Source organism: Microcaecilia unicolor, chromosome 4 (assembly GCF_901765095.1).
Source record: "Microcaecilia unicolor chromosome 4, aMicUni1.1, whole genome shotgun sequence".
Classification (NCBI taxonomy): Eukaryota; Metazoa; Chordata; class Amphibia; order Gymnophiona; family Siphonopidae; genus Microcaecilia; species Microcaecilia unicolor.
The window spans coordinates 284,426,169-284,498,257 of record NC_044034.1 but is presented as its reverse complement, the minus strand read 5'-3'; the positions used below and the strand labels follow the sequence as shown (position 1 = coordinate 284,498,257).

Here is a 72,089-nt window from a genome sequence, read left to right as displayed (position 1 = left end):
ACCAAATGCCTTGGATTTCGCCGGGTTTGAGATCGCCGGCATTTTTTTCCATTATCGCTGAAAAACAAAACCGGCCATCTCAAACCCGGTGAACTCTGGCATTTGGCCGGGCTAAACTGTATTATTGAAAAAAAAGATGGCCGGCCATCTTTTTCAATAATATGGCTCTGGCCAGCTGTTGCGCCGCCGCCAAAATAGATCGCCAAAATACAGCTTTCAGGTGTTTTCGGGGCAGATGTATGTGAAGTTGGTTGAGTATGAAGATTTGTGTATCAGGCATTGACATTTGGGAAAGTGGAGGTTGAGATATGTTCTTGCTCCTCTGATTGCATTGTGTGTAGGTAGTTCTATTAGGTTTGTCATGTACTCTGGTGCAAGTCCAAATATTTGAAGAAATGAAACAAATCAGTAATAGGTGCTACATGGATATGTTAACATGGATGAATGGGGAAATACGTTTACATTTGTTGCATTGCAGAAAGTATATTGATTGCTTTCATAAAACAATTAACCAGCCCAATGAATTTATCTGCAGAAAGACCAAGGTAGCATGATTAATTACCTAGGTATAAAATGAAGGATTTCTGAGCAGTGACCTATGAGAAATCATGTCTCTGAAATGAAAAGGAATTAGCAAATAATGTTTATTACCATCAAAGATCTGACATTAGCTAGAGAAAACAAGGTAACTGAATGTATTCAAATCACTGCTAGTAGTCACTGAAAAGAGAAATAATTTTTACTTTAGAAACAAACAAAAAGAATAATGTTGCCTTGAGTGCAAGGCGATTACACTGTTCTACAGTCAAAATGCTTCTGAAATAAATGTAGTGAAACTTTGCTAACAATAGCACTCATTTTCAAAGCAGATGGACATTTCAAAATAGCCAAAAAAGTCCATCGTCCAAAAATGTCAAAGAAGGGCATAATCAAAAGGGGCGTCCAAGTTTTCCTGAGGACATTCTCATAGGATTTCCCGGCGAAGGGGCGGGGAAACCTGTATTATCGAAACAAGATGGGCGGCCATCTTTCGTTTCGATAATACAGTCGGGGACGCCCAAATCTTGACATTTAGGTCGTCCCTAGACTTGGTCGTTTCCGATTTTCGGCGATAATGGAAACCAAGGACGCCCATCTCAAATACGACCAAATGCAAGCCATTTGGTCGTGGGAGGAGCCAGCATTCATAGTGCACTGGTCCCCCTGACATGCCAGGACACTAACCGGGCACCCTAGGGGGCACTGCAGTGGACTTCATAAATTGCTCCCAGGTACATAGCTACCTTACCTTGTGTGCTGAGCCCCCCAAAACCCACTACCCACAACTGTACACCACTACCGTAGCCCTTAGGGATGAAGGGGGCACCTAGATGTGGGTACAGTGGGTTTCTGGTGGGTTTTGGAGGGCTCACATTTACCACCACAAGTGTAACAGGTAGGGGGGAATGGGCCTGGGTCCACCTGCCTGAAGTGCACTGCAGTACCCACTAAAACTGCTCCAGGGACCTGCATACTGCTGTCATGGAGCTGGGTATGACATTTGAGGCTGGCATAGAGGCTGGCAAAAAATGTTTTTTATATTTTTTTGGGTGGGAGGGGATTGGTGACCACTGGGGGAGTAAGGGGAGGTCATCCCCAATTCCCTCCGGTGGTCATCTGGTCAGTTGGGGCACCTTTTAAAGGCCAAAATCAGCTTTCGATTATACCGATTTGGCCGGGTTTAGGAGAAGGCCAGCCATCTCCCGATTTGTGTCGTAAGATAGCCAGCCTTCTCGTTCGAAAATAAGCAGGATATACAGCTAACATCTGCCAAAGCTAGATTTTTTTAATGTTTATTTCAAGGTGGCACCAGGTGGCCATTTTAGATTACATATACATGTCTACAACCTAGCTTACAAGATCTTGGTCTAGGTACACATATTTGGCCATAAATGTTTATGTGTCCACATGCATGCATTTTCTAAAATTTGTCTCTATGCCAGTTATGCACACCCATACAGATTAGTGCTTAAGCACCCTGTTGTTTCTTTTGTGGGTAAGTGTACATTTATGTGTATAACTGCTAGTATTTTCTACATTTACGTTTGCTAAGGATGCAAAAATGCAGGCACCCAGTTATAGAATTGCCCTTCACTTGGATAGTATCAAACCATATAGCCAATTAGCGAAGGCAGGGTGTACAAAGTATCCAGATGGTGGTGATATTCAGTCTCTCTCTAGAAAATATATACATTTAGTTTAAGCTTGATGACTAGGAGGCTAAACTAAATGGACAGCAGCAGTGATAGTAACCACAGAACAGTGGCATATCTATTCAAGATGCGTGTGTTGCATACACCCCTCAGACAGTTTATCTGCATTCTCTCTGCCATCCTCCACCACGAAGGGCAGGAGGGAGAATGCAGATGAACTGTCTGACATTGTTCACTTCCCTTCCCGGCAAAGCTCTGCAATACCCCCCCCCCCCCCCCCTTCAGGTCACCTCACTCTGAACCGTCCTACACCTTCTAGAATGACTTCTTGTTTTGTGATGGATGGAATGGTTCAAAGTGAGAGAAAGTCCTGGTGCAGGCGCAGGCAGCTTATGAATGCTGCTGCCTGGGTAAGACTAGAGTGGAGGCAATTTGAAAGTATGGATGGGAGAGGGAGTGCAGGGATACTGAGGGACAGCATGGGGGCACACGAGTGGCATGGGGAGTGGGAGATGCACCCCCTGTGAAAAATTCCTGGCTACATTGCCGCCACAGAATATATACAGTGGGGGAAATAAGTATTTGATCCCTTGCTGATTTTGTAAGTTTGCCCACTGACAAAGACATGAGCAGCCCATAATTGAAGGGTAGGTTATTGGTAACAGTGAGAGATAGCACATCACAAATTAAATCCGGAAAATCACATTGTGGAAAGTATATGAATTTATTTGCATTCTGCAGAGGGAAATAAGTATTTAATCCCTCTGGCAACAAGACCTAATACTTGGTGGCAAAACCCTTGTTGGCAAGCACAGCGGTCAGACGTCTTCTGTAGTTGATGATGAGGTTTGCACACATGTCAGGAGGAATTTTGGTCCACTCCTCTTTGCAGATCATCTCTAAATCATTAAGAGTTCTGGGCTGTCGCTTGGCAACTCGCAGCTTCAGCTCCCTCCATAAGTTTTCAATGGGATTAAGGTCTGGTGACTGGCTAGGCCACTCCATGACCCTAATGTGCTTCTTCCTGAGCCACTTCTTTGTTGCCTTGGCTGTATGTTTTGGGTCATTGTCGTGCTGGAAGACCCAGCCACGACCCATTTTTAAGGCCCTGGCGGAGGGAAGGAGGTTGTCACTCAGAATTGTACGGTACATGGCCCCATCCATTCTCCCATTGATGCGGTGAAGTAGTCCTGTGCCCTTAGCAGAGAAACACCCCCAAAACATAACATTTCCACCTCCATGCTTGACAGTGGGGACGGTGTTCTTTGGGTCATAGGCAGCATTTCTCTTCCTCCAAACATGGCGAGTTGAGTTCATGCCAAAGAGCTCAATTTTTGTCTCATCTGACCACAGCACCTTCTCCCAATCACTCTCGGCATCATCCAGGTGTTCACTGGCAAACTTCAGACGGGCCGTCACATGTGCCTTCCGGAGCAGGGGGACCTTGCGGGCACTGCAGGATTGCAATCCGTTATGTCGTAATGTGTTACCAATGGTTTTCGTGGTGACAGTGGTCCCAGCTGCCTTGAGATCATTGACAAGTTCCCCCCTTGTAGTTGTAGGCTGATTTCTAACCTTCCTCATGATCAAGGATACCCCACGAGGTGAGATTTTGCGTGGAGCCCCAGATCTTTGTCGATTGACAGTCATTTGTACTTCTTCCATTTTCTTACTATGGCACCAACAGTTGTCTCCTTCTCGCCCAGCGTCTTACTGATGGTTTTGTAGCCCATTCCAGCCTTGTGCAGGTGTATGATCTTGTCCCTGACATCCTTAGACAGCTCCTTGCTCTTGGCCATTTTGTAGAGGTTAGAGTCTGACTGATTCACTGAGTCTGTGGACAGGTGTCTTTCATACAGGTGACCATTGCCGACAGCTGTCTGTCATGCAGGTAACGAGTTGATTTGGAGCATCTACCTGGTCTGTAGGGGCCAGATCTCTTACTGGTTGGTGGGGGATCAAATACTTATTTCCCTCTGCAGAATGCAAATAAATTCATATACTTTCCACAATGTGATTTTCCGGATTTAATTTGTGATGTGCTATCTCTCACTGTTACCAATAACCTACCCTTCAATTATGGGCTGCTCATGTCTTTGTCAGTGGGCAAACTTACAAAATCAGCAAGGGATCAAATACTTATTTCCCCCACTGTATATTCAACAATGTTGATTAGGGGGCAATTTTATAAAGAGCATCAAAAGTTAAGCACCCAAAATCTAGGTGTTAAGTTAATATTCTATAATGGCAAATTGTCTGTTTAATCTATTATAGAATACTAGTGTATATCAGCAATTGGGCACCTAGATTTATGCAACATCACGTATGCTTGCTTCATGGCAGTTGAAAATGGGTGTGGGCACCTGATAGAATTCAATAAGGCGCTCACCAAAATAATCAGAACGCCCATGACCCACCCATGTGAACTCCCCCATTTGTAGTTACGCACTTGGACCCTTCTGTGTCAAGTTACAGAACAGTGCCTAAGTGCATTTAGAAGACTAACTGCCATTTCACCCCCATTTTGGTGCTTAACTTTCATTGGAGTGCAAAAAGATAGACATCTAATTGGCACCTAACTTTTGGCACACTAGGTAGAAAAACTGCACTGTTTAAAAAATTGTTGAAACAACACCTGTTAGCACTGGCAGGTTTGTGAAATGCACAGTAATTTTGAAGAAGGGGCGTAGCCAGACACCCAATTTTGGATGGGCCTGGGCCCAAGATGGGTGGGCAGAAGAACCCCACCCCATCCCACAGGTGATTTGGTCTCTACTTCTGTCGCCTGCGTGCCATATGGTCTCTCAAATATCCCCCCTCTCCTGTGCACCTTTTAAATAGCAGATTTCCATCAGCAGTAAGCAGCAACTAATAGACAGTACTCATGTTGACCCCACATCCTTCCCACTGATGCAGCTTCCTCTTTCTGCATAGGCGGGACTACGTCAGAGGGGAAGGCTTTGGGGTCGGTGTTAGCAGTATGTATCAGTCACTGCTTTTTGCAGGCGAAGATCTGCTATTTGTAAGGTTTGCAGGAGGGATAGTTGTTGGGAGTTTTCAGCTTGGGAATCTCTGCCAGCCACATCATAGGTGTGCTGCTACTGGTGGGCCTGAGCTCAAAGTAGGTGGGCCTGGGCCCACCCAAGCCCACCCTTGGCTACGCCACTGTTTTGAAGGACTTTTAGTTGATTATACTGCTTGGTTTGATTTTGTCTGTGTATTACTTTGTTTTTATATGTTTATTATATATGTTTGTTTGTACTCTGCTCTGAATAAGAGCAAAATATAAATTGTAATAAATGAATAAAGTGAAATGAATTAGAGGGTATATGTATAGCAGTGCTAAATATAAGCATTAATTTAAATGCCAGTGTCGGCATTTACATTAATCTGTTTGCCACCTCTATTGAATTGATTGGGTTTTTTTAAATTTCTTCCATTATATTCAATAATTTGTGTCAATGATTGCCAATGATAATTGAAACATTAGTAAATCATGGGTTATGAATAAAAATGTCCTTTTTGATAGTAGTTATTAATTAACAACATGACCAACTACTAATTGCCATACATGGATATCTCTTCCTAAGAGCTAGTAAGCATAATACAGTTAATATCGCCTAGGATACGTCAATGAATATTTCAGCTATCCACTCAAACTTTACTGCTGTCATAAGGAAATTGTCAAGCATACTTTTGTTTGACTATTGGGTTTCAAATGTGAATTTAGAGAAACTCAATTTACTTGTGAGGATGAATAATTTCAAAGAACTTTGCAAAATGAATCATGAATGGAAGGCAAATGCTTGAAAATAAGTTGCTCAGTGCTTTTTAGCAACCTATTTTTAGCTACCAGATTATTATTTTTGTTCTCTGCTTTATCTAATATGATAAAATAGAACTGAAACAAGAGAGGGGACTTTTACTTGCTTTCTCAGGGATTCAACATAAGCTAATCTCTTGGGCATCCATCTTATCAGAACATGCCTTTCAGCTTGTCTATTGCTCAGACTGAGTAATAAATACTGCATGAGTTATTATTACTTGATATTCATCATGCTAAAGAATTTCAATCCATTTATGCACCTCCTACAGTGTTCACAATTTCTTTCTATCATGAGCAATCAGTGAACAACATATTCAGATTAAGATCTTTAAAATAGCAAATACTACTAGTGATTTTTTTTCTTGAGAGAAACCAATTACTGATCATCAGTCATATACAATTGAATACATAAGCTAACCTAAAGTGATTGTTCAGTTTGAATTCATATCTTTCAAAAACGTTACAAAATAATGCCTTTGTATCGCTCCATGGTGTGACCACACCTCGAATATTGTGTTCAATTCTGGTCGCCGCATCTCAAAAAAGATATAGTGGAATTAGAAAAGGTGCAGAGAAGGACGATGAAAATGATAAGGGGGATGGGACGATTTCCCTATAAGGAAAGGCTAAAGTGGCTAGGGCTCTTCAGCTTGGAGAAAAGGCGGCTGAGGGGAGGCATGATAGACGTCTATAAAATAATGAGTGGAGTTGAACGGGTAGATGTGAAGCGTCTGTTTACGCTTTCCAAAAATACTAGGACTAGGGGGCATGCGATGAACCTACAATGTAGTAAATTTAAAACAAATCGGAGAAAATTTTTCTTCACTCAACATATAATTAAACTTTGGAATTCGTTGCCAGAGAATGTGGTAAAGGCAGTTAGCTTAGTGGAGTTTTAAAAAGGTTTGGACGGCTTCCTAAAAGAAAAGTCCATAGACCGTTATTAAATGGATTTGAGGAAAATCCACTATTTCTGGGATAAGCAGTATGAAATGTTTTGTACTTTTTTGGGATCTTGCCAGGTATTTGTGATCTGGATTGGCCACTGTGGAAACAGGATGCTGGGCTTGATGGAACTTTGGTCTTTCCCAGTATGGCAATACTTACGTACTTATGTAATTATGTACTTATTGTCCATTCTCTTATCTCTAAAGTTGAAAACTTTTTCCACATGCTTTTATAATTCATAAAATGATCAGTTAATAGAAGTAGAATATTATGGAGTTAATTGTATAGCTGTTCATATGCCTATATACAGTGGGGGAAATAAGTATTTGATCCCTTGCTGATTTTGTAAGTTTGCCCACTGACAAAGACATGAGCAGCCCATAATTGAAGGGTAGGTTATTGGTAACAGTGAGAGATAGCACATCACAAATTAAATCCGGAAAATCACATTGTGGAAAGTATATGAATTTATTTGCATTCTGCAGAGGGAAATAAGTATTTGATCCCCCACCAACCAGTAAGAGATCTGGCCCCTACAGACCAGGTAGATGCTCCAAATCAACTCGTTACCTGCATGACAGACAGCTGTCGGCAATGGTCACCTGTATGAAAGACACCTGTCCACAGACTCAGTGAATCAGTCAGACTCTAACCTCTACAAAATGGCCAAGAGCAAGGAGCTGTCTAAGGATGTCAGGGACAAGATCATACACCTGCACAAGGCTGGAATGGGCTACAAAACCATCAGTAAGACGCTGGGCGAGAAGGAGACAACTGTTGGTGCCATAGTAAGAAAATGGAAGAAGTACAAAATGACTGTCAATCGACAAAGATCTGGGGCTCCACGCAAAATCTCACCTCGTGGGGTATCCTTGATCATGAGGAAGGTTAGAAATCAGCCTACAACTACAAGGGGGGAACTTGTCAATGATCTCAAGGCAGCTGGGACCACTGTCACCACGAAAACCATTGGTAACACATTACGACATAACGGATTGCAATCCTGCAGTGCCCGCAAGGTCCCCCTGCTCCGGAAGGCACATGTGACGGCCCGTCTGAAGTTTGCCAGTGAACACCTGGATGATGCCGAGAGTGATTGGGAGAAGGTGCTGTGGTCAGATGAGACAAAAATTGAGCTCTTTGGCATGAACTCAACTCGCCGTGTTTGGAGGAAGAGAAATGCTGCCTATGACCCAAAGAACACCGTCCCCACTGTCAAGCATGGAGGTGGAAATGTTATGTTTTGGGGGTGTTTCTCTGCTAAGGGCACAGGACTACTTCACCGCATCAATGGGAGAATGGATGGGGCCATGTACCGTACAATTCTGAGTGACAACCTCCTTCCCTCCGCCAGGGCCTTAAAAATGGGTCGTGGCTGGGTCTTCCAGCACGACAATGACCCAAAACATACAGCCAAGGCAACAAAGGAGTGGCTCAGGAAGAAGCACATTAGGGTCATGGAGTGGCCTAGCCAGTCACCAGACCTTAATCCCATTGAAAACTTATGGAGGGAGCTGAAGCTGCGAGTTGCCAAGCGCCAGCCCAGAACTCTTAATGATTTAGAGATGATCTGCAAAGAGGAGTGGACCAAAATTCCTCCTGACATGTGTGCAAACCTCATCATCAACTACAGAAGACGTCTGACCGCTGTGCTTGCCAACAAGGGTTTTGCCACCAAGTATTAGGTCTTGTTTGCCAGAGGGATTAAATACTTATTTCCCTCTGCAGAATGCAAATAAATTCATATACTTTCCACAATGTGATTTTCCGGATTTAATTTGTGATGTGCTATCTCTCACTGTTACCAATAACCTACCCTTCAATTATGGGCTGCTCATGTCTTTGTCAGTGGGCAAACTTACAAAATCAGCAAGGGATCAAATACTTATTTCCCCCACTGTACCTGCAAGTTTTCAAAAACAATATGAAAGCATACTTCCATTTTGAAAATCACCCCCAAGGAAATGTATTCATTTACATTTATACCTGCTCTTTTTCACACATGTATGTTTATGACTCAAATTTTCATAAGTATGTAAATGGTTAGGGTGGTGGACTTTGGTCCTGGGGAACTGAGGAACTGAATTTGATTCCCACTTCAGGCACAGGCAGCTCCTTGTGACTCTGGGCAAGTCACTTAACCCTCCATTGCCCCATATAAGCCGCATTGAGCCTGCCATGAGTGAGAAAGCGCGGGGTACAAATGTAACAAAAAAAAAAATAAATGAACTGCTTCCAAATTCTGAATCCAAAAATGCCTTACTTCAGTGAGTAAAACTTACATACATACAAACAAGCAGCCTATGCATAACTTTATGCACATACTGTGCTAGATTCAGTAAATGATGACCAAATTTGAGCACAAAAAATGAGTGCTGAACATTATTCTATAAATGGTGCTCTGACTTCCGCAGACAAAAAGACACAGTGAAGATGACAGGCTCATTTTCAAAAGAGACAGACGTCCAAAAAGTGAAGTAAGTCAGCATTTGGATGTTTATCTCACAGAAACGTCCAAATCAGTATTATCAAAACCTCTTTTTGGATGTCTTTCTCTGAAGACCGTCAGAAGGACATCCAAATCTCAAGGGGGTGTGTGCTAGGGGTTTGTTTAAGGCGAGACTTGGGCGTTTCTAAGACATGGACGTCTTTCAGCAATAATGGAACAAAACAAAGATGTCCATGACTAAAACCTGGATGTTTTGAGCTAGACCTGTTTAAAAAAAAAAAAACTAGCTGCACTGGGAATTGAACCCACTTCCCCAGAGTCAAACAAGCTCATTTTCAAAGCACTTAGCCTCCCAAAGTTCCATAGAAATCTATGGAACTTAGCCTCCCAAAGTGCTTTGAAAATATGCCTCAAAGTCTGCTGCACTGACCATTAGGTTACTCCTCTACTCTACATAAGAGGTGTCCCAAATGACCAGATGACCACTGGAGGGACTCGGGGGATCACCTTCCCTTCCTCCCCCAAATCACAAAACATTTTTCCAAACAGCACTTTCAAAAGGTAAAGATAGACTTTTTTTGTAGAAAATTACCTTTCCTGTTCTGATTTTGGACATTTTATAAAAAAATGTCCAAATTCAGACTCAGATGTCATATCCAAAAACACCCCTTGTGCATTTGACCTGCCCAAAGTCACAAGGAGCAGCAGTGGGAATTGAACCCATCTTGCCAGGATCAAAGTCTGCTGCACTAACCATTAAACCACTCCTCCTCTGTTGGACGTCTTTGTGTTCAAAAATGGTCGAAAATCAAAGACGTCCAAATCCAAGGACATCCATGGTATTTTTGAAAACAAAGATGGACATCCATCTTTTTTCAAAAATGACCTTTTCCCCGCCTCCGAATTTGGACATTTTACAGAGACGTCCAAATTCCAACTTAGATGTTTCTTTCGAAAATGCCCCTCCATATCACAGATATCTAGACAGTGAGATGCCAAACAAGGTCTTTATTGTAAGCAAGGTTCAACTCGACACAGGTTGTATTTCGGCCACTAGGCCTACATCAGGAGTCGATCACCAACTAAATCTGAACATTAAATATGACGCTGAAAATCACAAAAAAACATCAATATAAGGATAGTAAAACACTTGATCAGTAATTATCTCCAATGTTCAGGGCATTTACTCTCAGGTTTGAAGAGTATTTCTCACACACACACCACCAAGGGTTCAGCTAGAGAAAAAAAAAAGGAATACTCAGTTAAGCCGATATTTAACGGCTGAGCTGTTAAGTTATAGCGACTAAAGATAGGACTGCTATTTATGCAGTCCGATTTAACTGCTAATCTTATTTGATCTAGCATAGAATTATATGTGCCTAACAATAAGACATGCGACATAGCTTAACATTCATGGCTAGCTGCAAAAATGCTATTTAACTGATCAGCAGTCATTACTGACTGGTTAAATAGTGCTGAATATCAGAAGAAAACTTCTAAGGGCCGATAATGAGCCATCCCTTAAATTAATATAAACTGCATTGGCTCCCTGTCAAGGACCAAATAATATTTAAAATTTGCGCTCTGGTGCATAAAATTCTCTATGGAGAAGCCCCTGCGTATATGGACACCCTTGTCAGCTTACCACCTTGAAACTCTCACAGATCAGCTCGCTTGTATTTAAATCTGCATTACCCAATCTACAAAAGCCTCAAGTATAAAATCACCTATGCCTCCACCTTTTCCTATATTAGCGCACAACTGTGGAATGGTCTACCTACATTTGTGAAAATTACCCCTGATCATCCGACCTTCAAAAAATACCTTAAGACCTTCTTATTCGGAAAAGCTTACGCTCCTGACCCTCCCCGCACCGCTGCCTATTGAATTCAATTTCTCTTTCCACATTTCCCCACCTCTGCTATTACTCTCTAACCTCTTTCACTACAATGTCGTTGACTGTTTGTTGTAGAATTGATGTATGATTTTTGTAAATTTCTGTAAGCCACATTGGGCCTGCCCTTGGTTGGGAAAATGTGGGATATAAATGCTATAAATAAATAAATAAATATTCAGGGCCACTACTCATATGAGTAGTAATACCAAACATACATGGTAAATAGTGCCCAGGCCATCACTGTCCAACTTATTACTGTTTAGTGACTGAACATTTTGACAAAGTGCTAAAGAAAAACATAGAGGTGGCAATTTCTAAATAGCCGAGAGAGATCTAGCTGTCTATATCTAAATATGCCCCTATATCTATCTATATCTATTTATCTTTAGATATATAGATCTATATATAGATAGATATTGAGATATAGATAGATATAGGGGCATATTTACTAAGCTGTGTTAGATGTTTAATACAGGAATTGCCATACACAGTTAATGCAGTGTCTTAATAGTTAAACAGTTAATAGGGAAAGTAGCATGAACGGTCAGGAACTGAGCCCTATAGTTAATGGAAACATCATTACTGTGTGTTAGCTGTTAATGCAGCAGGTAATGCAGAACATTTAACATCATCTCAGGAGTTATATCTAATTGCACAGTGCATTATCTGTCATGCAGTTAATGTATAGTAGTGACTTTTTCTGTGCTAGCTGCATGCAAAATGCTGGGAACACCATCAACAGTTAAAGCTGAGGTTTGGCAGATACTGTGCATATATTTTGACAATTATTGTGTTGTAACTGCAAAATCTTAGCACAGCTGGACACTTTTAATATGTGCATTTTATGCAAATTTTGAAGGGTAAACCTGCATGTTTTCACTTTGAAAATAAAAAGAGCAAGTTACACATGCTAAAAGTGTCTCTTGTGCAGTGCTTTTTTTGTGCCGGTACGTGCCAGTACAGTGTACCTGCACCTATTTTTCCTAAGCCTAGCTCACCTGCTCGCCCTTAGTTCCCCGACAGCCCTGCTTTCTGTTCCTACCACCCCATGATGCATTTAAATCTTTTATTTATTTATTTTACCTGGTCGCAGTGCTGGCCATGGCGTTAGTGATTGCAGCAGGAATGCCACCAAAAACCAATTTATTTATAGTGAGAAAAAGAGACACACCTACTTGTAAGGCAAAACCTTCATAATATAGTTAATAACAAAGCCTCTACTTATACTGCAATTTCAATAGTCTTCCAAATGGCAAAACACCTTTTCACATACAGAATAAGCTTAGAAAATGATATGAAAAATCCATTGCCCCCAGACTTGTTCATAGTACTTATCTTGGAAATAAACAGTCGATCACCTTTTTAAATGATAGTACCAGCAGCCTGGTTTCATCCTTTCTGAACAGGCTCCCCCTTTCCCAGAATATTGTATTTAACTCTTTTTTATATACTTCATTTTTTTTAACAGCAAATTTAAATTTACATTCAAGTAAAACACGAATACAGAAAATCAGATGAATGAATTTCTAACTCTTTTTAGCCCTCAAATAAGTTATGAGTCTGCTCAAATCAATCTCCATTTAGAGGATGTCGGAGTGAAGAAAGTCAAGCTGGGCAGCTCTCTGTGTTCTGGGAAGACATGGGGACAGAACAAAAGCTAGAGAGTAAAATGTTTTCTTTTACTTGAAATTTGTCAGCAATGACCTTGAAAGACCCTGTCAAAAACATGCTGCTTGTTTGAAATGACTTTCAGTAAAGGTTCCAACTAGGAGCACCATGGTATAACCAGTCTACACTGGCACTTCAATAAACATATTCCCAGTGGATAGAGTTACCTAAGCATCTCAGAGAAATGCTAATTTGCCCAGAGAATATGGCAGTATGATCACAAGAACAAGTAGAAAAAGCAGCAGTACACAAAGAATCTTTCTTATTCTCAAATATCTGGAAACAGAGAAGGGAGGTGTGTATTTGTAGATGTGGGACGGGAGAAGTATTACACAGCATGAGCTGCATATATAAGAGGGAAGCTATAGGGCTATGTGTAGTGTAGCAGAGTGTGTGATTAACAATATAAGATGTTGATTATGGAGAAATATCGTAAATCTTTTTTTTTTTAATGAACTATCAGAAACAATTTATAAGCAAAGATATTAACAACAAGCCTATGTAATTATCTCGGCAACTATGAAGCATGTGCTGTGTCAGAACAGTATCCCCTACTAAGACCCTCCTCCCACCGACTGGGTCCGAACTGCCTCTGGTGAATCTCCCACTCTCAGATTATCCTCAGTGATTTCTATGTTATTGGGGCCACACTTTCAGTGGTCCCATAATTCCCAGAAAGCACTCACAGATCCAATACAAAAAACACCAGGATTATTTATCAGTCCAGACAGGCAGAGTCAACACAAACTGAAAATTGTTTATTGTCAGAACTTGAACAATGGACAAAAAATGTGCAATCAGCAAACAATAACAGGTAACTGAAATATGGAGCAATTACAACACTAATTAGACATTTATTTACTTTTTTTAAAGTACCTGGAAAGATCAGGACATATACCTGTTCACCTAGCCTCAGCAATGAGAACTGCATCTCTTTTCTTTCTGGCTAAGAATGGAGAAGAAGCTAGTACACTTCCTAGTACACTTCATATGAAAATGGGCTCCTGGGCCAATCAGAGCCCAGAACAAGTTTTAAAAGTATACTGCTTCTTACTCCCTATCTGTGTGCTAAAACTAAACAAAGAACATTCATTTCTCTGAAACAACTTTACAGCAAAGAAACATCATCTGCTGATCAAATAGGAGAAATACACTTCAAGACATAATTAATGCAGAAAATTATCCTATACATTTTACAGGCTTAAAATACACTGTTTTTTCACATCCTCTTAATGGCCATGTGCTAATTTCCCAATTAGCACACAGCCATTAGAACCAAAGTCCTTACCACTACCTATTTACTAGGAGGTAAGGGCTCCTGCGCTAGCGTGCAGCAATTTGACCATGTTACCTGAGTAACATGCCTACTTTCCACCTCTAAACATGTGTCATGCCCTGCATGGTCAGCTGGTCAGTCATGGGAAAATATTCAGGAGTCAGCAACGTACAGTGCAGAAACTCAGGAAAATACAGGAAGAGGTTCAGCAGGTGGTTTGACACTGCAGTGACCCAGAAAATCACTTTAATCATTCAGATCATTAGAGTTAGCATAGAACAAATAATAAGGCCTCAGTTCAAAATGTTAGCCCTCACTCAGAGGACAGCAGGCTTCTCAAACAAATAGAAATCCAAAAATGGATGTGTTGCAGCAGGCTAGAAAATAGGTTAGGACCTAACAGACAAGGCCCAGAGTGAGCAGTATAGTTCATCCACACCAAAATAAGCATATACTCCAGTCTAAAACAGTCCTCAAAACAGCGTTCCTAATAATTAGAACAGATCCTAATAATCCTCTTGTTCCTCTTGGGGCAAAACAAATCTTAGGGACAAGAATAAGGAGGTCTCTTTACTTGCAGGACCCTCCCCAGTGACATCCTGGCAGCAATAAAAAAAAGTAAAACTCAGCAGGCCTAAATCCTGCCTGTTTTAAACAAACACAGCCTATAATACAGCCCTGGTTGCGCTCACTGCTGGCTCCAAATGAAAAAAAACAGCCCAAAGTCCCAAACCAGGCTGTTCTCAGTTCTTGTTCTCTTTACCAATAATGACCCCACTGATTAAAAAAAAAACAAACTAAAGTAGTCAGAACTACTGCCTTCCCATTGCAAGAGTTCAAACTCAGGCAGTCAGAGCAGTCCCATGGAGTTTGGGAAAGGGGCCTTGTGGAAATATTTGTACCCGGCCTCTCTCAGCTATGGATCTCCTTTCCTCAAGCCGAAACACAGGGCCGGTCTTAGCAAGTGCGGGGCCCTATGCAGACCAATTTGGTGGGGCCCCATCCTAGCCCCACCCCCACCATAGCCCCCCCCCCACTGTAGTCCCGCCCCCACCCTAGCTCCACCCCATTGATAAAATTATTCCATTTTTAGAACATTTTTTTATTTATGAAATTTCAAATAAAGACAAATGAAGCTAAACTTGTACAAAAAACTGATTGAAATAATAAGCACAATGCTATCATGAAACCTCCCCTCCCCAGAAATTATTCAGTTCAAGTCCACTACAATTAGTAGTTCCAATTCTCATAACAAAGGAGAATAAAGGAAAAATATTAAGAAAAGATTCAGTACTTTCAAATTCCCCTATTACTCTGTAACCCATATATGCAATAAAATAAAAATGAAATGAAAAGATATACAATAAAATTAAGTGATATGTAAAATATAATGTACAAAATAAAAACATATAGACCACCAAGGTATTAAAATTGTTTTAAAATATATACCACAACTCTCTGACTCAAGAAGACTCCGACTCTGTCATCCATAATTGTCTGACAACACACAGAAAAAAATAAGTAAAAAAAAAAAAAGGCACAATTAATACCTTATACACCAATATACCAGCCATACGGAAAATGCAGATTATCAACAATATGAAGCTAGCAAGGGATCATAATATCACAATTCTCATGTAGAGCCACAAAACACCCTTTTAGAGAGAGTGTGTCATGATTTAGGCTCTACACCCTTTCCGATGTTTGGTGCCACCTTAGTAAGGCCAACACACAATCTCTCCACTGCAAAACACTATACACAAACGTGTGCAAAAACACACTCATAACCTTAACAAACCATAAACAGCACTAATTCCAAGGACAGGACGAGCTACAACCTTATGCGTGGCGTGGAAAGGCAATTGTAATTACACCGGGCTCTAAAACACCAGTGCACAACCTAGTGAAAAAAAACAAACAAAAAGGGCTGCAAACTATACGCTAGCAGAATACTGCACCTTCCTTGATCATACCTGAAAAACACATGAATGCAAAATACTGAACTGGAAAGTTACCTCAAGAAGTCAGACTCAGTATGTAGCAATACTACAAAAACTAAAACTTACATGAAAAATATCACAGATGCACATTTCCAAAAACTAACATATTCCAATTAATAAATCCTGAATAAAATAATTTTTTCTACCTTTGTTGTCTGGTGACTTTGTTTTTCTGATCATGCTGGCTCAGTATCCGATTGTGCTGCTATCTGTCCTCTTAACTCCGTTTCCAGGACTTCCTTTCCATTTATTTCTTTACTTTCCGCCTTTCTTCTTCATTTCTTGCCCTACATCCGTAAGTAAAAGCTGGGTCCTCCGCAGACTTGACTGTCCAGTGGATCCAGCTTCTGCCTATTTTCTATATCCATGTGCACTTTTTCTCCTCTCTTCCATTTCCCTCACCTCATCTCCTTCCTCACTCTTCCCTCGCCTCCATCCATGTCCAGCATTTCTTCTCTCTCCTCCATCCACCCATGTCCAGCGGCCCTCCTGTCCCCCCTGCCATCCATCTATGTCCAGCAACCCCCCCGTCCCCTCTGTCCTCCCCTGCCATCCACCTATGTCCAGAGACCCCCTCCCCTCCATCCACCCATGTCCAGCGACCCTCCTGTGCCCCCTGCCCTCCACCTATGTCCAGAAACCCCCTCCCCTGCCATCCACCCATGTCCAGCGACCCTCCTGTGCCCCCTACCCTCCACCTATGTCCAGAAACCCCCTCCCCTGCCATCCACCCATGTCCAGCGACCCTCCTGTCCCCCCTGCCATCCATGTCCAGCAACCCCCCCTGTCCCCTATGCCCTCCCCTGCCATCCACCCATGTCCAGTGACCCTCCTATGCCCCCTGCCCTCCCCCTATGTCCAGAAGCCCTCCTCCCCTCCATCCACCCCATGCCCAGCGACCTTCCTGTCCCCCTGCCATCCATGTCCAGCAAACCCCCCTGTCCCCTATGCCCTCCCCTGCCATACACCCATGTCCAGTGACCCTCCTGTGCCCCCTGCCATCCCCCTATGTCCAGAAGCCCTCCTCCCCTCCATCCACCCCATGTCCAGCGACCCTCCTGCCCCCTTGCCAACTGCCATCCACCTATGTACAGTAACCCCCCCGTCCCCCCTGCCCTCCACCCATGTCCCGCAACGCGAGTCTCCTCATTCCCCTGCTGCTCCCCCACCCTCCAGCCACCTGAGACATCTCCCGTCAGCCGTCTTTTCTCCAAGCTGAAGAGCCCTAGATGCTTTAGCCTTCCCTCAAGTCCCGCCCTTGCGGAAGTTACATCAGAGGGCGGGACTTGAGGGAAGGCCGGCCAACGACGAAGCGAGTTTTCTGCCCTCAGATGCGAGGCACCGGCACCGCCGCTTGAAGGTTTTTTTTTTAAATGCTGGGTCGGGTCAGGTGAGGTGCAGGCGACAGAAGAGGGTCGTTTGGCGGGTCGGGGAGGGGGGGTCAGACGGGAGATGTCTCAGGTGGCTGAAGGGAGGGGGAGCAGCAGGGGAACGAGGAGACTCGCGTCGCGGGACATGGGTGGAGGGCAGACGAGCGTGGTCGGCGAGGCAGAGGCGAGGCACGCCGCGCGGGGCCCCCTTAGGCGCGGGGCCCTATGCGGCTGCCTCGGTCACCTCTGCCTAAGACCGGCCCTGCCGAAACAGCAACCAAGTTGTCTAGCACAGCGGACACCTCCCCAGTCCAACAACTACAAAGTCATTTTCAACAACAATGGTAGCAGGAAAAAAAATACATTCACAAGGAATATTCAGATGGACTCCAAAACCTCCCCAACACCTGACAGGCAGCCAGAAGGAGCACTGGGTAGCAGGAGCAGAGGCCCAAGTGGATTGGTATGGACCTGGGAGTCACCCAGGAACACATTGTGAGGAATATGCAGATGGGCTGCTGAACCTCCTCAGCACCTGCCAGGCTGCTGGAACAGAGGCCCATGTGGATTGGGTTGACCTGGGAGTCACCCTGTATGACACTGGAAGGAACCTCTCCAGTGCCTGGTAGGCAGCTGGTAGGAGCACTGGGTAACAGGAGCAGCGGTTTGAGTGGATCAGGACCTGGGAGCCAACATGGTCGCCGCACCTCAAAAAAGATATAGTGGAATTAGAAAAGGTACAGTGAAGGGCAACAAAAATGTTAAAGGGAGTGGGACAACTTTCCTATGAGGAAAGGCTAAAGCATCTAGGGCTCTTCAGCTTGGAGAAAAGACGGCTGAGGGGAGATATGATAGAGGTCTATAAAATAATGAGTGGAGTGGAATGGGTAGAAGCAAATTGTTTGTTTACTCTTCCAAAAATGCTAGAACTAGGGGACATGCGATGAAGCTAGAAAGCAGTAAATTTAATATGAATTGGAGAAACATTTTCTTCACTCAACGTGTAATTAAACTCTGGAATTCGTTGCCGGAGAATGTGGTAAAGGCGGCTAGCTTAGCAGGGTTTTAAAAAAGTCTGGACGGCTTCCTAAAGGAAAAGTCCATAGACCATTATTAAAGTGACTTGGGGGAAAAATCCACTGCTTATTTCTGGGATAAGCAGCTAAAATGTATTGAACTTTTTCGGGATCTTGCCAGGTATTTGTGACCTGGATTGGCCACTGTTGGAAACAGGATGCTGGGCTTGATGGACCTTTGGTATGTCCCAGTGTGGCAATACTTACCGTATTTTTCGGATTATAAGATGCACCGGACCATAAGACGCACCTAGGTTTTAGAGGAGGGAAATAGGAAAATTTTTTTTTTCCTTTTTCCCTCCTCTAAAACCTAGGTGCTCCGGTGCGTCTTGTCCGAATCCCTCCCTCCGAGTTCGGGATCGCCCTCCCCCCGGCCCTGTCACCACTTCTCCCTACTCACGCGATCTTCCCTCCTCCCTACTCACGCTGCTCTCCATCCTCCTGTATGCATTGCTGCCTGACGGTCTCGGCGAGATTCAAAATGACCGCCGAGAATTGAAGTCTCGGCGGCCATTTTGAATCTCGCCGAGACCATCAGGCTGCATACAGGAGGATGGAGAGCAGCACGCTGGGCAGGAAAGAGGGGGCTCTTTCCTGCCCCGACATCACTAGACCACCAGGGAAGATCGCGTGAGTAGGGAGAAGTGGTGACAGGGCCGGGGGGGGGGGGGGAGGAGGTAACCCTGATGGCGATCCGGAACTCGGAGGGCGGGCGGCCAGCCAGCCAGCCATATCTATCTTCAGACTATAAGACGCACCCCCCATTTTCCTCCCAAATTTGGGGGGAAAAAAGTGCGTCTTATAGTCCGAAAAATACAGTATGTACTTCTGTATATGTACTTATGCAGTTGGGCTGAAAAACCTCACCAGCTCCTGGCAGGGATATGTGGCTGTTGTAAGAGATTACAGCAGCCATTTTGTTAAGGCAGATGCTAGGGGCATGAGAGAGCGGGATTTGCACCTGCCTCCATTTTCCCTGCTAAACCACCATGGATAGTAGCTAGAAATATGGGAGGGGGGGTTATCATGACTGGGGGTTGAGAGGGGAGGTCTATCTTTGCCAGGGGGAAGGGGGATCAAAAGGAGGGCAGCCTCAAGCCTTCTGTTCTGCTACCAGGAGTTTAACTGGGCACTGGCCAACATTCAGCCTGGTTAACTTCACAGCATAAAATTAGTCCTAACTTTATGTAATTATCTAGCTGGTTAGTGGATTGAATGTTGCCACTGACCTGCAAGGTTTCTACTCTAACCTAACTCCTCCCCCAGTCTACCCCTAACCTCACTGGTTAGAGAATGGCTAGTTAGTGGGAATATTCAGCCACTCTACCTGGTTAATTTCTGCTTAGTTCAGACAAGCAATTCAAATGGGGAGGAGCCCCAGCTGGCCATTTCAATTGCTTTGAATATCTACTTCCATAAATTTATTCTGATGCCAATCAGTATTAATTGAGAACTAGAAAACTGTCACATCAAGGATTCAAGGTAAGATAAATCAACACCATTATTCAGTAAGGTTTACACAGGAAGCAAATACCCCCAGATTTGATCATTTTGTGCTTACCTGCCCTCTTTCTATGCTTGGAAAATATATCCTTCTTGTAAGGTTAGGTTAACCATATTACAGATGGATGGCAGTAGGTTTGAGGACAGAATTTTAATTAGCTGTGTGTGTGAATTGGGTCAGCTGGTGAAGTAGAACTGTCTGATTGAAGCCTGAGAGCTTTTTTTTTTTTTTTTGCTAAGGAGGGCATTATGAGTGGAAATGCCAGAGCTATCATCAGTGCAATCAATAGCAAGACTGGATAGGAAAATAATAGGATTCAGCTCAGCCTGCAGTATTGCAGTTTTACCTACAAAGAAAGCAGCAAGTGAAGTAACTGGGAACCTCACATTAGATCTTCTACTACTAAATTTAGACACCATCTTAAATAAATAAAGGGCTCTGTTTACTAAGCCGCGATGTAGGTGCACTAGCATTTGTAGTGTGCAATAAAAATTAGTGCACGCTAACACTAGAGACTCCAATATATTCCTATGGGTGTCTCTAGTGTGCGCTAATATTTAGCCTGCGCTAAAAACCCTAGCACACCGTAAACAGGGCCCAAAATATTTTATTACCATGGACATTAATATTGCAAATCCTGACAGTCTTCTCAGGTTCTGAGTTTTTTTTTTAATAGTTCTCTGTGGTCTGCAGCCTTGATCACCTTTCCTTTTTCTAGATATGCCTATGCATATGACCTGACTTAAATTAGGAGTCCTTCTGCACAACCTGGATCAGACTATAAAGACAGAACTTGGATTATGCTCCCCTACTTAATCCTTTCTAAGTTCATCCCTCTTCCAACCCCTCACTTTACATTCTTCCTTAATTAACAACATGTGATCCTATACACACCCTCCTCCCACTCCTCAACCTCTACCATCCTCCTCCCTTACCCATCTTACTTACCCACATCTAATTGACCACCTTTTATATTACAGTTGTACCCATTCTATGTTACTTTGTAAAGCTGTTATACTATGGAAGCCGCATTGAACCTGCTAATGAGTGGGAAAGCGTGAGATATAAGTGTTACAAATAAATAAATAAATATTGTGAAAGGTTGAGAAAAAAGCTTTTTGTAATTTTTTAAAGTTAAAATAAGGGCTTACCTTGGCCTTGGGAGGCTGCTGGTGGTCCCAGGGCAGTCCGAGATGTGTATGGGCAATTTTGGGACTGGCTGGGTGTTGTCCCAGCTGGGACCTGTCTGGGGCAGTAGCTAAATAACGTGCGCAAATGGCTTAGCGTATAAAATGCATGGGGACAGAGCACAGGCAGGGTCAACATTTACAAGCTTAGTTTACAGAATACTGTAATTTATACATGTAAATGTCACATTTAGGTACTTGGATTCACACAAGCTATAGACCTGTCATAAATGCACACACCTAATTTAGACAACTGAAGCAGGTTTACACTAGTATTTCATAGACTTAAGCACATGTGTTCTAATGGAATAGGCTAACTACCTGTAGAAATTAGGCACCTAAATTTTGGAGATCTGTAATAGAATTGCCACCATCATGCCTTTGTTGTCTATAAGGACATTCAGGAGCATTATCCAGATAATGACCTGAATATTAATTATCATCAATTGTCTGTTTGAAATAACATATTTTTCTTCTGCGGATGATAAATTATTAGTATTTCCCATTGTGAAAGGTTTCCAGGAGACTATGGTGCTCATTTTCAAAGTTACATAGGGGCTTGTTATCAAAGCACTTACACACACAAAGTGCCATAGGTTACTATGAGGCATATTTTCAATGCACATAGACTTATAAAGTTACATGGGCCCCTTTTACAAAGCAGCGGTAAGCCCAATGCGGGCTTACCGCTCACTAAAAAGGAAGTACCACTGGGCTAGTGCAGCAGCCCAGCAGTAGTTCCCACCCTCAGTGCGCCGTTATATCCAGCACTACAAATATATATTTTTGTAGCGCCAGTGTGTACCGTTGGTAATTGGGCAGTGCCATATGCTGCCTGGTTACCACTGGGTTAGTGCAGGAGCCCCTACTGCCACCTCAATGGGTGGCGGTAAGGGCTCTCCCTGAATTGGTCGTGCAGCAAGTGCTTGCTTCACTTGCTGCATGGCCAGTTCCTTAAAAAAAGAAAGACCTACCTTTAACTCACTGCGGTAAAAGGGGGCCTTGGCGCGCATCAAAAGCACACACTGATGCCAGATAAGGCCTCCTTTTGCCACAGCTTGGTAAAAGGGGCCCTTAGTAACCAATGTAACTTTCCAAGTATATGTGCTTTGAAAATGAGCCTCCATGGTACTTTGTGGGCCCTGTTTACTAAGCCGCACTGTAGGAATTCTATATGAATTAGCCCCAGAATATCTTCAAGAAATAATGTATCTTTATTCTCCTTCTAGGATGTTGCATTCTACATACAAAATTAAATTATTTATTCCTTCAGTATCAACTTGCTGGAAATTATGTACTAGAGAAAGATCTCTGATTGGTAGGGTTCCAACTTTATGGAATTAATTACCATGTAATATCCAGAATATTACACTTTTAAGAGAATGGTTAAAAGTCATCTTTTCAAAACATATTTCACAGGCACCTAGATTTAAGATGGAAAGTTTTAGTTATAAGTATTAGGTGAAATGTATACTGTTATAAGAGAGGCTATCTTTCTGGCTTTTACTGGATTTATGATCCGCCTTGAGCCATATTGGTAAAGCAGAATAGAAATGTTAGTATTAGATTAGATTAGATGACATTCTTATGCCTCCGCCTTTCTGCCTAGTGTTTTGAGTTCAAATGATTTTTATTGATTTTCAAATAATATCAGAAAACAATAGACCACCAGGGCCTCTGTCCGTGGGGGGGGGGGGGGGGGGTTCTGGATGTCCACTGGACCTCCAGCCCGCATTTGTATGTTTGACAAGTCTGAGCTTCTTTTTGACATCCCAGACTTGTGAAACAACTACTGTAGAAAGATTGTGCTTTGGGCGCATGCTCAGGCACAATCCTCACGCAGAAGTAGCCCAATGATCAAAACCAATAGTGCACATAAGTTTGCACGCTATTAGTTTTGATCACCGGGGCATTGTCCGTGCCCCCCCCCCCCCCCCCCCCCCCCCCCCGCCCACGGGATGTTAGTTCAGCAGCAGAACAGAAACTCTGTCTTCTACTTCAAAGGATTTGGACAGTTTGTAAATTAAGACAGCATTCACAATCTTTTCCAGCCTTTCATACTTATATGTAACACAATACACATTTTCCCAGAGTTTGACTGTTCCCCTCAAATTCTCCCTGACAATATGCAATACATTTTAATGTCTTCTCAAAGTTGGTATTGTAAAACTCCCTATATAATGAAGAAAACACTGGCTATCAAACATAAATTAAATATTAATATTTTTTAGTAATCATGCCTTTATTTTAAAACTTTGGTCTCATATTTAGTAACCGGTAATGAGCATTTTGCTGACCACCACCCACATTATCCCTGGAAATTCAATAGCTTGGGACATGCCTTGGCTCCGGCAAGGATTTTCATAGGTATATGGGCGTGGCAAAAATATAGCTGTTGTGGAGACCTATGAAACTTTGAAAATGAGCCCCTAAGTGCGATACTCAGCACTTAGAGGTCCTTTTACTAAAGTGTGCCAAAAAATGGCCTGCACTGGTGTAGACGCGTGTATTGAATGCGCACAGGTCCATTTTTCAGCGCACCTGCAAAAAAGGGCAGCCAAAAATGAACCTGCAGCACATGTCCATTTTGGGTCCGAGACCTTACCGTCACCAATTGACTTAACCCATTAGTTCCCAATGTTCCCATCAATTTGTTCCCATATGGCTTATTATGGGAACATTGGGCACTAATGGGTTAATGGTAAAGTCTCACACTTTAACTGGGTGGTAATTGTCAGCGCATGTACAATGCCGATTACTATACAGTTAGCGCCACTCACCGGAAAATTTTCCAGAGTGTGTAGCGGATGCGCATAAAAAATAAAATTACCACCGAGCCACATGGTAGCCGGGCGGTAGTTTAAAACTAATATGCGGCTTAGTAAAAGGGCCCCTTAATTGGCTATGGGAAACTGCTTATTTCTAGAATAAGCAGCACAAAATCTGTTTTGCTCATTTGGGATCTTGCCAGGTACTTGTGGCCTGAATTGGCTACTGTTGGAAACAGGATACTGGGCTTGATGGACATTCAGTCTGTCCCAGTATGGCAACGCTTATGTTCTTATGTAACCACATAAAGATAGGACTGACGTTTATGCAGTCCTATTTATACAGTTACCTTGGCTGGTTATGTGCTGAATATCAGCATTTAATTAGCCTAATGCTGGCTTTGCCCCTAGAACATCCCCAAAATAGTTGGTTATGGGTAGGATGCTAACTGAACATTTTCAGTGGACTATCTGGTTAAGTGCCGCTGAATATGCCCAGTTAGCCCGGACAGGCGATTTAAGCAGTCAGATGCCCCTTTATACATTTTGTTGTATCTTTTTGCAAAGATTGTGACATTTTCCCATAGGTTATGCAAGAAATTGTAAATGTTGACCAGATAGGCTATGATCAGATTGTTATGCAAACTCTTGAAAAATGAAAAGTTGCCATAGTCAAGTGCAATGTCAACCTATTGTGCTTTGTTATACTTAATGATATAGAACATGATTATTTTGTGAGTTAGTTTGATGGTGTGTATAACCCATCACAGAGATTTGAGAAACTCAAAGGAGATAAAACATTAACCACAGAATTTAATTTCCAGAAGAGAGATAGGTTTGGGAGGGAGGTGAAAACCAGAGCATTAAAATCTTAGCAGAGGGAGATGGGTGGAGCAGGTGCCAAGCTAATCACAGAAGCAGGAGAGTTAAAGCCTCAGCAGGGAGAGCTGGGAGGGAATATAATCCTGGCCAATCAGAGGGAACATAAGCAGGAGGAGGTGGAGTCGACAACCCTATAAAAGAGAGGAGACAGGAGCAGACCTCAGTCTCTGTTGAGATACCAAAGATTGCAGTTTGGGGTGGGGGGTCGGTGGAGAAGCCCTAAAATAAATGGAAAGGGAAAGGAAATGGGATTTAATATATTGTGGTTACAATCAAAGCAGTTTATACATTATCCACCAATTCTATATATTGCGCCTAGTGTTCTGCGCCAAAATCCAAGCATATTATATAACAACGCACATAACGTAATTGTCTTAACAAGCGAATCACTGTTTTTAACATCACTTAATAAGCAATAAAGAGCACTAGTTAGCAATAATTAGAATTTACAAGTATAACTCACTAAGGGCCCTGTTACTAAGCTGCGCTGTAAGAGCGCAAACCTTTTAGCGCATGCTAAAATTAGCACGCACTAATGCTAGAGACACCCATAAAGTCTCTATCATTAGCACGTGCTAATTTTTATCATGTGCTAAAAAGTTTTCGTGCCTACTGCGCAGCATAGTAAACAGGGCCCTAAGTGTATTTTGTAACGCAGAGCGCCTAAATTTTAATATGTGGAGTAAAAAAAAGGAGTGGTACAGGTGGAGAAATGAGCGTTTCATAGGTGTTCCAAAATGTATATGCATTGTTGTAGAATATGCCCCTCTGCGCCTAAATCTATGCTCGGTATTTACACCACGGTTTCCTTTGTGTAAATGGATGAACGTATTTCTAGGCACTGGGATAGCAACTAAGCATATTCTATATACCATACCTAAATCTAGGAGCTCTTATAGCATATGCTTAGGTGGAAGTTTATTCCACGTGGATTTTTCAGGCACCGGATTCTGTTCTGCTGTTATCACACCCATGATATTTTAGGATCATTGTGCTACAAGCTAAATCCTGTCTACCTGTCCATTACTATTTGCTGACTCTGTTTGAAGTTTGACTGGTATGGCAGAACTAACTGATTTTGACATGAATTTGAGACATACAAAACTATCAGCTAATTGTAATATTAAAACAATTTAGAAATCAATAGCTGAATCTTTCTGAATGTTTCAGACTTTTTTTAAAAGTTCTCTTCATGAGGATAAACCAAAAGTAATGTTCTACTCAGCATGAAGCATATTAGCCACACACCTCTAGCTATTGCTAAAGGAAGTGCCAAAACTAATTCCCCATGAATGATGCTGATCATTTACCCCCTGGTGTTCTTTGAATTGAATCACTGAAGGAGCTGATCATGCCTTATTGATCTTTTCAGTCATCAAAACTTATAATGGCATGCAAAAAACTATAAAAGCGTACTCTTAAGGATAGCACAGTGGTTTTCCTAAGCTAAAGATCAAAGGCAGATACTTCCCTACTAGCACAGCTTGTCAAATACAAAGCAAGAAGATTAAAATAATGGCATGCAGAATGCACTATGACATCATGAGCTTTATAAGGGTTTACTTGCATTAGAGAAGTTAAAGATTATATACCCATTGCCTGTATTTCAAAAAATATTAATTCTACTACTACTACTTAACACTTCTATAGCGCTACAAGGCATATGCAGCTACAAGTAATATCAAAATCGTTGAACAAAAATGTTTAAATACACACAGCATTTATGTACATAGAATACAACACAAAAAGCACCAAGTCATGGCGATAAAAAGTACCAGAAAAATAGCCCTCCTTGATTAAACTCCTTAATTTGAAATAGAATAATAAGGAGTAGCCTAGTGGTAATTCACACTTTTATTTATTTATTTATTTATTTAGCACATTTCTGTACAAATATGACCTTTTTGGAACATAGAAATACCTACTGTACCTGAATTTATAAGACAGCTGCATGAGTGATAGCTATTATAGTGGTGTACCTTTAGGCACAGTAGGTTTTTATATATTTCTGGAAGGCTCACAATAATATTTATATAAATTAAGGTGTGATTTGTACCTGGGTCCCACTGTTTAAAGTCCACAGCATGGACAACTAGGCTGCCCCTCTGCTCTGCAAGGATATCTGTTTGTCCATTTTTTTTTTTTTTTTACAAATGATGCCAGACAGACATTTTTGTGCCTGCTATTTTGGTGCTCACATTTTGGATCTTTCATGTTGGAAAACAGTTATTTGTTTTGAACATTTTCAGCGCAAGAATGTCCTTCTCACGTGCGTTTGAACAGGAAATCCCAACATTTTTCCTGTTCAAAAATGGCTCTGATTTGAATGTTTTTGGGTTCTTTTTTTGGACATTATGAGCAGGACGTCCTCATAGTCTGTATATTCATAAAGGGGGCATGCACATGAACAGAGCTCCCACTTATATGCGTAACTTATAGAATACTGTAAGTTAAAAATGCCCCTGATGCTTTTAGGTACCTGCACTTATGCCAGCTCTATGACCACTGTAACTGTGGGCACCTAAATGTTAGTGCACAAATGCCGCATTAAGCTAATATTCTAAAACAGAACCTGTGTGTTGCAGCCTTGAGGCAACTAAATGGAGACAGGCCATATAGAATTGTCCCTATAGTGGCTAAGGGCCCCTTTTACCAAGCTGCAGCAAAAAGGGGCCGATGCTGGCATGAGCACGTTTTTTAGCCTGGCGGTACTTCCTGTATAGCGAGCAGTAAGCCGGGGTTGGGCTTATCACCGCTTCGTAAAAGGAGCCCTAAATTCCCTCAAGTCTACATGATTCATATAATACTATACAGATAGAAAGACCAACAAAGACAGCATGAAATGAAGTTTCCACTTGGTTAATCAGTACTTCAAATTTGTGCATGACCTTTGGAGTTCACATATTTCCAAATGGTATGCTATGAAGACATATCATCCATGAAAGCAGAGTGAAGTTTCCATTGTGTAATTCTTAGACTAATCTTATTTTCCTTTGTATAGAGGTTTTGATGAGCTGATAGTGAAAAGAAAATTGTCCTCTGAAGAAAAGGAAAATGGTCCAAAGTAGTGGTACAAAAGAATGTAGAGTAATCTAGAGAGACAGAAGAATTAGTTCAGATTTTATTTTATTTTATTTGATTAATGGAATACTAATAACTAGATAGGAAGTACATGTTTATACATTAAATAATACTGGACCCAATATTTAAAAAGAGCTGATTCCTACATGTATACTCCTAAGTTAGGTTCCTAAATTTGTGCCTTATTTTAGGCCTGTTATTCATTTGACTAGATTTATGAGCCTAATTTAGGCATCTAGGGCTACATTCTATATATCACGTCTAAAAAATCGGCACTGAAAAAAAAAATACCTAAGCGTATTCTATAAAGTATTCCTAAATTTAGGTGTATTTTATAGAATGTGCCTAAATTTTAAATTTCCTTGCAACCAGGGAAAGGCTGTCAGAGGATACAACACATTCTGCTGTCATGGAGGTGGGTACGGCATTTGAGGCTGACATACAGGCTGGCAAAAAAGGTTTTTAGTTTTATTTATTTAGTTTGGAAGGGGATTGGTGACCACTGGGGGAGTTTGGGGAGGTCATCCCCCATTCCCTCCAGTGGTCATCTGGTCAGTTGGGGCATCTTTTTGAGGCTTGGTCGTGAAAATAAAAGGACCAAGTAAAGCCGGCAAAATACTGCTTAACGACGCTTTTTTTTTCCATTATCGGTGAAAGCCGGCCATCTGGTAGCCACGCCCATGCCCGCCCATGTCCCGCCTTTGCTAATCTACCGACACACCCCCTTGAACTTTCGCCGGCGAAGCGACGAGAAAGCGGCGATGCAGTCAAAAATGCCATTTTCGATTATACCGATTTCGCCGCTTTTAAAAAATCGCTGGCCATCTCCCAATTTGTGTCGGAAGGTGGCCGGCGATCACTTTCGATTATAAGCTGGTTGGGGAAAATCTACTGCTTATTTCTGGGATAAGCAGTATAAAATGTATTGAACTTTTTTGGGATCTTGCCAGGTATTTGTGACCTGGATCGGCCACTGTTGGAAACAGGATGCTGGGCTTGCTGGCCTTTTGGTCTGTCCCAGTGTGGCAATACTTATGTACTTAACTGGTTATGTTTCAGGTACTCAATTTTACAGATTTACTCCCCTCTGGAACCTCCAATGGAACCCAAGAGCACCATCAGATAAGTATCACATTTACCTCTGTTATCATTTTACTTAAATGTTGTATAACACTTAGGGCCCTATTTACTAAGGTGAGCTAGCATTTTTAGTGCACATTAAAGCCAGAGACATCCATATATTCCTAAAAACATTAGCGTTCCTATAGTGTGGCTTAGTAAACAGGGCCTTAGGTTTTTCTTTCCAAAGAAATGATCCTTTGTGTTTACTTTTTCTCTCAACAGGTACATGATACCCTACGTATCCTGGAACCCACTTCCAGGTAAGTACTGTTTATACATAGTAACATAGTAATATAGTAGATGACGGCAGAAAAAGACCTGCACGGTCCATCCAGTCTGCCCAACAAGATAACTCATATGTGCTACTTTTTGTGTATACCCTACTTTGATTTGTACCTGTGCTCTTCAGGGCACAGACCGTATAAGTCTGCCCAGCACTATCCCCGCCTCCCAACCACGAGCCCCACCTCCCAACCACCGGCTCTGGCACAGACCTTATAAGTCTGCCCATGTTACTATTCCAAAATCAAAACTTCCACCCTCTTTGGGAAACTTTTTTTTATCCATTTATTTATTTATTTTGGTATTTATATTCCACATTATCCTGAACATATTTGAGTTCAATATGGCTTACAACAAATAAAATGGCAGACAAGGTTTAATGGCCAGTTCTAACCTAACACACTCCAACTTATAGCACACTCTTTTGCAATTTGGAAGTTGAAATCTAAGGTAGTCCCTAGAACCAGAGGTTATATTGTGTAGGGGAACAGCTACTAAGGGCTACATGTAATCTGGTGTCATGCCATATAATATTTGAAAGACGAAAAAACATAATTAAAAAATAAAAAAAAAATAGTCCCACTGCATTCGTGTGGTGCGGTTTCACTTAGCTGTGATCTGTCTTGATTTAAGCTTTGGTCTTTCTTGGACGTTGAATCCCTTCGATGTCCAGCACTGTCTTCTCTCCTTCAGGGAGCTACTAACCTAAGCTTTAAGAACTCAAATGAGGAAAAACCCTATCTCCGTATTCTTATCGGAAGTTAGCCCTAGCTCTGGGTCACATTACACATATATTTGGGCACTGTATTTAATCAAATAAAATACAGGAACAGTTCCCTATTTTCCAGGCCTACCACTGTTAATGTGCCTTATGCTAAAGAAGAGCACCAGGTTAGCAGATAGTGATACTGTGCATTCACTTCCTAAAACACCCACACTCTTTACATCAGTCTTTCTTTTACTTCAGGCCTTAGGCCCACGGATTAATCTGATATCAGGTGATTTCACTTGGTTTTAAAATAAAATATAATTTCTCCCCCTCAACCTAAAACTTAGCATACACACTCTTGATCGCCAGTGGATTTAGTCACTCCTTTAAGCTTAATATTCTTTACCTCCCCCCCCCCCCCCCCCCACAACATATGAAAGAAAAAGATCACCACCATATAGAAGTCACACTAATTTGTCGTTCTACTTTCAATCAGAGATTTCTCAGTCACACAGCACCCCATTGCGGCACAAAATTCCTCTCACACACAGGAGAGAGATCCAAACACACTTCTGCTCTCCCTGAAATCTTCAGCTCTTCTGCCACTCTCAGGGAAGCTGTGCAATGTTGCCAGGTGGAAAATTTTTTTCCCACCCAAACCAGCCTAAATCCAGCCCAAAACCTGCCCAAACTCAAACCCCGCCCCCGACACCCCCACCCCCGCGTCATCACCCCCGCCCCGCCGTCATCAACCCCGCCCCCGCCGTCATCACCCCCACCTCCCCCGTCATCGGCCCCACCCAGAATGTCATCGGCCATGCCCAGAACGTCACTAACCCCGTCCCCTGCGGCCGAAAAAAACGCCAAAAAACCACCCAAAAAACAAAAAAGAAGCCCAAAAAACCGCAACCCGCCGCGGGCAAAAATTGCCCGCGGCGGTTCGCGGAAAACCGCCCAATTGGGCGGTAAAACCACCCACCTGGCAACACTGAAGCTGTGTTCCCTTTACAATGCTCCCCTGACTCCATCACATGACCTGTTCCCACCAATCAGGAACCCCCTAGCAGACCTAACAGTTTCTTTTCAAAGCAAGGAATGTCACCACAATCTCCATTTTAAAAGTTAAAACTCTCATATGAATAAATGGGAAAGTCATATTTTTGGATAAAACACCACAGAAAATATCCCCAATTTTAAGAAGAACTATGTCCCTGTCCCAATTAACCATGTAAAAACCACAAGCACTTTCTCAAGTTTTAAAATAGTGCACTGTACCGGCGTTATTGAATTTCTCCCCCAAACCATGCTATAATTCACCCAAAATTCCACAATATCACTCTTAAAAATTATAACACACCTTCTGCCACTGGCACCCAGCGACCCAAACTTTTACCTGCATGTAAAACCACCATGGATAATTCACCCAAAATTTCACAATGTCACTCTTAAAAATTATAACACACCCTCCCAACAGCCCAAAATTGTACCTGCATATAAAACCACCATGGAAACAACTAAAATAAATTTTAATCACTCACACCCCCCCCAACCCAACTTAGGAGACCCCCCCAGAATTTTTTAAACCACTCCCACAACCTGCAGCAGCATGGACCAAAAAAACACAATTTAAAATTACATTAATAACATTTGTGGGCTCTCAGACCCCTTAACTGACTCCCCAGGGCCTCCAAAGTCTACCCCCACCTTTGGGTTGAGTTCCAGAGACCTCCCATGATAGTGGTAAAAAGAAACAAAATTGCTGGAACTCTGACTGGGCAGGCCCAAAATTGAGGCCCTGGCTTTACTTTGAGCCTATTTCCTAGCTTCAAAGATAATTCATGAATCCTCCAGAGACAGCTGGATCCCTACTAGGCCTCAGGCAGGCCATTTTCTTGTCACTACTGCCCGGGAAAGCTCATTTCCATCCCCAGGCAACCATGGAGGATGTAGCAAGCAGCCCAACTCCTGCCTCTGAAGCCCCTCGGTCTACCTGGAAAGAGTCCCACTGGCTCTTTCCAGGTAGTGACCCCAGGACAGACCCCAGAATGCAAAACAGGTAAAATTTTAAAAATAATTTAACCTCTGGTTACGCTTCCCATTGACCTAGCGGTAAGGTCTCACGTGCTACCCGGGCAGTAAGCATGCAGCACAGGCCAACTGCCATTTACTGCCGAGTAGGCACCCTATGGTAGAAAATAGAAAATATTTTCTACTGCTTGTTTTCAGTGCATACCAAATTTGGAATTACTGCCCAGGGCACATGGTAGTCGGGTGGTAATGCCCATTTTGAACGTGATGGACGTGCATAGGCACCTTTGTAAGAGGTCTTCTCAATTAGAACAATGTTGTTCTTCAAACACTTCCCAAGTTTTTACCTAGGTTGTTCACACCTTTCCACCTGAATGAAAAAATAGTGAACATCCTGCATATTCTAGATTGTAAAAAGGTTCTCATCTGTTACTTGAAAAGAACTGCATAATTGATAAAACTGACCCAGCTTTTTGTTTCATTTGATTCAAATTGGACTGTTATGCCAGTTGCAAAAAGAACTCTAGCAAACGGGTCACCTTTTTATACAATTATGCTATGAACTAATAACTATTCCTCTTCGCTCCAAAGTAAAGTCTCATCAAATTAGAGCTACTGCATCCACAATAGCGCTCTTGAAGTCTGCCTCACGAAATATCAAGTGCAAAGCAGCTCCATAGTCCTGTCTTAAAATGTTCATTACACATTATTGTTCAGACCAGGCTTCAATACAGGACAGTGCCTTTGATCAAGTAGTGCTGGCTCATCTGTCACTGTGACCTTGTAATTCTTCAATTTGACTGTGTAGGCTGCTCAAAAGACAGTTTAAGACTGAGTAGCCCTGCGCTTAGGAATCACCCACTTGTGTACCTGATTCAGTCCTGCTTGTTGATGGGAAAATAAGTTTTGCTTACCTTTAACAGATGTTTTCTGTAGATCACAGGACTGATAAAACATACAGTCCCTCTTATTTCAATCTTTTCAGCTTTACAGCAGAATGATTGACTCAGGATATTACTGCACATGGGAAGGGCTGCACATGCTCAGAACTTTACCCTAATTTCTGAGCTCTGGGAGAGCAATTCTATTCTGGCAGCATCAGAAGATATCACCCAGCTATGTTCCTGATCAATCTACTTTGTCTGGAAAACACCCAGGGCCGGTCTTAGGGTGAGGCGACCGCATAGGGCCTCGCACTCAAGGGAGCCCCGCGCGGTGCACCTCTGCCCCTGACCGCCCGAGTTCCAGTCCCCCTCCCTCTGAATTTTAAAAGATACCTCATTGGGTTACAGGCAGCGGCAGGAATGAAAAGCGTGCGAGCTGCTCGGCGCTTCAGGAGCCTTCCCTCTCTCAGCTCTGGTCCCGCCCTCATGGAAACAGGAATGAGGGCAGGACCAGAGCTGAGAGAGAGAAAGGAAGGCTCCAGAAGCGCCAAGCAGCTCACACGCTTTTCACTCCTGCCGCTGCCTGTAACCCGACGAGGTAACTTTTAAAATTCAGAGGGAGGGACTGGAGCTCGGTGTGAGGCTTCGGAAGAAGGGGAGCCTTGGAGCTGGGAGGGGGGCCTTGGAGCTGGGAAGGAGGGCGGAGCCCTGGAGCTCGGAGGGGCCAGGCCCTGGAGCTGGGTGGGTGGGAGGGAGGGGGCCCTGGAGTTCGGAGGGAGGGAGGATGGTCCGGGAGCTCGGAGGGGATGGCCTGGGAGCTCGGAAGGAGGGGTGGCTGGCCCTGGAGCTAGGGTGGGGATGGATCTAGGAAGGGGGCGGAGCTAGGATGGGGCCCCATCAAATTGGTCTGCACAGGGCCCTGAAAATACCTGTTACAAATGAGCAACATCATTTTTCATATCAAATATGTGCAGTTTTTATGAGCTTTAGGAGGTCATTTTAGAAATGATAGGTATAATTATGTGTGTAACAAATTGATTTATATGTGTAAATGAACATAAAACTTTTAGAAATGTCACCACCTATGACAATCACTAATTTGAAGGGAATGTGTTCTGAGCACAAAAATTCTGTGAAGTTCCTGTTTTAAAGTGGAAAAGTATACATCAAAATTTTTCTTTACAGCTGCTCCAGGGCATGCATAACTTATCTATTCCTTGTTTATACCTGGGGTTTGAAGTAGTGATTGAAGGGGAGATAGAGTTTGTTTCCCCTTGGATATGCATTTTTGCAAAACCCGGTACTCACATGTTTAAGGTGCAGGTAAAAATCTCCCACTTATGCATATAAGTGACAGACCTTATAGTCACAAAGCCCTAACAGGTTTGTTTTTATAAACTAGTTTTTCTTGCTTTATCTGCTGCCAACTACACATGTTTTCAGTGTATTTATATGTATTTTACAAATGACTCCATGTTCAGTGAGCCTTCAGTAAAAGATCTTCCTTTCCAGACCTAGGCAGCTTCTTCAAAGTTGGGCTTTAAATATTTCACTTTGAGGAATTAAGTAATGATTTATAATGTTAGTTGTCCCTCACGCCCGGGATGATGTAAGTAAACTGGATCCTGGTAAGCCTGGTGGTAGTAGTCGTGACGACCCTCCAGGAACCAGTCCACAGGCGGGAGGAGCAAACAACAATCACTAACCTCGTCTCCTACTTCTGAAGCAGGAGAGGAATTTTAACTAATTTCAAGATTTTCCCAGTGTCAAGAACAAGAAACATCCACACCTTACATGAAGAAATTTAATAACTTATTTAATTTAACATTCTAAGATTTTAACCAGACAATGTATAAAGTTTGCAATGTAAATTATGTGTTTAACCTTCTTTCTTTTTTTCTTCCACAGGTTGCTCTGCCACACCACCCAATATCAGATAAGTATATCTACTCTTGTGATTATTTTTCCCCTATTACCCAAAAATTCTTTCCAGGAATCTGTTACATATATAAGAATTTTGATTCTTTGTGTGTTCTTTATGTTTTACAGGATTCCCCACCTTTCCTGGATCCAGGTAAGTACTCCTCCCTTCTTTTTATTTTACCCCCTCCCTTTCCTTTCTTCCAATGTCCCAGCTTCCGAGTATGCTGCAACACAGTTTCTCTCTTACGCTTCCTTTGGAACGTCGCTGGTCTTTCTTGCGTGGGGGCCCATGTTCTCAGTTGTTCTACTTCTCTGGCTTGTCCACGTTCTAAACCTCACCCTTAACAACCAAAAAGGAGGCAAGACCCTCTCTCCCTTTCAGAAACTCCCACTTGATGACATTATTTTTTATATCTATCAAAACTTTGGAAAAATTTTAACTTTTAAACAAATATAACTATAATTCCCTAGTCTAAAAAAACCTAACCTTATTTTATTATAGACCCTAAACTAATAAAGGAGCGATCAGGTGATCAACAGGAACCCAACACAACACCCCACAATCACTCTCCCCCCCCCAGTAATCCCAATATTCACATTGAACTCCAAATATATACAAATCAGCCCCACCAGCATTAATTCACCCTTTAACATCAATTCCTTCTTTATTCACTTTCTTCCTGACCAATCACTCCCTTCTTCCAACTCAAATCAACACCACTCACCCTCAAATCACCTATCTCCACCAGCCACTCCAAAACACACCCTCTCCTCACCAGATCCCAACTCCTTCTGCCAACCGCCAACGACTCCGTAACCAAGGATACGGAGCTTTCGGTGACATTCCAAGCCCTTCCCAACCAATCAGCCATCTCCCTCAACATTCCGAGCTTCACTGCTGACCGGCGGAATCTTGGCCAGCAGTACTAAATCCCCATTTTAATTACTGATTTCCCATAGAAAATAATGGGGAAATCAATAATTAAAATAAAAACCCAACTAAACATTTTCCAATCTACCCCAAAATTCCCATACTCAATAACACTTTTATTCCCTACCTAGCTGTAATTTCAAAATTTAAATTTAACCCTTTTTAAAACCATACCTCACTATTTTCCCCCCAAAACCCCTTTTAAAAATCCCAAAATAATTCAAAAAATATTCCAAAAATTCAAACTCCCTCCTCTAAACCTACCCCGTCGAATAAAACAAATTAACTCTTTCAGAACCCCTTTAAACCACACCCTACCAAAACCCCCCGCTAGAAATATTCAAATTCAAAATCTAACCCGCCACAAAAATCCCCCAAAATTCCCCGACCCCAAAACTGAAAACCAAATTTAAAAAACTCAAACCCCCAAATTTTTAAAAATAAAAAACGCTATTTCGCGACGACCCCCGATGGTTCCGGTCCCGATGATCCTTCTTCAAAAACGGAGGAAAAACAAAAAAACCTCTGTGATCGGGCCCAAAATTTAGGCCCTGGCTTCGGCCTACCCGCGAAAATGCACGTCCGTGATTCGTGAATGAGGCGCGCCACCTCATGCACCCGCCCCCTCGCTCCTTCTGCGCCGCCGGCCATTTTCTCCTTCTCCGGCCTGCTTTACTCTTTATCTTCGGCATCTCTGCGACCGCCCAACATCGCCGCCGTCCGGTTCTCCTTGTGCTCCACCCAGGAACGTGCCCAGTCATTCCCGGGTGCAAAAAAAAAAAAATTGGGCGCTGCATCCCGCCGCAACCCTGACTGCTCCTTCCTTTTTATCTTTCCGACGCCGATCCCCACCAGCAAACTGGCCCTAACACAGGGCCCGAAGACCCACAGAACTGTCGCGCTGCCTGCTGCAGCGCCCCTTCAAACACCGGGCCCGAAACAGCCCCTAAAATGCCGGAGACCACCACCATGGCCCCAGAACATCGGAGCCACTCGCAGCACTCCCCAAAAGGCACCCAAAACGACCCCCAGGTACCAAAAAAACCTTTTATTTTTTTCTTTAACCCCTATATTACAATACAATAAGGTATTTTTTTTCATTTTCAAATTATATATTGCATTCAGTGCAACTCTGTAGGCTGAATACTACAACTTGTGCTGGCATCTGTGAACAAAAATAGAATATTACAATGTGTTGACTGCTGCAAAAGAAAGAACTAAGGAAACCACTGAGAACTGACTGTAGCACCTGTGTATGTGCAACCACTACCAGGCCACTCATGTCATTCTCTTGATATACTAAATTGGAGACACATCTCTTTTCAATGTTACAACAAATCTAAAGTGGAACGTTAAAGATACTATTCAAAGTAAAAACAGTGTGATCCATGATCAGCGGAGACATGTTTCAAAGTAGGTTATAGAGCCAAAAATGTGAATAAAACAACAATATATATATACAAAAACATTTACTGCCAGGTACACACCAGTGCTACAAAAATAAAAATATTTTTGTAGCACCAGAAATGGCACACGCTGGGGGTGGGAACTATCACTGGGCTGCTGTGGTAGCCCGGTGGTACTTCCATTTTAGCGAGCAGTAAGCCCATGTTGGGCTTACCGCTGCTTTGTAAAAGACCCTCTTAGATGCTGATAATGCTCTTTTGATTACTGTTGGCCCTATTGAATATATAGGATGCTCTGATAATGTGTATATATTAATTCATATATGATGAAAGCCACACATCCACAACTATTATGCAATACTCAAATTGTTAGATTATTTTATCCCCTTTATATGCAGTGGAATTTTTATATGTAAATACTTAATATGCATTGGAGTAGTTCACTTTTGCATGGAATTATGAAGAAACATTTATATTTGTGTAGTACATATGCTCATTTCCATGGATGTTTCATATTAAATTGCATTATTTTATGATCCTTTCCATTCACGCAAAGCTTTTACCAATTATAATGGATACAGCACACACAGTTTTTGCGGCACTTGAACGACCTTGGTTGTCATGTCATTTCTACTGGCTAGGTTTTGGCTTTGCAAGTTTATATCCTATAAGCGGTTTTTAATGAATGTATGCTCAACTATTTATTTAAGTGTCCTTTTAGTAAACCGTGGTAAAAAGTGGCCTGCAGTAGTGCGAGCCCGTCTGTTGGGTACGTGATGGGCCATTTTTTTACTGCGTCTAGGAAAAAGGGCCTTTAAGGGGCTGGAAAATGGTTGTGTGCTAAAATTGAAACCAGTGCATGTCCATTTTCGGCCTGAGACCTTACCGCCACCCGCTGTTCTAGCAGTAAGGGCTCATGTGCTACACGCGCAGTGACCTGTCAGTGCACGCCAACTGCCGTTTAACACTGGAAACACCATGTGCAGTAGGAAATAACAAAAATAATTTGTCCCGGCATTATGGGCACACGCCAAATCTGAAATTACCACCAGAGGGCATGCTAGTCTTGCGGTAATTTCATTTTAGCACACACTGCACATGCATAGATTGTAGGAAAAGTGTGGGCCACCAATATGTAGGTATGCTAAATACAGGAGGACAACTCCTTATATACATCCAGAGGTACTTAGCTGACAGAACACTACTAAATAGCATTTATTCTGGACTCGTGTCTAGGGGAAGCGTACCTCTTTGGCCCAATGGCAAGCTAGTTGTGCTGGAAAAAGGAACAATGCCACAGATGGAATATATATTATTTATTAAGTAAAGAAATATAAATAGTTCTGAAGAAAAATGCCAAGCAAAATACAAAATAACTTGCTATAAAAATAGATTATCACCAAAATATAGATAATAAAATATGATTATCCTAATGGACTAACTAAATGAGTGATTACACAACCAATCACAATACTGATATCCTAATGATTTTTATGAGAAGTTACACCACACGTCTTATGCAAAATACAGTTAGCAGCTAAATTCACAGACCATAAATCATGACACAGAACCCATCTGTCTCACACAAAAGCCATGGACTAATTATCCCCATGACCATAGGTAGTAAATCCTGTTATCTCACCCTGCAGTCTGTGGCAGACTTCCAATGGTAAAGAAGCAGATTTCTCCTCTGAGACTCAAGCTAATGCCTCAGCGAGTCTCTCAGTACAGGAATAAGTCCGAGAGCTGTATTCTGGATGCAGATGACAGTCTTAGGTAAGGCCATATATTATAGCTGAGCTAACCTTGTGAGTTTGTTACAAGGTATGCAGTTCACTGGTGTTTAGGAAAATCAGTCTCTTGCTCATACCAAGCCTTCTATCCACCTGCTAGTCTTCTTGTCGTCTCCTCCTCCTTCTCCTCTTCAGTCCAACATTTTGGCATCCATGGGTCAGATGATACCTGTGGACCAATCACAGATGCTGTAATAATGTCCAGCCAGCTTCATGGCCATGAAGCGAGCCTTTGTTAACTAACCATGAAACTGTTATCGAAGGCATGCAAACCTCCCTGTCTGATCCTATACTCCTGGAGCCATGTGTGTCTCTCTCCTCCAATCTTCCCAGGAGATAACTGGGCTAGTTAACAACAAAGAATATGTCCTTAGATGAAGTCATCTTGGTATGCTCAGCAGTAATTTTCCTTTGTAACAAAGCTGGTTTCTGATGGTTACTGTTGCATACAGGCCACAAGCTGCAAAATCCATATTGTTATAACAATGGCTATATAGGCCAAGACCAGCAAAGGTGAGATCTCAGGTAAATACTCCTATAAGATCCAATTGTGCCTTTGTAAAAGGGCCCCTAATTGTATGTATGTATGTATGTATGTATTTATTTATTGCCTTTTTGAAAGAATTACTCAAGACAGTGTACAGCAAGGACAACTCAAACATAAGCTATAGACAATTGCAACAGTAAAAATATTCAAACATCAATTCGAAGTATGCTATATTACAATGTCAACACAATACACAATAAAACATTTTAATAGACAGCATAGGGTGTAAGCAAAGATGGAACATATAGATAGTGTAAACGGGCCCGCTGCTCCAGTATGGGAGAGGAAGCTGCCTCCCATGAATAGCCAGAACTTCACAAAACTGCCACCAGGAAATACTTCAAAACATTCCTTTATTTTCCAGATTCATACACAAAACTTCACTCCAGAGTAGAGACTTGTTTCTCAGGCAGTGCTGTTCTGCCTTGCTTAGTACATCAACCAATTACACAAAGACTTTGCCCACAAGCAGGATTTCCCCTCAAGACAGTGTTAATCACCAAGCAGCCTTTACTTTCAGGAGGTTCAATATTTTTGGGACTTCCTTCCACCCAAGGTATTTCAGCCTGCTTCAGTTCTTTAGGGACCTGTCTTGCCCAAGGATTTTCAGCTTGCACTGCTCCTCTCCTCCTGAACTGAACCCCTCCTCCCACCAGGCAGCCCTCCTTCATAAACAAGCCTTCCAACTTCAGAGGTTCTCACAATAATCAGGTTTCAAAACAGGTTAGTAATTCCCCCACCACTCAGGGTTTTCCCAAAAGAAAACCAGGCTTCTCTACTTAAGCAGGGTTTAAACCAAAATAAATTCCCCAAACCATGTAGGTTTCCAAACCTTCAGGGGCTGCCTTCCTCAGCTCTCAAGCTCCCATTCCGTTCTTTTTTCTTCCCCTGCTCAGGCTGATTAATTCCCTCTTCCATCCAATCCTCCTTCTGCTTCTCAGCCCACCCCTCCCTATTACAGGTGGGCAGCATGATATACTGATGGCTGGTCCCGGGAACTGGCTCCTTCATTCACCCTCCCTCTTGTGGTCAGAGACAGTATATGGCCAGCTTGCCTATCCCCTGGGATCTCACTGCTAGGACTGGAAATGCATTCTGGGATATGTAGTTCATGGTTCTGCTGCTTCACTCTATACATCGGGAATGTAGCCTTGTCACAATAGATAAGATAGAGTAACAGAAGTAAGAAAATAAGGAACTAATTTAAAGAAAGTTGCGAATGAGGTCAGAGAGATGCTTGAACATCATCTTAGCTAGGGTAGGAGTGGATAAGTATGTCCTGCTATAGTATGTGCAGCTGGTGTTTGTGTGTGTGTGTGTGTGTGACTAGCAAGTTAGTTACTATGGGGTCCTTTTACTAAGGCACGCAAATGATTAGTGCATGCTAAATGCTAAGATACCAGTTATATTCCTATGGGTGTCTTATCATTTAGCATGTCCTAATCATTAGCACGCATGTGCCTTAATAAAAAGACCCTCTCTCACGGCCTACACAGATGAGACGAAGGGCCTTTTTGGAACTTCGCCCCAGGGTGGTGGCATTGGGAGCAAATTTTGTTTTGCGATTTCCTTGTTTTTGTAATGTGGTGCTTGAGGGTAAACATTTTCAATTTGTAGATCCAAAACAGTTGAAAGAGTTTATTGATGCAAAAGTTGATGTGAATATAGTAAACCTTCCCTAATTTAGCAGGCTGGGGTCTGAACCAGAGGAAGCATCTATTGATTATTAATTTTTGTATCTTTTTTCTTTTTTAATTTCCTTAATCTTGGAATCAAATTTCTTTAACTTGTGGACAAATGGGCTGTAAAGATATATACTTATCATTTTTGTTTCCTAATGTTAAATAATGCTGATTGCATATTCACTTTATGTGGTGATATATTGGAAAATTTAAATAAAAAATAAATAAATAAATAAAAAGACCCCTATGTTTGGTAAATTTGGGTTTAATATATCATTTTTACAGTCTAACTCACCATATTGATTAAGCCACACTAACGGCTGCTGCGTGGCAATGCTGACATAGCCCATTCAAAGTGAATGGGCTGTGTCGGCATTAGTACACGGCAGCTGCTTGCACAGTTTAGTAAACAGGGGGGTTAATTTGGTTAAGCACATTAGGGGGGTTTGCAATAAATTGTTTTCTACCTTTGTTGTCTGAGCATTCTATTTTTCAAGTTGGGCTGGTCCCAGTCTCTTCCCACTTTTCATGTGTCAGTCTTCTCCTAAATTCTTTTCCAGGTTGGCTTTTCCATTTCTTTGCTCTTCTCTTGTCTTCTTTCTGTCCTTCTCTGCATCTGTCTGGCACTGATCTTTCATTTTATGTTTTCCCCCCACTTTTCTCTCACTCTTTAGTCCTTAGTATTCATCTACCTACTAGCTTTGACCATATCCCTCTCATTCCCTTTCCAGCACTCCCATTCCCCCCTCTATCTCTCCCTTACCCAGTCTCCTAAGTTCTTCTCCTATCTTTCACCCACTTCATAAGTGTTTTTCTGATCATGCTGGCCCAGTATCTGATTCTGCTGCTATCTGTCCTCTTAACTCAGTTTCCAAGGCTTCCTTTCCATTTATTTCTTTACTTTCCTCCTTTCTTCTTCATGTCTTGCTCTTGTGATAAACACAGTGTCTGCCCTTACTTGAGGAGGCCGCCAGAGGGCGCTCTCCCACTGAAAACCGGGAAAATGCCCATTCTGATCACTAGCGGGAGCTCCAGTGATCTAGCTGAGTATTGACTTGTATGGGCCAGTAGACGGAGCTCCAGGGAGATAGCTGGGGGAGTGAGAAGAGACTTCTAGACCCAGATCATTCTGGAACCAGAGGGGCGAGGTCTCAAGAGGTGGAGAGGTTTATTGGACACTTCATAAATAGCTTCCTCTCAGTTGGGGAGGGAGTTTTGCCCAAAGGAGAGGAGATGGGAACCTAGAGACCTGAAGCCTGGACTGTGTGTCTTCAGGACATATAAGAACTGTGTGTTCAAAGGACTGTGTGTCCTAAGTATGGGCAAGGTAAAGCAGTCTGCAAAGCCTGGGGTTAGAAGTCCCCAAAATATTGAGGTTGGAACTGTGAAGTGTTTAAAAGGAACAAATAGCCGTGGGGTGGAGGGTAGGACTGTAAAGTTGTGGTGAATAAAGAATGTCCTATCCAGGGGAGGAGGCTGTTATACCCTGAGACCCAGATGTCCCACAGTAGATGAGCTCAGGGAGGGAATTTGTGGTAACTGAATAATAGTTGGAAAGAAAGGTTCCCACAAGACTGAAGCACAGTTCTAATATACTGAATTTACATGTACTCAGCAAATTTGCATATTTCTGAAATCAGAGGAATCCGTGCTATCTTCCAGAGGAAGGTGACCAGGGGGCCCCAACAGAAGAACTGGTAAGGGGGGTCGGTTACCAGGAGATACAGCGGGAGAGGCAGGTCCAGGACCGGCGGTTAATGAAGAGGTCACCCTGAGGGAAAGAGGGGGCCCAAACATAGAGGTCACCGGAGTCACAGAGGAGTCTTGTTTCAAGGTTGTTTCCTGAAGCAAAGGACTGGTCAGGCTGGGTAGGAGCCACTAGAGGGCTGCTGCACATTTGAGAGCATTCCTGCGGGCTTACACTCTATATCCATAAGTAAAAGCTGGGTTCTCCGCAGGCTTGACTGTCCAGTGGATCCAAGTTCTGCTTATTTTCTCCATCCATGTGCAGTTTTTCTTCTTTCTTTCTTTTCCCTCATTTCATTTCATCTCCTTTCTCTCTCTTCTTTTCCCTCCATCCATGTCCAGCATTTCTTCCCTCTCCCTTCTCCTCCATCCATGTGCATTTCCTTCCTCTGTCTTCCCTTCTTCTCTCCATCCATGTCCAGAATTTTTTTTCTCTCCTCTCCATCCATGTGCATGTCCTTCCTGTCTTCCCTTCCTTCTCCTCCATCCATGTCCAACAGTTCTCTCCTTGCTCTCCTTTCCATCCACCCATGTCCAGCAAGCCTCCTCTCTCCACTGCCCTCCCCTCCATCCATGTCCAGCAACTCTTCTCTCCCCTCCATCCACCTACATCCAGCAAATCTCCTCTCCCCAGCCCTCCCCTCCATCCACCCATGTCCAGCAACTCCCCATCCATATCCAGCAATTCTCCTCTTTCCCCTGCTGCCCCCTCCATCCATCCATATTCAGCAATTTCTTCTCTCTCCCTGGGCCCTTCCTCCCATCCATGTCTATCCATGCTCCTCTCTCCCCTGCCCCCCCTCCATCCATCCATCCATATCCAGCAATTTTGCCTCTCTCCCCTCCGTCCATGTGCATCTCCTTCCTGTCTTTCCTCTCTTCCATCCATATGCAGCATTCCTCCTGCCCTCCCCTGCATCCATGTACAGCAACTCTCATCTCTCCCCTGCCCTCCCCTCCATCTATGTCCAGCAACTCTCCTCTCTCCCCTGCCCTCCCCTGCATCCATGTTCAGCAACTCTCCCCTGCCCTCCCTTGCATCCATGTTCAGCGATTTCTCCCCATTTCCCTGCCCCCTCCCCTGCATCCATGTTCAGCAATTTCTCCCCCCTTCACTGCCCCCCTCCCCTGCATCCATGTTCAGCAATTTCTCCCCTCTTCACTGCCCCCTGCATCCATGTTCAGCGATTTCTCCCCTCTTCTTCACTGCCCCCTCCCCTGCATCCATGTTCAGCAATTTCTTCCCTCTTCACTGCCCCCTCCCCTGCATCCGTGTTCAGCAATTTCTCCCATCTTCACTGCCCCCTGCATCCATGTTCAGCGATTTCTCCCCTCTTCTTCACTGCCCCCTCCCCTGCATCCATGTTCAGCAATTTCTCACCTCTTCACTGCCCCCTCCCCTGCATCCATGTTCAGCAATTTCTCCCCTTTTCACTGCCCCCTGCATCCATGTTCAGCAATTTCTCCCCTCTTCACTGCCCCCTGCATCCATGTTCAGCGATTTCTCCCCTCTTCTTCACTGCCCCCTGCCCTGCATCCATGTTCAGCGATTTCTCCCCTCTTCTTCACTGCCCCCTCCCCTGCATCCATATTCAGTGATTTCACCCCTCTTCCCTGCCCCCTGCATCCATGTTCAACAATTTCTCCCCTCTTCTTCACTGCCCCCTCCCCTGCACCCATGTTCAGCAATTCCCCCCCCCCACACTGCCCCCACCCCTGCATTCATGTTCAGCAATTTCTCCCCTTTTCACTGCCCCCTGCATCCATATTCAGCGATTTCTCCCCTCTTCACTGCCCCCTGCATCCATGTTCAGCGATTTCTCCGCTCTTCACTGCCCCCTGCCCTACCTCTTAAAACTCATTTTACCTGACTGAACGGGAGTGAAAGAAGCAGACAGCTGGCTCGTCTTCAGATTTCTCCTTCCCTCTCAGCATCCCGCCCTTGCGTAAACAGGAAATGAGGGCGGGACCACAGCTCAGCTGAGAGGGAAGGAGAAATCTGAAGCGGAGCCGGCTGTCCTCTGCTTCTTTCACTGCCGTTCAGTCAGGTAAAATGAGTTTTGAGCACTGGCTGGGCGGCAGGAAAGCAGGAGGGCAGGCTGCATAGGCGCCGTTTTAAAAAAAAATCGATTTAGGGGAGCAACCGCTCCCCCTGCGCCCCACCTAGCTACGCTTCTGGGTTCAATGCACATAGGGGTCCTTTGACTAAGCCGTACTAGCAAGTGACCAGCACTATAAGTATGAAATGGGTTTGCCTCGTGCTCCAGCCACTTTTTAGCGCAGCTAAATAATGGCCATGGTAGGGTTTGTTTTTTTTTAATGGCTACTTGCTAATTTCCCCATTAGCACGTGGCTGTTATCACCGAGAACCCTTACAACCACTTATTTAGGAGACGGTAAGGGCTCCTGCTCTACTCCTAATTGAGTAGTGAGCGTTAATGTGCCCACGCTGCCCAATTAGCGCAGGCATGCCCATTTTCTGCACCAAGACACACCTCCAGTGGCAAAAAGTAAAAAATATTTTTTTACCATGGGAGTAGCACATGCTACTGTGGGACTTCTCAGAGCATCCCACGGTAGTGCCCTTTTACCACACAGAAGGTTCACATTAGGCCTACCACGCTGTAGTAAATGGGCTCCATAATGATCTATCATAAACATTACTTTTATTGGTGAAGTTTTTTAATGGGTCAGCAGAATGAAACATTTACCTGCAAAGATGTATCTATGTATATCTTGATGACATTAACATAAAAAGCAGTGATAGCATAGCATTCAGATGTATGTTAATCAGTAATAAACAAAGCCCTTGATGCCGCATGCCTGGTGACTTCCTCTTTAAGAAGTTGTAAGATTTTATACCAAGGCTGCTACCTTTTAGCCTCTACCACTAAAGAAAAAATAGGCTCATAAACATGGATATCACTTGAGCTGATGAGATAGAATATGTGACCCATAACTTTGCATTGAAATGGAACTCTAAATCAGACAGGCAGTAAAATATACTGTTGATGTGCTATGATTGCATTGTATAAAATTGTACACTGTCCATTTAGGGACAAATAACTATGTTGTACTTTTCTTAATGCACTGAATCACTCAGTTCCTACAGACAGAGTTGTCAAAAACATGAGTACAGGTGATGGTGGGTAGGAAGATATAAATGACAATGTAATGTGTAACAGTGACATATTTAATAAAGAAGGGCTGTGTTGTCAAGAGCATTTATTTTAGCAGGCAGGAAGTTGAAGCCTTTATCTGTACATCTCGGTATGGTAGCAAAAACTTATGTTTTTTTTATTCATATTATTTAATGACTGTATTCTTTATTTCAGATGAGCACATTTAGTTCCAATGACATGTGAAGCATGGGACTTTTAGGTAGGAATTGAGACATCTGGTTTTGGATTTTCACAGTTTCACTAATATTTTACAAAAGGCTCTTCTGATCATGGAGCCTTTTGTAAAACAAGTATATGGACATGGCGAATATGTATATATTTGCTGGCACATGCATCCAGTGTGATTTCACAAACCTATATGTTCAGGAAAAAAATGACATTGTGAAGGAGTGAGTGACATAAGGCCAGGCATCCCTTGAAACACTCCCTCACTGAGATTACAGCTCAGCCACTTCACAACAAGTGACACTAAACCTACCAGGTCAGAGACTGAACTGCAGAGTCAAGTGAGCATAGGGATGTTGGGCTGGCTGACAGGAGGGCAGGGCTTGACAGTGAGCAAGAGGTAAATGCCCTCCTGCTCAGGGCCGTGCCAAGGGTCTCTGGCGCCCCCCTGCAGACTACCAGTTGGCGCCCCCCCCCCCCCCCCCGCACCTGCCTGGCTCCAAGGCAGCGATTCCCCTATCTCCCTGAGCCCTACCCTCCCACCCATCCATGCCCATCTGTCCCCTGCCCCCGCCATTCATCCCGATCAAGCAATTCCCCTCTCTCCCTTCCATGAACCCTACCCTCCCATCTATGCTCCTCTCTTCCCTGCCCTCCCGCTCCCATGTAGGAACTGCCCGCCCTCTTCTCCCCCCCCAAGATCCATTTCCTTTTTTTTTCTTTTAAATTTACCTTCCTCCAGCAGCGCAGCGTCAGTGAAGGAGGTGGCGCTCCCAGTCCTGACGTCTCTAGCCTTCCATTGGTTCGCTCAGTGTTCCGCCTTCTTCTGACGTCAAGGATGACGTTGGGACTGGGAGCGCCGCCTCCTTCACTGACGCTGCGCTGCCGGAGGAAGGTAAATTTAAAAGAAAAAAAAAAGGAAAGGGATCTTGGGAGGGAGAAGAGGGCGGACAGTTCCTACATGGGAGCGGGAGGGGCAAGATAAGCACGCAGCGGCGGCGCCCCCCAGAGGATGGCGCCCCCCTGCGGCGCTTACCCCGCTTACTGCATCGGCACAGCCCTGCTCCTGCTGGTCCGAACAGGGAGGCCCCAGTACAGAGGTCCCAGAAAGAGAGAAGTCACCCAGTTTAAAGGCTCCTTATCTGTTCCAGAACCTGGCTGAGGTAAGCCACTTTTGCTGGTTGTTTAAGATTTGCAAGCCTTGTTTGAGGTCTGGCTGGAGCTTACGGTTGTGTTTGGGGCGTGGCAGCCCACCTGCCACAGACTGTTTTGGCCTGCCGCCAGAGGCCTGCTTAAAACTATGTTTACGGAACCACAGAGGGTTTTCCTTGTGTTCCTGGCCTGTGAAGTAACAGGTTTCAGGACTCAGTTAGTAAACCAGTTATTTTGTCATTTACAAATCTTGTCTGGCTTAGTTAATTCACAGGGCCACCCACAACCCTCGGCCAGAGTGTCAGAGGCATCACTTGCCTGCCCCTACATTTAAATTATAACAACTACACATGTAATAGCTGATTTCTGCTGCCTCCACATAAAGTGCCAAGAACATATTTCTCAAAAGGACATTTTTACATTTTTAAAAGATGATAGATATTACCAGAGGTTAAGCACAATTGGCACCTCAACCGCTCATTTCAGGCCCTATCCAAAACAAGCATTTTGCTGAAACTTATGCATGCATTAGAGGAGGTGCAAAAGTCAACAAGGACATTTTTTTTAAAAATATACATGTATATGTGAGTTCCCATTACAAAATGGGAAATGCATGAGGAGTGGCCTAGTGGTTAGGGTGGTGGACTTTGGTCCTGAGGAACTGAGTTCAATTCCCACTTCAGGCACAGGCAGCTCCTTGTGACTCTGGGCAAGTCACTTAACCCTCTATTGCCCTAGGTACAAATAAGTACCTGTATACAATATGTAAGCCGCATTGAGCCTGCCATGAGTGGGAAAGTGTGGGGTACAAATGTAATAAAAAAATAATAAGGATGGACAGCCCAAACCTTTTTGTTTTGTTTTGTTTCCCATGTCCTGTGCAATGTTGTTCATTTTGTTTTGTTTAGACTCCATTTTCTTTTCAGGAGCAATATCATTAAGAATGCACTGCTCTTTGCAATAAGGGCACACTAACTGAAAAAGGGCTCACTCTTTCGAAAAGAGTACACCCTCTTTTGCAAATACTGCTCACTCTTGGCAAAACATTCACCTTTTGTTGCAAATGGTATGCCCTCTTCGCAAATAGGGGGTGATTCTACCACAACTTAGGGGTGCTGATGCAGCATACCGAATGCCAATTCTATAATGGGCATCTGTGTGCCAAGATTCCATTAAAAAATATTAGCGTAAAGCAACATCATAACAGGCATTGTGTGGTTGGCCAGTGTAGATCCTTGAGCATCTGTGCATGCTTAAAGCCAGATGGCTCCTTTACTAAGAACTCAATATGTGACTTTTGGAGGAAAGCCTGGGAGTTCGACTCCAGTTGGTGCAAGAGGAGAGAGGCCAGAAGATTTAGATTTAACAGCTTTTCTGGAATGCTCCTTGGAAGTTATAACAGCTAGAACGACTCTCCTAGTGACATTTGCTTTGGGACATGATAGAGATTATGTTTTGAAGTTATATTTTCAACATTTAAATGAACTGTTTTGGGGTTAAAATATTCTTATATTTCCTGATTTGTCTCAAGCTACACAGAAGTGTAGGAAAGAGTTTTTGGCTTTGGAAGCCATATTTATTTATTTTTGTTACATTTGTACCCCGCACTTTCCCACTCATGGCAGGCTCAATGTGGCAGGCAATGGAGGGTTAAGTGACTTGCCCAGAGTCACAAGGAGCTGCCTGTGCAGGGAATTGAACTCAGTTCTTCAGGACCAAAGTCCACCACCCTAACCACTAGGCCACTTCTCCACATTTTGACATTTTCAGTTAAGTGTTGCATTTCTTATCAATCTAAGAATTTTTTTTAACCTAAACAATTGAATGATTTTATAGTGGCCAGAGAAGGAATTGGTGTGTTAGTGGGTTTGAATGACCTGTCTCAGAGTTAATGTGAACCGGCTGCAGGAGTCTGTTTGAGCTGCTTCCTTGTGGTTTTTTGAAATGTTTTTTTTATTGCTGTATTTGACCCCTTTATATTGTGGACTAAATGATAGTTTTGTGATTTTTTTTTTCTCCTTTTGAGGGTTCTAATTTTCTGATTACTTTTTTAAGCCGAATGACTTCTGACCCTATAAAACAGGAAGTTAGAAGGGGCAGAACTAGGCAGGCCTTGAGCAAGCACAGATACTCAAGGTCCCATGTTGGCTTGCCACAATACTTGTTTTGTTAGTCAGATTGTAGTATGGAGGAGCATAATCGAACGGGGGCGCCCATCTCCGGTGACGGCCCCAGGAAGTGGCGGAGCCAACTGTATTATCGAACAAGATGGGCGGCCATCTTTCATTTTGATAATACGATCGGGGCCGGCCAAATTTCAACATTTAGGTCAACCTTAGAGATGGTCGACCTAAATGTTGATATCGCTGGACTTAGAGATGGCTAGCCTTGGTTTTTGCCGATAATGGAAACCGAGGCCAGCCATCTCAAAACCGGCCAAATCCAAGCCATTTGGTCATGGGAGGAGCCAGCATTTGTAGTGCACTGGCCCCCCTCACATGCCAGGACACCAACCAGGCACCCTACGGGGCACTGCAGTAGACGTCATTAATCGCTCCCAGGTACATAGCTCCCTTCCCTTGGGTGCTGAGCCCCCCAAAGCCCCCCCCCCAAACCCACTCCCCACAACTGTACACCAGTACCATAGCCCTTATGGGTGAAGGGGGCACCTACATGTGGGTACTGTGGGTTTTGGGTGGGTTTTGGAGGGTTCACATTTACCACCACAAGTGTAACAGGTAGGGGGGGTGGGCCTGGGTCCTCCTACCTGAATTGCACTGCACCCACTAAAACTGTTCCAGGGACCTGCATACTGCTATCAGGGAGCTGGGTATGACATTTCAGGCTGGCAAAAAAATGTTTTTATTTTTTTTTTAGGGTGGGAGGGGGTTGGTGACCACTGGGGGAGTACGGGGAGGTCATCCCCAATTCCCTCCGGTGGTCATCTAGTCAGTTCGGACACCTTTTTGAGTCTTGGTCGTAACAAAAAAAGGACCAAGTAAAGTCGCCCAAGTGCTCGTCAGGGACGCCCTTCTTTTTTCCGTTATCGGCCGAGGATGGCCATCTCTTAACCACGCCCCTGTCTCACCTTCGCTATGTTTACAACACGCCCCCTTAAACTTTCGCCGCTCCTGCGACGGACTGCAGTTGAGGGGGGCCAAAATCGGCTTTTGATTATGCCGATTTGACCGCACCTGAGAGAAGGGCACCCATCTCCCGATTTGTGTTGGAAGATGGGCGCCCTTCTTTTTCGAAAATAAGCAGGATGGTCACCCCAGGACAGGGAAGTAAGGAAATCAACGTCTTAAGGGGAGGAGGAAGGGGAAGGAAGCAGAAAGATGCTGGAAACCATAAGAAAAAGAGAGATGGAAGGAAATCAACACCTTGCAGTGGAGAAAGGGAAGGAAGAATTTTGGGGTGCTATGATACCTGTGCTTCCACTAGAGAATGACACGGGGACAAAGTTTGTTCCTGTCCCCGCCCCATCCCCACCCCATCCTCGCAGGTTCTGTCCCCTTTCCCGCTTTGTCCCCATGGGCTCTGTCCTCATCTGCAGAAGCCTCAAACAGTAATGATTTTATATTTAAATCTTTTTATTAAACTATAAAAAGGAACAATATGCTGTGCAACTATAGTGTATAAATTACAAATACAAAACAATAATAACAGCGAACAGCTATAATAACCCTCCTTACTACCATCCTCTACTCTTCCAACCCGAATAATAGCTGATTTCTACTACCCAGTGGCGTACCTAGGGTAGTTGACACCCGGGGCCGGTCATTTTTTAACACCCCCCTCCAAAATCCAGTACTAGGCATACCAAGAATACAAAACACTCAGGACCTATAGAGCAATTCTACCATACCATAAGCAGGCATTTCTACGAGTCACACAAGGAAAAAGAAAGCATCTTAAACACTACAGTGAGCACTAGAACATCAATTCACCTATTGTAAAACGAAACCAGACAGATAGTACAGATTGTCAATCCTGCACAGTCAATGCCAACTGAAAGTCATGTCTTTTTCACAAACACAGATACACCCTAATCCACTATAGAACAAGTAATCATAAACTTTCTATTTAGGCAAAAATTAAACTGAACCCTCAAGATGCCAGACTCTGCATGCAATGCAACACCACAGAAACAGAAAATGTCCCCTAGTACTGTGCAAAATATAAAGACAGCAGATGTAAATTTGGAAAAAAAAACTAACAAATACCAATCACCACTTTACAAATTAACAAATAGAAATAAAACAAAAATAGAAAATAAAATACCATTTTATTGGACTAATACATTTAGCTGTCAGAGGCCAAAACCTTCTTCCTCAGGTCAATACAGTATAGTATGTTACAGTGTCCTAACCTGACCTGAGGAAGGGGGTTTTGTTCTCCGAAAGTTAGTCAAAATGTATTAAAATTAGTCCAATAAAAAGATTATCTTATTTACATGTTCTATTATAAACATTTATTAACACAGCTACAATACTACTTTATCCTAAAGCAAAAAAAAACAAAAATATATATTTTATTTACAGTTTGTTGTCTCTGGTTTCTGCTTTCCTCATCTTCTTTTCACTGTCTTCCTTCCATCCAGCATCTGTCTTCATTCTTTCTCTGCCATCCAGTGTCTGCCCTCTCTGCTGTCCCCTCCATCCAATGTCTGCCCTCTCTCCCTGCCCCTTCCATTCACTGTCTGCCCTCTCTCTCCCCCTTCCGTTCACTTTCTGCCCTCCCTCTCTCCCCCCATCATTCCAAGGTCTGCCCTCCCTCACCCCCCCCATCCATTAAGGGTCTGCCCTCCCCTCTCCCCCCATCCATCCAAGGTCTGCCCTCCCTCTCCCCCCATCCATCCATCGTCTGTCCCCCCTCTCTCTCTCTCTGCCCCTTTTTTCAGTCCCCTGTTCCAGCCCTTTTATCCCACCTGCCCCTAGTTCTAGCCCCAGCCCACATCTCCCACTTGCTCCCCCTTTTCAGCCCCACTATCCCACCAGTCCGCAGTTTCAGCCCCAGCCCTTTTCTCTCACCAGTCCCGAGCTTCAGCCCCAGCCACTTCTCCCTGTCCCCTTTTCAGCCCCCAGTCCCCCCAGCTTCAGCCTCTGCCCCTTTTCAGCCCCCAGTTCCAGTACTAGCCCCCTTATCCCACCTACCCTCCTTTTCAGCCCCCAGTTCCAGCCCCCTTCATCCACATGCCTTGCATTAGGGACCCCTTTTCTGCCCCAGACCCATTTTTCCACCAGCCCCAGGCATGGCTCCCATTTTTTCGCATGGCCCCTTCCCCACCCCCCTTCTCCCCACCCGTCCCCTTCTCCCCTCTTCTCCCATCTGAGATCCCCCTCCCCACCCCAGTCCCCTTCTCCCCTCTTCTCCCATGAGAACCCCTCCCCACCCCAGTCCCCTTCTCCCATCGAGACCCCCCTCCCCATGTCCCCTTCTCCCATCTGAGACCCCCCTCCCCACGTCCCCTTCTCCCATCTGAGACCCCTACCCCCTTCTCCCCAGCCCAGTCCCCTTCTCCCCTCTTCTCCCATGAGACCCCCACCCCAGTCCCCTTCTCCCATCTGAGACCCCCTTCCCCACGTCCTCTTGTCCCATCTGAGACCCCCACCCCTTCTCCCCAGCCCAGTCCCCTTCTCCCCTCTTCTCCCATCTGAGACCCCCTCCCCACGTCCCCTTCTCCCATCTGAGATGCCCAGTCCCCTTCTCCCCAGCCCAGTCCCCTCTCCCCTCTTCTCCCATCTGAGACCCCCCTCCCCAAGTCCCCTTCTCCCATCTGAGACGCCCAGTCCCCTTCTCCCATCTGAGACCCCCTCCCCATGTCCTCTTCTCCCATCTGAGACCCCCACCCCATTCTCCCCAGCCCAGTCCCCTTCTCCCCTCTTCTCCCATCTGAGATCCCCCTCCCCAAGTCCCCTTCTCCCATCTGAGGCCCCCCTCTCAAGTCCCCTTCTCCCATCTGAAACCCTCCTCGCCCATCTAAGCCCCCCCCCCCAACTCGACCCACCTACCACCTTCGACGACAGCCCTCGTCTCCTGCCTCCATCCGGGGCTTTTAAAAAAAATCTGAAAAGCAGCATGGCAGGCAGCGCTTCGTGTCTGCCCTGCCTGCTTGTAAAAGAAAGCGGCAAATCTCGTCGTCAACGTCGCGACGTCGCGTCGGGTCTTCCCTCACTGGGTCCCGCCTCCCGCGAGGGCGGGACCCAGTGAGGGAAGACCCGACGCGACGTCGTGACGTCAACGAGGAGGTTTGCCGGCGCTTTCTTTTACAAGCAGGCAGGGCAGACGCGAAGCGCTGCCTGCCATGCTGCTTTTCAGATTTTTTTAAAGGCACAGGATGGAGAGGAGACGAGGGCTGACTGCAGTCAGCAACGGAGCACCCCCCACCCACTGACACCCGGGGCGGACCGCCCCCACCGCCCCCCCCTTGGTACGCCACTGCTACTACCCCAAAGAATCCTGATCTACCCTGTTAAAATATCCAGGCACACAAAATACAACCCATTCTATATGCCCTACAGGGGAAAAATACGACCTATGAAGCACTGTTATGATTTTTTTAATCTGTGAATGAATAAGAAGTCATCAACCATCTCAGGATTCAGTCAAGCTCGCCTGTCTTCTACAGTCCTTCTGACAATAGAAGATGTCTTCTTAGAAGATGTGCTGGTAGCAGGATGTGCATGATCCCCCATGCAAATTTTGCTAGTTGTGGCCAGCATGTTTGCTTGTTTTCCCAAAAATCAAAATATCATTGTCTGCATCAATCAAACATAAATAACAGTCCAGTTCATTAACAGGCTTCAAAGTAGAAAATGACATAGGGACAAAGTTTGTCCCCATCTCCGTGGGCTCTGTCTCCATCCCTGCCCCATCCCTGTGGGTTCTGTCCCCATCCCCACTCCTTCCCCGCCCCTGTCTCTTCCCCGTCCTGTCCCCGCCCTGTCCCCCTGGGATCTGTCCCTGTCCCCGCAAGCTCTGTCCCCATCCCCACGGATACTGCAGGTCCCTGTCCCCCATGTCATTCTCTACTTCCCACTCTTTCAAATGCCTATGAATGGGTGGCGGTAAGGGCTCCCCCCCCCCCCCCCCGCCGAAATGGCCACATCAAGAGCTCAAGTGCTTTACTTGCTGCATGGCCATTTCCTGTAGGAAGGCAAGAATTCCCTTTACCAGCTGCAGTAAAAGGGGGTCTCGTGCACGTGTAAAATACACACCAACTCCAGCAGTGGCCCCCTTTTGCCACAGCTTGGTAAAAGGGGCCCTGAATGAATACTATAGGAAGCTTCAGCATTACTATAGTATATATATTTGCTAGCTGATCAGATCTTATTTATTTAGCTCTAGTCTTGTCATGATTTCCTTGCATCTGTCTGAAGAATTTTGGAAGATGGAAAATTTTTCATTAATACCCCTCAAAACCAATGTGTCTTTTTAATCAGAATATTGATATGTAAATGGAATATGAGGCCTGTGAGTCTTTTTAGTTTTTTTTTTTAATTCAATGTGCAGCAAATGTTATGTCCTCACTCACAGGGAAGTTCTCCATGGAACAGAAAATATCCATAAAACATTGCTTCCTAATAAGTGAAACCACTGTACATCAAACTCACTGGGCTTCAGAAAGCATTAAATCTCATATTTTTTAACCAAAATTGAAATGTATAGCTCATGGACCACAAACATTTTCCAAGTGTGTCCTTTAAATTGAACATTTTAGCACCATATATTTCAGCTGCTATACTTCCTATTCCTCTAATAATTTGTTTTGATAGGTGTGAGTGGCAGGTGTACATGATGAATGTATATCTTCTCTAGCAAACCAATATTGATGACAAACCCCCATTCTGACAGACTCCCATATGTTAGTTCCCCTCTGAAGCACCCCAATTCCAGACCATATAACCTGAAGACCCTCAACATACACACACACTCAGAAGCTCCTCTAAGTTACATACCTTCCTGGAAATACCATCGTCCCCATTTAGAAGCACCTCCTGGTAGCTCTTCCACCCACCCGTAAGCCCACAAAGGTCTACTTTGCTGTGACTATATTTTGAAACTGCTACCAGCAAAAGCAGGAGCAACTAGAGATTTCTCCTGCACAGAAACCACTAGACCCCAAGGAATCAACAATGAATATTTTTGGAGGCATGAAGAGGTTGGAGAGAGTATTCATGTATATTAAAATTTCAAAATCTGTGCTAATATTTTCCAATGTATTGTTTTTGTTACATTTGTACCCCACGCTTTCCCACTCATGGCAGGCTCAATGTGGCTTACATGGGGCAATGGAGAGTTAAGTGACTTGCCCAGAGTCACAAGGAGCTGCCTGTGCAGGGAATTGCATTCAGTTCCTCAGTTCCCCAGGACCAAAGTCCACCACCTTAACCACTAGGCCATTCCTCCATCTCCATGTATAGTGCAAAATATGAGGAGAAGAGGGACTCTTTGCCCTTATGTGAAAACATGAACCCTAGAAGTAATACCACAAGGCTATTGCTAAGGTTTATCAGCACCATTTTCACCTGGTATGGGCTAGGGCAGGAATAACTGGGGATCATTCCTTCTTGACCTCACTAGACTCCAAGGATATTTAAAAGTAGGCTCAGGGAGGGCCTTCTGGAGAGGGCAGTGGCCTTGCAGGTAGGGATATCCTGATTTCAGGGTTTTTCCAGTGGAGAGAGGGAATATTTAGGTGGGGATTATATACTTAAGACTGGGTGCCCTTCAGGTTGTGAGGCTTGTATTGGGGGAGGCTTTAATAAAAGGAGCTTCAGGAAGGGGTTTGTGCTTGGTAGGGGGTTCCAGAGAAACCTCCAGGTGGCTTTGACACTTAAGATGTTGTCCAGGAGTATTGGGCCACATCTTTGAACCCTGATGCTCCCAGGGTAGTAGCATAACACTGCTTCTGAGGTTGCTCACAAGCAATGTTATGCATATACCTTGTGAGTCTGTAATCAGCACGACTGGAAACTCTAGTCTGATTTGGCTAATTTTGAACTCAATGTGCTTTTTTTTTTTTTTTACCAATTTCCTAAGCCGAGTTTCATCCTAGTCTGTTAATTTTAGATTTATTTCCCCCCCCCCCCCCAAAAAAAAGACAAAGAGATGGACATTTTTAACTCTTCATATATATATATATACAGTGGGGGAAATAAGTATTTGATCCCTTGCTGATTTTGTAAGTTTGCCCACTGACAAAGACATGAGCAGCCCATAATTGAAGGGTAGGTTATTGGTAACAGTGAGAGATAGCACATCACAAATTAAATCCGGAAAATCACATTGTGGAAAGTATATGAATTTATTTGCATTCTGCAGAGGGAAATAAGTATTTAATCCCTCTGGCAAACAAGACCTAATACTTGGTGGCAAAACCCTTGTTGGCAAGCACAGCGGTCAGACGTCTTCTGTAGTTGATGATGAGGTTTGCACACATGTCAGGAGGAATTTTGGTCCACTCCTCTTTGCAGATCATCTCTAAATCATTAAGAGTTCTGGGCTGTCGCTTGGCAACTCGCATCTTCAGCTCCCTCCATAAGTTTTCAATGGGATTAAGGTCTGGTGACTGGCTAGGCCACTCCATGACCCTAATGTGCTTCTTCCTGAGCCACTCCTTTGTTGCCTTGGCTGTATGTTTTGGGTCATTGTCGTGCTGGAAGACCCAGCCACGACCCATTTTTAAGGCCCTGGCGGAGGGAAGGAGGTTGTCACTCAGAATTGTACGGTACATGGCCCCATCCATTCTCCCATTGATGCGGTGAAGTAGTCCTGTGCCCTTAGCAGAGAAACACCCCCAAAACATAACATTTCCACCTCCATGCTTGACAGTGGGGACGGTGTTCTTTGGGTCATAGGCAGCATTTCTCTTCCTCCAAACACGGCGAGTTGAGTTCATGCCAAAGAGCTCAATTTTTGTCTCATCTGACCACAGCACCTTCTCCCAATCACTCTCGGCATCATCCAGGTGTTCACTGGCAAACTTCAGACGGGCCGTCACATGTGCCTTCCGGAGCAGGGGGACCTTGCGGGCACTGCAGGATTGCAATCCGTTATGTCGTAATGTGTTACCAATGGTTTTCGTGGTGACAGTGGTCCCAGCTGCCTTGAGATCATTGACAAGTTCCCCCCTTGTAGTTGTAGGCTGATTTCTAACCTTCCTCATGATCAAGGATACCCCACGAGGTGAGATTTTGCGTGGAGCCCCAGATCTTTGTCGATTGACAGTCATTTTGTACTTCTTCTATTTTCTTACTATGGCACCAACAGTTGTCTCCTTCTCGCCCAGCGTCTTACTGATGGTTTTGTAGCCCATTCCAGCCTTGTGCAGGTGTATGATCTTGTCCCTGACATCCTTAGACAGCTCCTTGCTCTTGGCCATTTTGTAGAGGTTAGAGTCTGACTGATTCACTGAGTCTGTGGACAGGTGTCTTTCATACAGGTGACCATTGCCGACAGCTGTCTGTCATGCAGGTAACGAGTTGATTTGGAGCATCTACCTGGTGTGTAGGGGCCAGATCTCTTACTGGTTGGTGGGGGATCAAATACTTATTTCCCTCTGCAGAATGCAAATAAATTCATATACTTTCCACAATGTGATTTTCCGGATTTAATTTGTGATGTGCTATCTCTCACTGTTACCAATAACCTACCCTTCAATTATGGGCTGCTCATGTCTTTGTCAGTGGGCAAACTTACAAAATCAGCAAGGGATCAAATACTTATTTCCCCCACTGTATATATATATATATATATATCTGCAGCAGACACAAATTTCAAGGGAGTGTATTGTGAGACTGGCTTGGGTGGACTTTCAAAATAAGTATACTTCTCATATTTCAAAAACTTTCCATGTCAGAATTAAAACCTCGGAATCACACCAAGTACGAACAAATTGTTCATTTTGGGGCCCTTTTACTAAGGTGCGTAAGCGTCTACGCGGGCCAAATATGTGCCAAAATGGAGCTACCACACGGCTACTGCATGGCTCTTGCGGTAAATTTTTGCCGCACGTTCGATACTCATGGCCAAAAAAATCATTTTTATTTTCTGCTGTGCGTATTGGATGCGCGCCAAGTGGCATTTGGAGCATGTAGGTCATTACCACCCGGATACTGTGTGAGACTTTACTGCTAGGTCAATGGCTGGCAGTAAGGTCTCAGAACCAAAATGGATGCGTGGCAATTTTCATTTTGCCGCACATCCATTTTCAGCAAAAATTTTAAAAAGGCCTTTTTTACAGGTGCGCTGAAAAATTATTCTGCACGCCCCCAAAACCCACATCTACACTACTGCAGGCCATTTTTCAGCACACCTTAGTAAAAGGAACCCCAAAGGCGAATGTTGTGAGCACGGCATGGGTGGACTTTCAAAATAAGTGTACTTCCCATATTTCAAATAAATTTCCATGACTCAGCACTTTCATGTAAAGTGCCAGTAAATTCATGTGTAATAACCAACGCAAAGCTGTTTTTAAAATTATTTTGCACATGTTTGTGAAAATGATGTTCTTGTGCAATGTGCCTGTAGATACATATGTATTTCTGCGTGTCTGTATGTGTATTTTACAAAAGGCTCCACAATGATTGATTCTTTAACACATTAAAATACCCAGTAAAATCTTGGACATACCACACCCCTTTTCTAAGCTTGACATCCAAGGCAAAATGATTCTTGATATATTTTTATTGGGTAAATATTGACCTCTTAATATTCTAGGTCATAAAACAAAAGTGAAAGTCACAGTTGCTTTATAAGAATGTGCATGTGTTTGAAATGGCAGGAAAAAAATGAAACTGAATTTATTTTCATGTTGTTAAGAGTGCACTCTTTCTGATAGAGGACACACTGTTTTTTTTTTGTAGTATATCCATATGCAAATGGTGCAAACATAGGCACACTATTGGAAAAAAGTACACCTTCTTTTGGAAAGAGTGCACTCTCTTTTGGATCACTCTTTTGAAACTAGGTGTGTTCTTTTCAAAAGAGGGAGAAATTTTTCATAAAGAGTGTGGATTATCACAGATATTGCTCCCATAACAAACAAAAAAAATTTTTTTGAAGAAAATAAAAAAAAAAGCTTGTTGATTGTAGGTCTATATACCATCCAAAACGGAATGATCTCTGCTCTTTTCGAAAGAAATATTTATGAAGCAATTGCTGCTAATTGGGTCCTTAAAACAATGCAAATTAATTTGAAATGTTATTAAAAGTACTTGAGAAAACTTCTGCTCGGTGAAGTGTAGCAATTCAAAAAGCAGTAGAGTAGAAAGCTTTGGGATGAAGGGCTTCTAGTTACAGTATAGTTTCATAAAAGCTCATTCAGTGAAGATTGGGTAAAGCAATCTCTAAGCCAACAGAAAATTTCAGCATACAGTAAAGATATTTCAGCTAATCAACATAGTAAAAGCAAACTTCTGTAGTACCCAAAGACCATACTACAGTTGAAAATAAATGATCAGGAACTTTGAAACAAATGTTGAGACTGATTTTCAAAATCAATTATGTGCATAAGTAGTAATTTAAGGGGGTCTCTTATTAAGCCGCGGTAGCATTTTTAGCTTGCGGTAGAAATCAGATGGCGTTAAATGCCGAGACCTCCATCAGCTGATTCATAAAGTAGGAATATAAATAGTAATATTGAGCAGGGTGTTGACTGCATAAATATATACCAATAAGATACCCATATATTTATATCTGTATAAGTCAGATTGTGGAATATGAGGTCCTAACTTTATATAAACAAGTCATCCATATGCAACCCAAATCACAATTCAACTTTGTTGTACTGTATTTGATAGCAACTTGCCTTGGCAGATCTATAATGTAATGTAAAGGATTGGTTTTCTAGCTAGCTTCCCGACAGGGAATGGTACCAGGATGGAGTTAGTGAGGTTTCTAGGATTATAAAAAGAGATGTCTTAGAGGGAAAGTTGTCTTTGACTCTTTTCTGCTAAGTTAACAAAAGAGAAAACAAATGTTCTGCTGAGGAACCTAGGTCCTAAGTCCTGGCTTTTGTGTCCTGCGCATGGAACGGGGAGCATCTCTGAAATGCTACCCTGGAGGATCTGGACTTCAGCTTTCTACCTTAGAGCCTAAATTTGGCTTCTAGAACCTCCTTCTCACATTTTCCTATGCCATTGGTACCCACATGTATCAAGACAGTTGGCCACTCCCCAGCACTATTTAAGATCCTGTCTAGGTGACACGTGAGGTTCGCTACCTTCACACCAGGCAGTCATGTGACCAGGCGATCCTCAGGTCAACAAGCCACCCAGCTATCTACATGTCTAATGATCGAATCACCAACTACAACTGCTGTCCTAAACATTAGTGCCTGGGCAGAAGTTCTCTGAGATATATCCTCAGTGCGAGAGGATAGTGCATCCCCTGGTGGGCTACAGGAGTACTTCCTACTTCACCAGGGTGATGATTTCCTTCTAGGAGACCTCCCTCCTGCAAGACAGCAAAGGACTGCCAAACTGGAGGTAGGACTTCTCTACAATGTCCCTGTAGGTCTCATCTATGTACCTCTCTGTCTCCCTCAGCTCTAGGTCTTACTTGGAGGTGATTGTTGGTGGTACCATGGGCTGGAGTGAGAGTAGTCCCACTCTACTTCCATCCATCCATCTGTAGCTCTCAAAATGGCTTATAAACACTAACAGCAATTAAAGCTGTGTGTATATGATGAAGAGCAGACAGAGGCATGTCATTTGATGGCCAGAAATTATTCAGAGAATGGCAAAATGTATCTTTTTTCAGTATAGCCCATATATATTGTGGAAGGTAATTCTATAAAAGTGTGTTTACATTTAGGTGCCTAGAAAGTACCTACTGTGAGCTTATTCAATAAAGGAAAATAGGTACCTACTTTCCTTTTACAAAATACTAGCATAGCCAGGTATATACACACATATATTTGTTTCGACATGAGTACTTATCTTAGCCATAGAATTGGAGTGTACATGCTCGCTCATAAATACCAGAGACACAAACATAGCTTATAGTATTCTATAAGTTACAGTATATATGTGCAAGTACAAGTTCTGCCCATAATATGCCCAGACTCTGCACATCTATTTGTCCACTTGTAAAATATGCATTATGGGAGATACGCACATATTTACAGAATAGCATGTAACTCGATTTTCCACATGTATATGTATATGCTGGTGTTTTACTATATCTGACAACCATGGCTGTTGAATATCAATCCCTGTATTTACATATGGAAATCATCACACACATATATGTAGCAATTTTAGAAAAGGAGCTATATGGTAGAATGCAGAGATTTCAAAGTGGTGCATTCTGGCCATGGTATGGTTGGCCATTCAAATTATAAGTTCTTGTATTCTGTATTTTAGAATAGCAATATGCATATATGCTGCAATCTTTCTCTGTCAGCATTTATACATGTTTTGAGTCATGCATTTCTCTTAGCTGACTGTTTTGGACCCTGCTTTGGAGGAGAGCTAGGAGATGGAAGTCGTATTACCTCATTGGCATTCAAAAACACCTTATACTGCCAACAAAATTGAATTTTGGAGGATGACTCCTTAATCTGCTCCCTTCAGATATGCAGGCTTGGAAAATCTGCTACTTGTACATAAAGAAGTAGCAAAATCACCACATTTTCAATTATTTTGTTACTAAAATGGCTGTTTCTGTTCATGGTACCAAGCATACATACTTCTTTGATGTGCTCTACTTATAATTTTGCTCCCAAAATGAAAAGAAAGAAAGAAGTCAGAAACCCTGAAGAAAATGTAAATTTGTGGAAACAACACAGCAAATTACATGAACATTTTTGGGCTGCACACACCTAACTTACATAACCCAGCTTCTCTTCTTTGTGCATTCAACTCACTCCAAATACTGGAAAACATTTTACCAATGCTGTCATGGAGAAAAAAAAATTCTGTCATGCATGCAGAGATAAATTTACATTAAAAGAGTGCAATCAAAGAATCTATGTCCACGGAACACAACAATCTACTTTAGAAATATCAAATGCCCCAGCTGTAGATAGAAAATATAAATGGATGCTCATATCATGAGACATTTTGAATACATCAAGGACCTGACTATTGCTATCTAGAATATAAATGTACTGATGGATTTTTTTAGTACTGCATACCTTAATGCAATGATAAATTAATGTATGATGTCATTTTAATTTTAACATGTGAGCTTAAATATGTATTCATCTTTGAAGGAAATCAATGAAGAGATAGAAAAAAAAGAAGCATACATCAGTTTCCACCATATTTTTGAGTAGAGTGATGTGGTAGCCCTGATAGTCCACTTTTAAAGGTAATAAATAGAAATAAGGCAAACCAGAGAAAAGAAAATAAGATGATACCTTTTGTTATTGGACTAACAATACATTTTTTAATCAGCTTTCAAAGTTAACCCTTCTTCTTCAGATCAGAGATAAGCAAATGTTGATAAATAAGTTCCTTATAACTTCTGCTATTACTTTTGAGAACCAAAATGGCCTCCTTTTCTTCTTTATTTATTCTCCTTACAAAAACGTTTGTTGTCATTACAATAGCTCCTTTCAGTTTTGCCCATTGCTTTCCATCTTATTCCAGATGTTCCCATCCAGACAGCAATTCCTTGACGTAATTCCCCATCTGAATAAGATTAGGGCTTTTCTGTTTAAGTCTAGAACCTTCAATTTTGAATGAACCCTCTCCACACCTATCTTAATATTAAACCACAACACCTGGTGATCATTGGATGCAAGATAATCACCTACTATAACATCAGAAATATCTAGTAATCACTAAGTCCAGTATGACCCCATCCCGCATGGGTTCTATTATCAACAGCTAGAATAGATCCCCCTGTAGAGAATCCCCCATAATAGGGATACCCAATCAACATCTTGCATATTAAATTCACCTATTCGTACTACTTCCCCTTTCACAGCTATATTTTGAATGTCTTCAATTAAATCTCTGTCCACTTCTTCTGTCTGTGATGGATGCCTGTGTATCACAACAATGTAAATACATTTGCCATTCCCTCTTTCCAGATTGACTCACAGTGTCTCTTCCTTACCCTGCAAGTCCTGCAATTGTGAGGCTGTAATGTTATCTTTAGCATATAATGCCACTCCCTTTCCCTTTCTTCCTACCCTGTCTTTCCTGGACACATTATAGCCCAGTATAACTATATCCCACTCATAATCCTCTGTGAACTGTGTCTCTGTGGTCACCACTAAATCCAAATCAGCCTTTTCCATCAAAGCTTCAAGATCTAAAACCTTGATTCCCATACGTCGGGTTTTACAGTTTTTATTGACTCATTGATTTAAGCAAACATTGTGGTTTAGAGATGAACAAATGAAACAACAATGCACTGATTTGCTACTAAAATGTTATCTTGAAGAGGTTCTAAAGAAGAAAACAAGCTCTATTTATTTATGTATTGCTATTTATTTTACCACTTTTTTGAAGAAATTCACTCAAGGTGGTGTACAGCAAGAATAAGTCAAACATAGGCAATAGACAATTATAGCAGTAAACATATTCAAATAGCAATACAAAATATGGCATAGTATGGTACAATGTCAACACAATCCACAATAAAACATTGTAATATCATAGGATGTAAGCAAAGATGGGACATAAATAGTTAGATAATATAGAGTAACAGGAGTTAGAAAATAAGGGGACTAATTTAAAGAAAGTTGCACATGGAATCAGAAAGGTTCTTGAATATTATTTCAGCTAGCATAGGGTGGATAAGAGTATATACAGCCGGTGTTACTCCTTGTGTGTGTATGACTAGCAAGGTAATTATTTCTTCCATTAAAGGCCTAGGTGAAGAGTCGAGCTTTCACCTGCTTGCTGAAGTAGAGGTAGTCTTACGTTAAGTGAAGCCTTTGAAGGAGTGCATTCCAGAATGCAGGGACTACTCCACAGAAGACTCGCTGGTGGGTATCACATCACTTGATGTCCGTTGTGCAGAGGTTGTGGTTAGGGATACTCCTTAGTGATCTTGGAAGTCTGTAGAGAGAGATCCTCTTCTTTAAGTAATCTGGGCCATTTCCTCCAAGAGCCTTGAAGATCAGACATAAATTTAACCTTGTATTGTACCAGTAAAAGGCTTGGCAAAAATGGTGTGATGTGGTCACATCCCTTACAGCCTTCTATTAGTCTTGCTGCATCATTCTGAATCAATTGGAGCTGATGCAAACCATATATAACATATAGTAACAGTGCAATAGATTTCTTTTTTCTGTGTACATCCATTAGATACTCTGCAATGAACAGCTTTCGGCTATAAAGAGATGAAATTTGGAAGTGAATCAGAAAACTAAATTATTGATAATAACTGCAAATATTTATTCTTGATAAAGGCTTCTGACTTTGTATCTACATGAGGCTTATTTAGTATTTCATCAAGAAACAAAATTAAAGATTTGAGGGCCTTGCCAAGAACTATCATTGATATTTCTAGATTTTATAATACGCAATTCATTAAACAGACTAGCATCTGTGCATCAAAATACTATTTCCATTGATTTTGACATAGAAAAATGTAAACATTTGCTGATGAATCAGTTTACCCATATTCCAGTATTTCCCAAACTGTGCACCGTGGTGCCCTGGTGCGCCAAGGCAAACTCACAAGGGTGCCACGGAGGGAGACACATATTAAGTGCATGCTGATTGGTCTCCTGTTCCTGTGTGCTGACCTGTGGCCAATGACAGAGCAGAGTCAACACGTTAACATGTGATAACCTTGGTCCCGGCAAACAGGAGCAGGAAAAAGACCAAGGGAGCACAGCAAAGGCAGTAAGCTACTGACAACGAGCCACAGCAGCAGCTGAAAAAGCCAGCAGCAGACAGCAGTGAGTTCAAGGCAGCTCTTTCTATGCACAGGGGATTAAAGCCACACCCTACATGAAATTTTTCCCCAGAATACCTTTTTTGGGGGAAGGAAGACATGTGTGGTGCTGGTGGTGGTGGGGGGAAGAAATGTGTGGCGGGGAAGGGGACCATGAAAAATTGCATGGATACTAGGGGCACCATGAACCAAGCCTGGGAACTGACATATTCTATTCTATTCTATTCTTGAACTACTGGGGACACTGGGATTGGAACTAAAGGTTCATGACCAGCAGAAGCCTAGGAGGGAGATAAGTGTGGAGACACAAGTGAAGTGGAATCCCAGTATAAACTAAATTAAAGAACTAAGGGGTCCTTTTATTATGCTGTGGTAAGCGCTAGCACATGCTTACTACAGCTTAAAAGGGCTTACTGTGAGACACACTTAGGCATCCTACAGTAAGTTTGAAACAGCGGGCACTAAACGTGCACAATTTATTTTTAACTTTTGCATGGAGAGTGGGTGTTTCTACACTAATCAGTCCTTGCAACTACATTCCCACATGCTGATTAGCTCAGGATTACCACATGAGCCCTTACCACCTATCAAACAGGTGCTGTTAAGTGCTAACATGGTAATTGTTTTAATGGCCACATGCTAATGGCAACATTAGCGCAAGGCCATTAATACAAAAAAGAGAAATTCAGCAACAGTAAACATGGCCTTGGCATAAGGTAAAAAGGGCGCGCTAAGGCTACTTTATATTGCAGCTTAGTAAAAGGACCACACATCTCCTTGCAAGAAAGCAATTGAATCAAGGAAGGATGCAAAAATAACGATAAATACCACTGCAAAGCCTGAATAATTCCTTGCTCTTCAGATCACTGCTGTACTCTCTGATTTGGTTCTTGCTTTATTGCTGTTGGAGCCTTTGCTTTTGATGATTTTCATATAATAACGACATAAAGAAGGAATACAATAAGGGCCCTGTTTACTAAGGCATGCTAGCGTTCTAATCATGCGCTAAACACTAGAGACACCCAGTGGTTGCTGTCCCTCTTTCCTGAAAGTGAAACTGGAAAGGAAAACCAGGCTTTATATCAGCTGCAGGTATTATGAATTTTCTGAACAAAGCAGTAAGCAAATTAGGTAAGGAGCCTAGAGGAAGATGCACTAAAGTTGTCGGTAATTCCCGTTCCCTACCGATTCCATAGCGAATCGGTAGGGAACGGGAATTCACTAAGGAAAGGAATGCAAATGAGCTACTCGTTGTAGCTCCGTTGCATTCACCATTACCTCGGTAGCCAGTCGGATAATCGGGATGTCCCTTTCGGTTATGCTCCTCTTCTTGGGTCTCTTCAGCTAATCAAAGCGCATCTAGCTTGCTGGTGTCAGCTACACGCACTCTGATTGGCTGAAGAGACCTGGAAGAGGAGCATAATGGAAAGGGACGTGCCGAACTCCGGATTGACTCGAGTCGCAGGTCCCCGATTCCCTAATCCCTTCTCCTCGGTGCTACAGAAGGTGAGCAGCGCAGGGGAGACAAAACTAAAAAAAAAAAAAAACGGCGAAAAGATGTCCCTCACAAGCGCAGGCAGAGTATGTCTATAAAGGATGCCCCTCATGTGCGCTCACTGCTTTTTTTTCTTCCTTTTTAAATTTTTTTGGGGCTCTTTTCCTTTCCGATTCCCTCAACAGGAACCCTAATGAGAGGTGCAGACCTCACGTTAGAGTTTCCACGGTAAGGGAATCGGAAAAACTGTAGTGCATCTCATTATAATGAGCTGCAACGGTACTGCAGCTCATTATAATAGCCTTTGGATAATTTGCATTCCATTTTCGTTGCCTGCTACCGTGACAGGAAAAATGCCCTTGATGCATGCCTCGGTAAACTACTTGCGTTTTAAACTGCCTAGAACCAGTTTAAAACGCAAGGTATGGGCTCGTTAGGTTTTGTGCATCTGGCTCCTAGTGGTTACTGCAGTGGTTTATTACCTAAGGGGCCCAAGTTCAAGTCCCACTTCAAGTCCTAACTGCAAAGGTCTGAAATACAAATGAATGCACGCATCAACCTTTACCTACGGGAGCACACCAGTTATGGAACACATTGCCGCGCAACCTAAAAATGATCTGCGAACTAATGAACTTTCGCAAACTACTGAAAAACCCATCTCTTTAACAAGGCATACCACAAAGACCAACCAATGTGAATATACATAACTCCTTCACATATACTCAGAACTGTCTTATAATATTCTGTTTGTTGTACTATTATCTTGTTTTATTCTTATCATATTGCCCAAGATCCTTCTGTAACACAAAATGTTTATTTCTAATGTATGTCCACCTTTCATGATGTATTGTAAGCCACATTGAGCCTGCAAACAGGTGGGAAAATGTGGGATACAAATGTAATAAATAAATAATTCTGAGACCTACCAGAAATAGAAAAATACCTAAATATACAAATCGCATGCATACCTGAAGGCTATTGAAGTGGTGCACATTGTGAAGATGAGGCTTCTGCTCCCACTCTCCAGCAGGCCTGTGGCCTCTGAAAAGGACTCCAAACCATCTCTTCCCAATATCCTGAGCAATCCAACCTCAAGCTCCTGGGCCCCTTTCTCACTCAGGGTGAGCTGGTTCTCAGTATGCAAATTGTATGCAGATTAGCATGTTATCCTTTCACGCTCAGGGTGACCTGGTTCTCCAGAGGCAAAATTAAACAGGTCTTACCAACAGCATATTCAGGCAATTCTTTATTCCAGCCCCTGGGCACAGTTCTTCTAGCTTAAATACTTTATACATTTACATATCTTCACACTGAGCCTCCCCACACAGATTCCTGGGCTCAGCATTAACCTCAATACTTTGGGGACTTCTAACCCCAGACTTTGCAGCCTGCTTCTCAGTACTGGGACACACAGCCCTACTTCTTCTTTGGACACCCAGTCCTTCCTTCCTTCCTTGGACCCCCAGTCCTTTCTTTGAACACACAGTTCCTCTAAGTACTGAGGCTACACAGTCCAACACAAATGGTTTAGGGACTTCTTACCCCAGCCTGTTTTTCTTCCTTGAACACACAGTCCACCACAAGTCTATAGGGTTTAGCCAGTTCTTTCCAGGGGGATTCTCTTTCTTCAGCTACCAGCTCTCTTCTTTTCCTTTTACAACTCAGTTGGGGTATAAAGTGGTTAATAGCTAAACAGGACCCAGCCCATAACCGCCTGCACCTGTAGCTATCCCAAGACTCTCCCCGGTCCTAGCAACCTCCACATCCCGGCCCCTAATGGGTCCCTCTAGTGGCTCACCCGGACATCCTGGACATTTTTAGGGGAACAGCGCCACCTAGTGGCCTGCCCCGGCTAGGTCATCCTCATATTTATCACAACATTTAAATACAGTAGCAGGCTTATTTTCGAAAGAGAAGGGCGCCCACCTTTCGACACAAATCGTGAGATGGGCGTCCTTCTCTCAGGGTTGCCCAAATCAGCATAATCGAAAGCCAATTTTGGGCGTCCCCAACTGCTTCCCGTCACAGTGACCACCAAAGTTCACGGGGGCGTGTCAGTGGCATAGTGAAGGCGGGACTGGGGTGTGCCTAACACATGGGCGTCCTCGAGCGATAATGAAAAAAAGAAGGGGGTCCCTGACGAGCACTTGGGCAACTTTACTTGGTCCATTTTTTGTTACGACCAAGCCTCAAAAATGTGCCCGAACTGACCAGATGACCACCGGAGGGAATCGAGGATGACCTCCCCTGACTCCCCCAGTGGTGACTAACCCCCTCCCATCCTGAAAAAAAACAACTTTAAAAACTTTTTTTGCCAGCCTCAAATATCATACTCAGGTCCAGCGCAGCAGTATGCAGGTCCCGGGGGGAGGGGGGGGGGGAGGTGTGTTTGTGACGGTGGAGGCATAGCGAAGGTGTGGACGTCCTTCTTTTAAACATTTTGGATGTCCTGAACTGCCCCCCCCCCCCCCACAGGGACGGCCAGATTTCAAGGGAATGGAGTGGAGTGGAGGAGTGGCCTAGTGATTAGAGTACTGGTCTTGTACTCCAGAGATGGCCAATTCAAATCCCACTGCTGCTACTTGTGATCCAAAACCCAAATAAATAAATAAAGGGGGTGTTGGAGGCATAGCAAAGATATGGACATCCTTCTCACAGAAACATCCACATTTTGGATGTCCTCAACTGCCCGTCGCAGGGACGGAGGCATAGCGAAGGCGCCTAACACTCGGACGCCCTTCACCCATACTCAAAAAAAAAAAACATCCCTGACGAGCACTTGGACATTTTCACCTGGACTTGTGCTTTTTTAAGGTTGTAGACGGCTATTATACACGCAGCTTGTCTGCGTGTATAAAGCCATCTTGCTCTGCACTGGCTTCCCCTCCTTAGGAAGGAAATCGTGTGCAAATGAGCTAACAGTGAGCAGCTCGTTTGCATGCGATTTCCTTCATGCATGCCCGTTCCTTTCTGAATCGCTAAGGGATCGGTAAGGGAAGGGCCTTTTCCATTCAGTTAATGCATCAGTTAGTCCACTGCAGTGCCCCCTAGGGTGCCCGGTTGGTGTCCTGGCATGTCAGGGGGACCAGTGCACTATGAATGCTGGCTCCTCCCATGACCAAATGAGTTGGATTTGGTCATTTTTGAGATGGACGTCCTCAGTTCCCATTATCGTCGAAAATCGGGGATGACCATCTCTAAGGTCGACCTAAGTGTTGAGACTTGGGCGTCCACGACCGTATTATCGAAACGAAAGATGGCAGCCCATCTTGTTTCAATAATACGGGTTTCCCCGCCCCTTTGAGGGGATGTCCTGCGAGGATGCCCTCAGGAAAACTTGGACATAGTAACATAGTAGATGATGGCAGAAAAAGACCTGCATGGTCCATCCAGTCTGCCCAACAAGATAAACTCATATGTGTATACCTTACCTTGATTTGTACCTGCCTTTTTCAGGGCACAGACCGTACAAGTCTGCCCAGCAGTATTTCCTGCCTCCCAACCACCAGTCCCGCCTCCCATCACTGGCTCTGGCACAGAGCGTATAAGTCTGCCCTCCACTATCCACGCCTCCCAACCACCAACCTCTCTTCCGCCACCTGCTCCGCCACCCAATTTTGGCTAAGCTTCTGAGGATCCATTCCTACTGCATAGGATTCCTTTATGCATATCCCACGCATGTTTGAATTCCGTTACCGTTTTCATCTCCACCACCTCCCGCGGAGGGCATTCCAAGCATCCACCACCCTCTCCGTGAAAAAATACTTCCAGACATCTTTTTTGAGTCTGCCCCCCTTCAATCTCATTTCATGTCCTCTCGTTCTACCGCCTTCCCATCTCCGGAAAAGATTTTTTTGCGGATTAATACCTTTCAAGTATTTGAACGTCTGTATCATATCACCCCTGTTCCTCCTTTCCTCCAGGGTATACATGTTCAGGTCATACGTCTTGGAACACAAATCCCATACCATTCTCGTAGCTTTTCTTTGCACCGCTTCCATTTTTTTAACATCCTTCGCAAGGTACGGCCTCCAAAACTGAACACAATACTCCAGGTGGGGCCTCACCAACGACTTGTACAGAGGCATCAACACTTCCTTTCTTCTGCTGATCACACCTCTCTCTATACAGCCTAGCAACCTTCTCGCTATGGCCACCGCCTTGTCACACTGTTTCGTCGCCTTCAGATCCTCAGATACTATCACCCCAAGATCCCTCTCCCCCTCAGTACCTATCAGACTCTCACCGCCTAACACATAAGTCTCTCGTGGGTTTCTACTCCCTAATTGCATCACTTTACATTTCTTCGCATTGAATTTTAATTGCCAAACCTTAGACCATTCTTCTAGCTTCCTCAGATCCCTTTTCATGCTTTCCACTCCCTCCCGGGTGTCCACTCTGTTGCAAATCTTAGTATCATCCGCAAATAGGCAAACTTTACCTTCTAACCCTTCGGTAATGTCACTCACAAATATATTGAACAGAATCGGCCCCAGCACCGATCCCTGAGGCACTCCACTACTCTCCTTTCCCTCCTCCGAGCGAACTCCATTTACCACCACCCTCTGTCATCTGTCCGTCAACCAGTTCCTAATCCAGTTCACCACTTCGGGACCTATCTTCAGCCCATCTAGTTTATTTAAGAGCCTCCTGTGGGGAACCGTGTCAAAAGCTTTGCTAAAATCTAAGTAGATTACGTCTATAGCACGTCGATGATTCAATTCTCCAGTTACCCAATCAAAGAATTCAATGAGGTTCATTTGGCACAATTTCCCTCTGGTAAAACCATGTTGTCTCGGATCTTGCAACTTATTGGCTTCCCCAGAAATTCACTATCCTTTCCTTCAGCATCGCTTCCATTACTTTTCCAATAACCGAAGTGAGGCTTACCGGCCTGTAGTTTCCAGCTTCTTCCCTATCACCACTTTTGTGAAGAGGGATCACCTCCAGTCCCTCGGAACCTTTCCCGTCTCCAAGGATTTATTAAACAAATCTTTAAGAGGACCCGCCAGAACCTCTCTGAGCTCCCTCAATATTCTGAGGTGGATCC

General features: G+C 43.5%; 1 long non-coding RNA gene across 1 annotated transcript; it reads right to left on the bottom strand.

Annotated features, from left to right (window-relative positions):
• Positions 1 to 25,357: 25,357 nt before the first annotated feature.
• Positions 25,358 to 45,807, bottom strand: LOC115469749. Its single transcript, XR_003942033.1, has 4 exons — positions 45,796 to 45,807; positions 39,687 to 39,691; positions 28,521 to 28,528; positions 25,358 to 25,432 (listed from the first exon to the last, which is right to left on the bottom strand). It is a non-coding gene; the product is annotated as an uncharacterized LOC115469749 (long non-coding RNA).
• Between the last annotated feature and the right edge of the window lie 26,282 nt (positions 45,808 to 72,089).